At 36.9% G+C, this 72,089-nt stretch overlaps 4 protein-coding genes across 5 annotated transcripts; 3 read left to right on the top strand and 1 right to left on the bottom strand.

Annotated features, from left to right (window-relative positions):
* The first annotated feature begins 1,950 nt into the window (after positions 1-1,950).
* Positions 1,951-7,570, top strand: LOC129437742 (uncharacterized). 2 transcript variants are annotated; one of them, XM_055196036.2, is made up of 4 exons: positions 1,951-2,282; positions 2,919-3,372; positions 4,372-4,638; positions 6,936-7,570. In XM_055196036.2, exons 2-4 carry the CDS (start codon positions 2,970-2,972, stop codon positions 7,442-7,444), a joined length of 1,179 nt encoding a protein of 392 aa, XP_055052011.2. In that variant the 5' UTR covers positions 1,951-2,282; positions 2,919-2,969; the 3' UTR covers positions 7,445-7,570. The 2 variants fall into 2 exon arrangements, with proteins under 2 accessions (XP_055052011.2, XP_055052010.2); XM_055196035.2 differs by having other exon boundaries at positions 1,954-2,282; positions 6,933-7,570.
* A 3,473-nt stretch (positions 7,571-11,043) lies between these two features.
* Positions 11,044-14,350, top strand: trappc6bl (trafficking protein particle complex subunit 6B, like). The gene is made up of 7 exons (XM_055196037.2): positions 11,044-11,198; positions 11,725-11,816; positions 12,290-12,357; positions 12,480-12,597; positions 12,707-12,790; positions 12,894-12,987; positions 13,098-14,350. Exons 2-7 carry the CDS (start codon positions 11,727-11,729, stop codon positions 13,127-13,129), a joined length of 486 nt encoding a protein of 161 aa, XP_055052012.2. The 5' UTR covers positions 11,044-11,198; positions 11,725-11,726; the 3' UTR covers positions 13,130-14,350.
* A 20,758-nt stretch (positions 14,351-35,108) lies between these two features.
* LOC129437741 (mRNA decay activator protein ZFP36L1) lies at positions 35,109-38,123 on the top strand. Its single transcript, XM_055196034.2, has 2 exons — positions 35,109-35,283; positions 36,052-38,123. Exons 1-2 carry the CDS (start codon positions 35,230-35,232, stop codon positions 37,177-37,179), a joined length of 1,182 nt encoding a protein of 393 aa, XP_055052009.2. The 5' UTR covers positions 35,109-35,229; the 3' UTR covers positions 37,180-38,123.
* Positions 38,124-58,498: 20,375 nt separating this feature from the next.
* Positions 58,499-60,579, bottom strand: LOC129437740 (mRNA decay activator protein ZFP36L1). The gene is made up of 2 exons (XM_055196033.2): positions 60,422-60,579; positions 58,499-60,249 (listed from the first exon to the last, which is right to left on the bottom strand). Exons 1-2 carry the CDS (start codon positions 60,452-60,454, stop codon positions 59,293-59,295), a joined length of 990 nt encoding a protein of 329 aa, XP_055052008.1. The 5' UTR covers positions 60,455-60,579; the 3' UTR covers positions 58,499-59,292.
* Positions 60,580-72,089: the final 11,510 nt, after the last annotated feature.

Genomic DNA, 72,089 nt, shown 5'->3' with positions numbered 1-72,089 from the left:
AATGTTTTATGCAGGACCGTAAACTGAAAAAAAATGGACATAGTGTCTGTGACAAATTACTGAAATGTTAGTACAAATTAATAGCAAACACAAAGTTTATGTATAGCCTAATTGTTTTGTTATGTGAATGCCCAAGGATCCGTAACTGTATTCTGGTACTGTAAATGTATATGTATAAACTGATCACCATCACAATATCAGTGAATCCATTTCCCTCAAGTTTAATTTCAATGTAGGTGGATGACAGCATCCACAAGACAATGAATCTTGAGTGCATTACTGTATAAAGTTATGAACAGCAACTTCAGAAACCCATTTTAAACCAAATGAAGAAAAGAATTAACCTAAAGTTGAATAGGGAAATTAACCCACTGATAAAAGGGAACTGCCCTTTTTTGTTTATTAGTATTATAGTGGTAATAATAGTATTATTGGGCAGCACTTTGCACTATAGTTGCTTGTAATTCATTAAAAAACTGTTTCCTTATGACTTGGTAACCTTGTATTTTAAAGAACATTATAGTTGTTATTGTGGTTAGTAATTCCAAAGAGACCACTTATAGACATCTTAAATTCTTAAAAATTTTGTATCTATTACTGAATGTTGACTAATGATCAAAATACGCAAAACATTTAATAAAACATGCAGGGCAAAATGCTTAGTATAATATGGCAAGCCAGTGTTCGTGTAATTGTTTTGTTAAAAAAAAACATAACAGTTTATTCACCAAGTTTTGGAAAGGTTAACAGCTGGGGTAAATATTTCTGACTCTGCTGTGCAAACGTAAAATTATGCTACTTTAGTGTCCAAGGGACTTTTTTTATTACTGTATATTATTTTTGTACTTATGTTTTGTTAATACATATTTATTCACACTTTACTGTTAAAATACCCTCTTCCTTGTTACATTGAGGAAAACTTGTTTAATCTAGTCATTTTTTCTTTAATTGCATAACAATTGCTCCAGTAAAGTGGTAAATCATTATTATACAAAACCGAGGCCCCGTTTCACAGACAAGGCATTTGTTAAATTAGGATTTTAAAATCGCTTTTATGTAATGCAACTTAGAATAAAACATTACTGGTGTGCATCTTGAGACATTATAGCCACTGATGTATATTAAGATTATGTTAGGGAAAATTGTGTTCAGTTAAAATGTGTTCATTTGACTTATACATTGTCTGTGAAAGGAGGCTAAATGATGTTTTTTTTGAAAATGTAAATATTTCAATAATGGTTAGGTTCATGGTTGGGAATATACAGTTTGTAAAAGTCACTTTCCATAGTGTACTTGACCAAAGAAAGTAGTTTTGATTTCGGATTCTGACTTACTCCGATACAGCAGGTGGCAATGATGAGTATCCAAATGTGAATTATTCAACCAAAAGCCGGTGCAAAAATAGCATTGGGAGGCAAAGCTAATAGATGTTAATCTGAATATTTAACTCTGTATTCCAGCAGGGGGCGCATGAAGGCCACAGAATACACATTTCACAAACACACACGTTCAAAATATGAACTAATCGAAATAATCTACAGATGTTTATACACTAATATACCTGAATAATTAGGTTAATTCCAAGAATTTATGTATGTCATATACGACATAAGCAAAATTTAATCTAAATAATGTACTATTTAAAAAAAGAGTCTTAGTAACCACAAACAGCAGTGAGTGGTCCATCCCGATGAGCGCTGAGAAAAGTAACACGGGTCACAAGTCAAACGTGTACTGCTTCAGTAGCTTTCTGTATGCTCGTTTTAGTTTACAATTGAATGTATACAGGAAATATTACAATCTATACAAAATAAATCGTTAACACGCCGCGAAGTGTTAAAATAAAAAATATATAAAATCGTCTCATCGCATCTGACCAATAAGAGATAACATCCGGACCACAAGGTTCCGCCCATGTTCATTCCATTTTAAGCCAACTGACATTCTTCCAGTTTATTTTTTAATAGAGAAAAAGACTCACTATGAGGTAAACAGATGTTCTCAGTGTCTAGATAACGTTCAACATCTTTCACATCCAATATCCATCTAAATTATAAGTGCGAACATAAGTTGAGAATTACACCTAAGTTCACATAGCAAGCGCACCTTATCACGCGCGCATAGAAGCGTCCTCGCGCACACTGGGCGTGTTTACATTATTTTGCGCGATATTTTACGCGACCTGTCATTTGGCGAATTGACTGCAGTTGTGTCGATGTGGAGGCGTTTGAGATGAACCCTTTCTTCACTACAGTACATACGTAAGGCCTACAGCTTAACAGGTCTGTGTTGACTCATTTTTACTATATATAAAATTGTCGTTTAATGTTCAAAGATTTCTATTCATTCGTTTAGTAAAAGTATGGGTGTGAATCTGTGGTGGGTTGCCAGTGAATCGTTTCGATTCACGATTCATTGGCTTTCAAAGTCCAATCGAAAACAAGCAGTCATTTCACAGCGAATCGGTTCAGTATCTTTTATTCATACGATTCTTCCAAAATAAATACTTAACCAAAAAAAAAAATAAAATAAAATAAAGACTTGACAAACTGCCCCAAATTGTGTATTGCACCATTTATGCTACTTGTAATAAAACCATGCTGGAAAAACATTAGGAAGGAAATAAATTGTCATTTATTTCATCATCATCATTTTTTATTTCAGACCCACTGGTCCATATAAAAAAAGAGAAATTATTTAATTTATTGGTTAAAAATAGTAATTGTTTTGGTGGAAACTATGATGATTTGGTTGGGCCTATGTTGGTAATTTCTTGGGTCCTATTGGTGGATGTTATCTGGTGGATGGGAACCAATAAAACAGCATTAAATCCTACTGGAATTTGGAACATTCCATAAATGATTATTGTATGGTTTTAATGGTAATCTGCTAATTTGTCTTTCAACTTCTTTTCACAGTCCTGCACCCAATGGGTTGCTTGTTTAGGAGGCTCATACAAGGAGGACATCATGAATCTGAATGAGAAGAAGCCCAACAAGTGGTGGACTGAACCTGACACGTTCACCATGTTGGCACTCATAGAGCGGATGGGTCTGGTCCACGAGCTGGATAAGAAGCGCCAGCGCAACGAGTCCCTCTTCCGTCGTCTCCGGCTGAGCCTCGCAAAACGCGGCATCCACTTCACCGTCACCCAGATCCGAAACCGCTGGAAAAGCCTTAAACACAAATACAGAAAGATCAAACTGGCGAGCTACCGAAGTCCCACGGCCCGCCTGTCTGCCATTGAGTCTTTCCGATATTTCCACATGCTGGATCACATGTTGGTGCGCAGACCCAATGCCGAAAACGAGGATGAGCTCGCAGACGATCACGTTGGACGATCGCTCGCTGACTTGGATCACCACACAGATAGTATTGTTACCTTTTCTTTATTGTCGATGACTCTTTGCATTAATTAATGGCACTTTTACTTTCTGTTGTTTCCAACCTGTATGACTTTTTTTCATCCGTGAAACACAAAATCAAGTGCTGTTCTTTTTCAGAAAGGGTAGAGACTCCCTTGCAGTTTAAAAATAACCACAGAAATCGCCTAAGTAGTTCTTACACAATATTAATTTAATATATATTTTCTTTATACGTTGCACTATATTCCATGCAAAAATTAAGTCACTGAATTCAGTCTTGTTACCGATTGCAAAGCCTTCAGAGAATAAAGACTTCTGAACATTTTGGGGTGGTATCCCGGACAGGTATTATCTTAAAACAGGACTAGGCTTAGACTTAGTTTAATTAGGAAATATAACTCGTTTTAACAAACATGTCTTACTAAATACACTACTTGTGTGCATTTTGAGGCAAAACAAAAGGCACTGATGTATTTTAAGATATGTCCGTGCCAGTTGTTTTCAGTTTGGACAGCTCTTACGTTTATTTTAGTCTATTCCTGTCCGAGAAACCACCCCTTAAAATGTAATGCAAATGGTATAGACAAGGTCTGGCGATATTAAAATCTCTATATATTGGGCCAGTGACGGTGTACAATAAATATATTGGTATTTCCTGCGAAGTGGAATAAATGTTTACATGCAAGTCAAAGCCTCGTGTGAGATGTCATAATCACGTTTATTAAAGTAGGACATGATGAGAATAATATTTAAAGACAGGGTGTTCCTTCCTGCTTAAAAATATACAGCTGCTTGATGTGCGTGATTGTGTAAACAATATATGCATGGTCATGGTGAACTACTTTGTTAGCTTGTTTTTCAGCATGTTAACAAGACTTCCATTGAGTCCTACTTGTATGTCATCACAATCTCTAGAGCTGCACCTAATACACCTACACCAAGTCTGCATGCCTGAATGATTTGTAAAGATTTTGCAATCACTTTGCTCTGTTTCATGCTTTTTCAGATTCATGGCTTGAAAGCGTCATCCCTAAATCTGATCATGAGAACATGGCGTCTAATTTGGAAACCGATGTGGAGGAGAGTGGGAATCCAGAAGATTTGGCTAACTCTGAACCTCCGAGCTGGGCCGTGGGACCAGATGAAGTTATGACTCTTGGCTTGTCAGGAGAATATCTCTATGCAGTGAAGAATTTACCACCATCTCTATGCAATCCCAACAGTACAGAAAGTACAGTAGAGCCCGCTGACTGCAGCCAGGATGATTATCCAGGTAATACACTGGTTAAGTTCTGTCTTGTAAACAAAATGGATGTACCTCATGTAATTTAGCAGAACTGATTTTGTAGGGATGTGCAAAAAAATCGCCTACGATTCTCAGACGTGTTTCATCAGTAAAGCCAGTTCCTTGATTAGTAGTGAATCGCAGTAACCTGCTTTCAGATGGAGCAGCATTTACTCAGGGCCGGCGCTACGTATAGGCAGAGTAGGCAAATGCCTAGGGCCTCAAGCTTGGAGGAGGGCCTCCATAACTGCTCCACGCAAATCCATGTTCGTGGGGAGCTGACTATCAAAATAGTCAAGTTAAAAAAGTTTGTATTTAAAGTCAAACAGCAAACAAAACTGTAGTTACTTAAAGTAAACTGTCTGTATATCTTGTAAGTCTTCTTAAATTTTAATTTAGATTTTAAATCGTGAAAACATGATGCATATTTATTGATAAAAAAAAACTATTTAATTATTCTGCTTAGTAGTTTGTCTATTAAACTTTCAGTGGCAGCTGATTTGTATGGATATTTAAGGTATAAAAAGGTATTAAAATACATATGAATATATCCATAGTCTAATAGATAACTTTATATTGGTTTAGTACAGTGTTTCTCAAACTTTTTCAGCCCAAGGACCACTTTATCTTACTTTTTTTTTCAGAGGACCACCTAACATCTCACTCTAACACGCCCCCACAAAACAACATATAGGAAGGATAAGCTAAATTTAAGTTTAATATGCAACTGTTTTAACTAATTTTTTAAACACACATGCAATGTCATTTTCAGAAATTATTATATGAATTTTATTTCGTTTGAAAAAGTAAATGTGACATGAGTTGCAGCTTAATATGAACAACAAACTGCACATGGGAAAAAACCTGCAATTAAACATACTGTAAGGTAGCCTAATGTCATTCCAAAGAGCCCTTAGTTTAAAACTGAGGTGGTGGGTATATGAAGTCTATGGTTGTAACTATGGTAACAATAAAATGCTGAAAAAAATGTTTCCCCTTAATGTCCAAAATCACAGAAATTACAGGAATTTCACATGAAACAAAAACGAGTACATTACAAAACTAATAGATCTGTGGATTTTAGCTGCTTTCAGTTGACGCTTGATCTTTTCTTTTGACTCCCCTTTGGTTTAGCCACCGAACCAGTGTTTTGTTAAAACAGAATGGCAAGAACTGATATCACAGTTTCACAAGTGCATTAAAATCTACTTAAATAAGTGACGATTGAATAAACACTTGCCTAGTTTAGGTCATCTTTTGGCGGACCGCAGACCACACTTTGAGAATAACTGGTTTAGTAAGAGGGGAGTTCCTCTTCATACCCAGCTTATATAAAAAAAGTTTTCTAGGAGGTGTTCATCAGTAATTTTTTACAGTTAGGGTTTCTTTTTAATTTTACTCTTTGGAGAAAGCAAAACTTTTATTCTGTGTTATCCCAAAAAGGTGGTGTTTTAAATAAATTACTGCATCCACAAAAACAACAAATTTGACCTGCCTTAAATGTTTAAGACATGTATTTTTGCGTAATTTCTAAATACATTTTTACATAAATTTAATCAATTTGTTAACTTGAAAAAAAAAACAGAAAAGTAATGGGTGAAAACATGTTTTATCACTGTAGTGCTTAAATGATTTCTTACAAAGTAGAAAAAACACTTTCTCACATTATTCTGAAAATGATGGGGTGTGAGGGGCCTCCAACATAAATTTGACATGTAAGGGTCTTCTCACTCTACGCTAGCACCAGAGTCAATCGGAGTCAAAGGAGAGCGAACAACTATGCCCGTATTTTGTGCAGCCTACAGTCACAAGTAAGATTGAACAATAATTTAGGTTATTTTACCATTTATAATATTATGTCATCGTAACTAATGTTTCTTATGTGTAACAAAATCCGGGGAGTTATGATTAAAACTTATATATTATAGTTGGGGATACACCTTCCTCAGTAGAAATAAATGCGGGGAGGGGCTCATTGGGGACTCGTCCAAGATGGCGGCCGCACTGATACATCATTGAAAATGCTATCGGATCGTTACATGGGTTCAAGTACATGTTGATACCAATGTCAACGGCGTAGGTCCTATGCAGAACTATAATGAGCGCTTTAGTTTGTTTGTTAGTACTGTTGGGGGATGTATGTAGTCTCCCCTTAAAATTGAGTTTCAGAAAAAGCCATTGACTATAATAATAACCCTACAAAGATTATTAGGAAAGAAAACTTTACAGTCTGAGCCATAATTGAAGACTATTGTAACCAAGCTCTACTTTACATTTCTCAGCAGGAACTTCGCAGGACACTAGCAGCCTCATTCTACAGCAGCTCACCGTCTTAAACCACCAGCTTGGAGAACAGTTGGCAGAACAAAAAGCCTTCCATTGCACCATGCTGGGAATGATGGATCGCCAGATACAGGTCCTGGAGCAGCTCTCCAACTTCACCAGAAACCACCAACCTAAACCCGAATCCACTGCGACGGACTCCTCCATCAGTCAGAAAGTACATGAAGCCCTGCTGCGCATCCTGGGGCAAATGGAGCAGACTCAAACACAAACACTTCAGCCATGTTCGGCCCTTTCCCCCATGCCAAAGACAGAACCTTCACCTTCCTCCTGGAAGGTCTCTGTTTTGGAAGTTCACAAGAGGTCACCCTCGGTTGAGGTGGAGTTAGGCAATGAGACGCCGCAAACTACAGAGGAGGGCAAACACAGCCCCTCTAGTCCACCTTCTTTAGAGCTTTCATCTTTAACCAAGAACAATGTTTTGCAGAATGGATTGTGTAATCACAATTGAATGCTGCTTGTTTGGGACTCTTTATGCTTTTATCAATAGGAACAGGTAACAGATGTTTTAATAGTTCATGTCTAAAGATCTTTGCACACTGAGTCTGAAATTTAGGTTAAAATATAAATACGACTTCATGTTGTGTCAATCATGTTTGCAAACTGCCTCCAAACTTTTGTCCGTTATGAAAAATCGGATCAGGCGTTAAATTTTCTCTATTTTTCGCATTCGTAGCAAGCATTTTGAGAGGTGTTTGTACAATTCAAAGCCACAGTACAAGCAAACACCAAAATCCAGAATACCATCTGACAAGCTGATCCAGACAAACAAAGTTCAGAATACAAAGAGACAGAATATCAAGACAGATTGAAAAGTAAAAGTGACATGATTGTCAAGTACGGTAGCTCATACTCAAAATGTGACCTTTGCATTTAACTTATCCCAGTAAGTAGGGAACACATGCACTGCAACATCAAAATGGCATTGGCAAGGGTGACCATACGTGCCATTTACCCTAGACACGTCCTGGCCATGTTTTTTAGGTGCACCCTAGCTCTGAAGGTCGCATTTGTCGACTGCATACGTCATTGAGGTACTTACATTTCAAAATTAAGATTTATTTCTCTTAAGACATACAATCATTGTAGTTTTATTCTTACCTTGAAATGTAACGGTTGCTTTTCTGAAATTGAATATAAAATTTTAAACCTCGATGAAGTATGCGGCAGACCGATGCAACCTCCAGAGGACGCACCCGTGTTACTCTAGAATTGGCAATAAGGTGCTTTTCTCAGGGGCTCAGATTCGAACCGGTGACTTTCGGGTACCAAAGATGATACAGTTTTGTGCTCAAGTTAAATAAACAGTAATTTTTGCTAATGTCAGTCATCTTTTCATAGTGAATATTGCTAGCGTTATGAAGAATCCATTTTCAGGGTTCCCACGGGTCCTTGAAATCCTTGAAAGTTTGTGAATCTGGGAGAAAAAAATTCAAGGCCCTGGGAAGTTTTTGAAAAATACATGCATAGATTCAGATCATTGAAAGTGCTTGAATCTGTTTTATGCAAGAAGTTTTCTGGGAAAAATCCATATTCCCTGTGTGGTGTAGGATAATATTATAAAAATTCTAGCCTTTTAAGCACACGTGCTAAACTGTTCCCATTAAATACTTATATTTTCTGTATGCAAATGTTGATTCATACCAAAATGCTTTTTTGCATAGTTGTGTTTGACACATGAAAATGTCTCGGGTTACGTAGTAACTGTTGTTCTCTGAGAAGGGAACGAGGCGCTGCGTCTCCCTTGCCATACTTCCTGCGAACGCCGTCTTTAGCAATATTTCAGATAGCGTTATACTTACTGGCTCCCGCGTCACCCTGTCTTTGTCGATAAGCTTCACCATTGGTTGAATTTGATATACACATTCAGACGCACTTACCCTTGGAGGCGTCCCCAAAGTGTCACCGCAGTGACGCAGCGTGAGTTCCCTCGAAAGGGAACTATAGCAATGTATCTTAAAAGGTAACACAATGCTTGCTCTCACTTGAGTTATTTTTCTGCAATGGATTAATTAATACGCATCAGAGTCAGTGTGCAAGGTTTCTGTGTGTGACGAATTTGTAGGACTTTTTGGACTTCAGTGTGCAAAGATCTTAAAGATGCAACATCTGAAACATCAGAATCTATTGTTGATTTTTGTCAAACTGTTGACATCTACATTTAGCATTTTTTCAGTTTTCGTAGGAAAGTATTCAACGTTCTGATGTTTTAATCAGTGATACTTTTGGGAAATATAACAGTAGACTTATTTATTGTTTTGTTTGCTAAGTAACAGTTGATCTGAATCTTAGATGACAAGTAACTTTGATGTTTAGGAATTGCAGTTCAGACAAAGAAAGCTGTTTGTCTGTAATCTGGAGAAAAAAATATAGCGATCATTGTTAAGATTGAAGTCGCAAAGCTGTGTAAAAGTTGAAATTCTTCCGATTAGGTTTGGGATTGTTTTTCTCCAGAGACACACTAATGTACAAGTTTATGACTGATTTTAAACTGTAACTTATGTGGTTTAGTATTAACTTTATTAGCCTGTTAATTTGATAAATCAGTAATTGCTTGCCTCTGATCATAAACTAATAGTCCTCTTAATATTTGGCATAATGTTGTTAAGATGCTCTTTTTCCTCTAAAAGCAGGATAGTCCAGGGTTGTTTTAAATGGGGTTCAACACAACGGCATATGGCATAATTTGTTTATTTTCCTCACTATTTGGTGAATTGCTCTAATGTGGGATATTTTTCAGTTTCAGACTTTAATGTACTTCTTATTTGCTCCACCATATTGTGACTGAACATATGAGAGGTCATTTTAGTTTTTTTTCTGATGCCATAGTTTCACTGGCATTTGTGTATTTTGGGGGACCTACAAACACTAGACCTTAGGTGTCCCACATTAGGCGGTGTCCCACTTTACAGCAATTCACCCTAAGTATGATTCAGTTTTCCAAACAAAACACCCACCAAATCTGAGCTTTGAAAAGTAACTTATGCAGTATATTATTTTAAATGCAGCTGCTATGTTTTGTGTTTGAATGATAAAGTTGTATCAATGAAAAGTTGATTTTGATGCTTCCCATTTACAATTGTATGAATATGTGACCGTGTCTGTGTGATCCAGGTTATAGTCTCATAATCAAATGATGGGATTTGGAGCATAAAAATTTGATTTCACATTGATTTCAGTCTTTGACATGACCTTACTTAGTCAATATTAAAGATATCAAAGTTATATTTTCACAGAATGTTCTTTACATTGTTTTGATACCGTTTTCTATATAAAATCATCTTACACAATCTCAAAAATGAACTTTAGCGGGGTTTTCACAGACTGAGTCACATATCATACCACCATTCTACAAAAGTCAGGTGGTCTTTAGTCTGGCTTAAGAAGTTGTCTTGATTCCCTGTATGTTGTAGCTTGTAGTATAAGCTCCTTACACATGCTGTAGGTAGATATCAATCTATTGATATTTTTACGAGGGTAAAGAGATTTGTTACAACCCCCCCAAAAAAACTGTATAGCAAGTAGCATGAGCCTTACTATGTGGTGAATTGTCCCATAAGCTTTCAACAGAGAGGGCATAGGAATCATCGGGCTCTCTGTTATGCCTAATTACAAACACAAAGGGTGTGTTTGCAGTGGCATACCATTCGAGCTATTTTTTCAGTACAAAGCAGTTCTGAAGGCTAGACATGTAATACCAGAAAGACCTATTATATTATGCAGTACACAGCAATATACAGACTATATACAGCAAATGCATTCAACATATTTTTGCTACTTCATTTTTAGGATGAAGTGTAAATAGGAAGTAATATCATATATATTTCCCCAATATATTTCCTCTATTAATTCCAAAAGAAAATACATTACCAATTTGTAATGCAACACATTTTACAGATAGCCTAATAATTACATCCAATTCTTACTAGTTTTAAAAAGCATACAAAACTATTGTATGCATTTTTATGCACAATTAAAGAGAGTTTTAATAAAAGTAGGCACTAAACAGTAGGCCTATATTTGGTGTTCTAGTTTGCCAAATCCAAAGGAAGTCGAAAGCGAGATTGTGTGCAGTTGTACTCCGCAGCAGTAGGTGGCAGTATTCGCATTTTCTATCAGCGCTATAACCAGAAGACTGGTTTTGTCTGTTTATCTGGTTCTTTATAAATGTATTTATATTTCATTTCTAAAGCTACGTGCAAGCAGTAAGTATTTAAAAATGTGTGGTTATACTGATGCCTTGATATTTTTAGCGGCAACATAATTGAGCGAGTTTAAACAGTTCTGTCATTGAAGCTAGTCTAGCATTATCGTTAGCACCTAATTTAATCTAACGTATTCAGTTGAAGAATGATTAACGTTATATGACTGCAATCATTTTTTTAAAAAAGAAAGTTTTATTTGTGTTTTAAATCACTTATAAGTAATATATAACAAATCCAGGTTATGTGGCTTTGAATAGCATGCTAGCTAGCATCAGTTCTGATAGTACAGTGTAAACATTACAGTAACATCATTAGATGAATGCACATCTCATATAACTTAAAGGTCTATCTTATCACATCTATCATATCAATGTAGTCTGTAAAATAATATATGCTGTAAAATTATGAATGTATGAAGATGAATGTAAAGGAAACAGTGTTCTTTATGCCATTATTGTGTTTTGTATCATTGGGAAAACTGTAAACGTTATTGTGGAAACCATTACGTCTTTGTTTTGTCTTTTAGATATGGCAGATGATGTTTTGTTTGAATTTCTCCACATGGAGATTGTGTCTCATGTTTACAAAGAACAGGCGACCCGGGGGGACATTGATAAGGTAAGGCTTTGTCTTTAACTGTATGTAGTCTACATGAGATTAAACACGAGTGCATGATATTAAAAGGATAGTTTACCCAAAAAGTAACATTCTGTCATTATTTACTCACCCTCATGTTCTTTATTTTGTTAAATACCAGACAGTATATTTGACAAATGATTTTAAGCACAAAGTTGACACTGCAGTACACATTGGCTATGTTTACATGCATAGAATTAAATCTGATTAAAGGTTACGACAATACAGTTTACATGCACCTAAACATTGCAATCTGATTGAAATGTTTGTTTACATGTACATTCTGTATAATTCAAACCATCGAATCCAAGTTTTATCCCATTAAATGCTTACAAAAGTCAATTCAGATATACAGATTCAGTGGTTTATCATAATTGAGCTTTCTGAGCTTTGTATTGCTCATCGATATATTATATTTAGGTGTAATTGTGTTTTGCATCATTTTCATTCCTAAGGAAAGAGTGACATGTGTATCTACTCTGGAGGCAATGGGCTTCAGAGTTGGACAAGGTCTGATCGAAAGGTGATTTTCCGCTTTTTTATTTTTTTTTTATTCTTTACATGCACTGTTTGAATCACTTGAATGTAAAATATTAATCCCAATTACTATAGATTTACCATTAGCATGCTGTTTGTATTTTCGAGGTATACAAAAGATTGCCCCAGTTTTAAAGATGACTTGGACGTTATGAAGTTCCTCTGTAAAGACTTCTGGAGCACCATCTTCAAAAAACAAATCGACAACTTGAGGACCAACCATCAGGTCTGACATTTCAACCAATGCGGTGTTTTACAAGTGGTAAAACATGTGTAGCATTTTGTTTGGTATTATTATCACTTCTTCTCTCTCTCTCTCTCTCTTTTTGTTCCAGGGCACATTTGTCTTACAAGATAATAAATTTACATTGCTGACACAGTTGTCCAATGGAAAGCAATACCTTGAAGAAGCCCCTAAAGTAAGAATCTGTCGTATTGTATTTTAATTATATTTTATAATTTATTAGATCATAATGATTTAGATACTAGCAGTGACTCTCTGTTTGTTTTTCTTCTCTGTAGTATTTGGCCTTTTCTTGTGGTATGATCCGTGGAGCTCTGTCGAATCTGGGCTTGGAGGGTGTTGTGACCGCAGAAGTATCTGTAATGCCATCATGTAAGTTTGTGTCAATTTTAACATGCATTAACAAATAAGATGTTTGGATGGTGTTTATAAACCAAGATATTTGGACTGCATCGTTGAAAATCTTTTTCATTTGTTTGTAGGCAAATTCCAGGTTGTAGTTCAGAAAAGTTAAGATGACGTAGCAGCCGGCATGTTACAACCAGTGAACATCCAGGTTTGAGCAAAACTTTATGAATGTGACTTACATGGATTTACATTCTAAATGTTTACATCAGAACGGTCGTTTGTAATGTTATGTTTGATATAATGCTGTTTGCATTTTAGTAAGAGCGTTACATCTATTCACTGTTGTGATTCATGCATATACAACTGTTTTGATGTTCTAAGCCAAAAAAAAAAGAAAAATACTTTTGATAATAATAGAAACATTCATAACATCATGTTCTACCTCTACCTTACAGTTAATGAATAATAATGAAAGGAAAGTTTCATAAAAGTGACTTTTCTTAGCTGAAATTCTTTTGATAAATGTAAAGTTACTTTACATTTTATAGACACTTTGTGTGGTTAAAACTTTAGGAATGTTTGATGTTAAACGTTGTATAACATCAAATGTTGTATAGTTTTATTAAAAATGTAAGATATTTTCACAACTTCGTATGACAAACTAACAAATACTTATCAGAGGTGCAAAGACAATTTAAGTATGTGTCATATATATCAGAGTGTTTTTCTTTGGCAAACTTTTATTTCACTACATTCTGATGCATAATATTGTACTTTATACTTCACTACATTACATAATGTAACATTGTTTTTACCTATAATACTGTAGTTAAGTATTAAGTAAAATTTATACGAAATGTAGTGCAGTAAAAAGTATGATTTTATGCTTTAGATTTAGTGAAGGAAAAGTACTCATAAAGTACAGATACTTGAAAAATGTGCTTGAATAAATAAAAAATTCTTGAGTACTTTACACCTCTGTTAATGATACAGAGGAAATAATTCGATTTAGCTAAAACATCAAACAGCTCTTTTCATTTTTAAAAATTGTAGCGTTTTTGATCAAGGTGTATTTGGTGATTTTTTTTTATTTATTAGTAAAATGTAGTTTCTTCTGTACACCAGAAGAGGGCAGCATTTGTCAGTCACGTGCAGGTCAAATTCTGCTATTCTAGAGTAAAAAAACTGAGCAGAAAACTGAGTCTGGGATCTCTTTTAGCTCTGTTAATCAAAGCTTTTATGTTTTTTTTTTTTTTTTTGTGCAGGTACAGTTTTGAAATGTTTAAAATCGGATAATTGAACTGCTTGTTTACTGTATATTGTGTTTGCTTGTTGTTTAATGCACATTTCTGGATAAATATTAAAAAAATGATTGATTTAAAACAAACATTTTTAGTTTAGAGCTTTATTGATCCCCTTGGGGCAATTAATTTAAGATTACATGGTGTCTCGCAACACATAAACATATACATTTAAACACACACAAACCACAAAAACCACACGTTTGTTTGGCTTTTAGCAATAAATTTACAAAACGGTGAAAAGAGAAGTGAAACAGAAAAAGTTGGGCAGTGAAAAAATATCGATGTACAGCACTTTATACTGTACTACTATGTAGTATTGTACTACTGCATTTATGTAGTGTCAAGTTAAATTCATTTTATAATGTGCAATGATGTATCAGTGGTGTATAAAGACTTTACATAATGAACTGTATTGTTTTATTACCTTAAAAAGGGCCGTTTTGTCTATATACACCACTGATCCCCTTGGAACATGGAAATCTCCGCCATGTTCTACAGAGGGCCTTTCTACGTTGTCTGAGACGTCAAAATGTTTGTCATGTGACACCTACCGTATAGCTTCTCATGCGTTTCGAAATTGAGGTTGGCTGCAATTCGCAATCTTACTGCTAGATGCCGCTAAAACACCCATACTGTACCTTTAAATTACTAAATACAAAATTAGCAAAGTTTTTGTTCATACTTTTAACGTTTTTTCTGCATAGTTCTCATTCTTTATCCAGTCTTTAACTATAAAAAGTTTCATATATTTGTTTAATCATATTTTTCAGGTTAAATACAGAAACATTAGAAACAAATCAAAATACAGACACATTAAAGGGACACTCCACTTTTTCGAAAATATTCTCATTTTCCAGCTCCCCTAGAGTTAAACATTTAATATTTGCCATTTTGGAATCCATTCAGCCGATCTCCGGGTCTGGCTGTACCACTTTTAGCATAGCTTAGCAAAATCCATTGAATCTGATTAGACCATTAGCATCACGCCAAAAAACAACCAAAGAGTTTCGATATTTTTCCCACCCAAAACTTGACTCTTCTGTAGCCACATCGTGCACCAAGACAGATAGAAAACCAAAAGTTGCGATTTTCTAAGCCGATACTCTCATTCTGGCGCAATAATCAAGGACTTTGCTGCTGAATCAAGTCCCCTGCTATTGAAAGTAACCAAGGGGACTATTTTCGGGCAGTGTGTTATATCATTGGGCCTCCTGCAGCCATGTTACAGCAGCAAAGTCCTTGATTATTACGCCAGTTTGAGAGTACAGTTCCCAACCATATCGGCCTAGAAAATCACAACTTTTAATTTTCCATCAGTCTTAGTACACATGTAACAACAGAAGAGTCAAGTTTTAAATGGGAAAAATATCGAAACTCTTTGGTTATTTTTAGCGTGATGCTAATGGACTAATCAGATTCAATAGATTACGCTAAGCTATGCTAAAAGTGGTACTGCCAGACCCGGAGATCAGCTGAATGGATTCCAAAACGGTAAAAATCAAATGTTTAACTCTAGGGGAGCTGGAAAATGAGAATATTTTTAAAAAAGAACACGAAAAAAGATAATTTAAGTAATGTTTGTAACCAAAATGATCATAATGCCCATTCACTTCCATGTAAGGAAAAAAGAATACATCAAAACAAAGAAATGTATACAGGTTTGTAACAACAGGAGAGTGAGTAAATTCAAGTTTTATGCCAAATGACTCATCCGTGAATACGTATTGCACGAATCTCTAATGAAAGCTGCATGGTGATGACATAAAACACCACATGCTCTTTTTCTGTTCTGTTATTTTGTAACTCATTTGTAGTTTCCCCACAAATTCGGTGTGTAAGGTCGTGCTCTCTTCTCCCCTTGATTATTTGTTCCAAAAACTTTCTTCGGCTGCTATAAGAAACAAACAAAAAACGTGGCAGGCTTAAATGGAAGGCCCGCATAAAGAACTTTAGGAAGGCTTCCCCAGTGAGAGCCCATTCATGAGCTCTCTTTTGTGGAGCGGCTTTCCTTTGCTGCCGGCGGAGGTAAATAAACGCCCTCATCCAAGAGCGCCAGCTGTCTCTCTTCTCCCGAGATGTCATGAAAGGGTTAGTGACAAGAGCCTCAGCCCAACTTCAAACACTACAGAGTTTCTCTCAGGTTCAACTTACGTTGGACCTTCTGTTGTTTTGGAGATTTGTTCGCCTTTTCTAGGCCAGACGTGCATGTAGTCCCATTGTGATAAAGTGGTCATGTGTCAAATGAAAGTGCTTAACACGAAATATGCTCCTCATGTATCCTCATGGTGTATGATTGTTTAATTGTTCAGTTAATCATTTTAATAAATGCGTGTTTTAAATCCGGGTCTTTGTATTGTCACATTGTCTCAAGGAAGAAGGATTCCCGTGCTACCAATGAGCCCATCTGCCAGTCGCATGTGAAACTGCTTTCAAATGCATTTCATTCCGCATTCCTTTGGCCAACTTGCATTCATCGCAAATCAATACACCAAAAATGATAAACTACACCAAGACAATACAATCCACCCACTCGTGTGGCTTTCTCCGCGCCCACCGTGCCTGTATCCTGCCCTCCTGTGCACTGCTCAAGCACTGCTGGTGGTTTGGGTGGGGGGAAGCATGCAGTGGGACTATGGGAACTCGAATCACTGAGATGAGATGCAGCTGGTTCATGAATGCAACAAGAGGAACAGAAAATCCCACCATAACACTGTGGGTTTAAGTGTACGACTTACTGAAATGCCTTTCATTAAACCTTATTTAGTGTACTGGGCTGGAGTTGTGGGACACTGGACACTCAAAAAATTCTGGGTTGGGACAAATACAGACATTTCGAGATCAATTTAATCCAACTTTAGCTTTGTTTACCAATGGATTAAAACAACTCAGCATTGTTTGGAGTCTAAGATCAACAATAGAGTCAGAAAACAAAAGTTATTTGGTAACCTTTATAAGGGCCGTTTCCCGGACACGGTTAGATTAAGCCACGGCTTTTAGTTATATTAGGACATTTAAGTCGTTTTTTACAAAAATTATCTTTTAGAGACAAAACAATGGCACTGATATACGTTCAAATACGTCATGGCAAGATGTTTTTAAGTTAAGGCAGCTCAAACATGCATTTTAGTCTGGGACTAGGATAGGCCCTATTTGTGAAACTGCCCCATACAGTTTATAGAGTAATGGATTTATATACATATTCTGTCAAATAAATACTATTTTGAGTCTGACATCGCATATTTTGACTGGCATTGCACGTGTTACAATGTTTTTGTTCAAGTGGTGTTTCAGTGTTTCATATAAGCAGTGCAAAGGGTTATGGGTTTGATCCTATGAAACACACACAAAAAATTGTACTTTGTAATGCACCGTAAGTCACTAGATAAATGCATCATCCAAATGTGTAAATGTTACTTTTGTTTTTTTGTGTCCATACTACACCATTTGTTCTTCAAGAGTCACAAATGTAGTTTGGACACCAGAGCTCTGTTGATTGACAGGAAAAATACGTTACAAATAAGTCACGGAGAACGGGAAAAATCCCAGACGTGGACTCTGGGTTAAGGGGTGGGTGGGAAAGATGCATTTAAAAGTGGCAAACAATAACTTTTAATTTGCCACTCTTATTTCAAAAGGGAGCCAGGCAGCAGTGTCTTTGTGAAAGAGAGAGAAAGTGGAGCACAATGCCTGGATATCTGTGGAGTCTGCGCTGAAAGGATTACATTGTTGAAAAGTAAAAGAAATAGCTAAAGACCTGTACCTAATCACTTCCCTTGGTAATTCCTTTGCGTGATTAAAAGAGGGGGACAAACCTTAGAGGGATATCAAGAGGATTTGAGAATTGGTTCGGGGGAAGGAGGCGGTCCTAGGACTTTGCTTTGAGGTTCATTATATAGATGGTTGCAGGCAATGGAAAACCATTTATGCCTTGCCTTCAATATTTTAAACACGTTTTACCACAATTTGTGACAATTAGAGATGTAGTCCAATAAGTTTTACTTTTGTGTACTTTCAATGAAATTCATAAAGAGGTGGCTAATTCGATCAATTTGTATGACCACATACCTATGTATTTGTACGATTTGCTTCTGCCCTTGTGATGTTGGGGTTACAGATAAGGTGAGGTGTGGGGTATCATTATCGTTTTAAATAATACAGTTTTTTACAGACGCTAGGACACATTTCTCAGTACTTGGGTCACTTTTGCAAAACTCTTTACACACTGAGTACAACAGAAGTCTATGTGGGCTAAAGTGAGGATCAATTATAATTGCTTTGGCACAAAATGCATTCAGTGTCTACATCCCTCAATTTTCATGAATTCTTTTCTCACTCAGACACAACAACTGACAAAACTCTTTATACATAAAGGCCAATTTGCACATGCTTACATACTGTTTTCAAAACTGTTAAACTTATGTTCAAAACAATAACATAATACAAAACTGAATAAAACAGCAATTTGCTACATTTCTACAGCAATATTTTAATAAAATATATTTTAAATCTTAAAATTAAATGCTATAAAACAATTGGACTAGCCACAGCAGAGTAGATTAGCATTACTATTGTATCTATCTGTATAAGTGGATGATGTGTATAAAAATTATGCTATTTTGGAATTACGCAATGCAAAAAAGTAAAAGTAAATAAACAACATTAAATATTGAAGAATTCTGCATCATGTCTGATTCATTCCAGTAACATCTTTTGTAGTGAATTAAAAACAGAGAAAATTGTATAATGCTATATGTTGTTAGTGTTTTTTAGGTCATTGTTTTGTGGGTGACAAAGTGTGTTTGTCGGCTGTCAACGTTTGCTAGTGTTCTGGAAGAATGAGTTGATTTGAGACCTGAATAAAGTGTTTTGGTAGTTCTGAATGTGAAATGAACTGCTTTGCCAAACTGAAAGTTGGTTAGGAGAAGTGTGTGAAGAGTTTTGCAAAAGTGACCTAAGTATTGAGAAATGTATCCTAGCGTCTGTAAAAACACTGTAAATGTTTGTTGTTATGCGATTCACTTTGTACGAATTCATACGAATTAACCAACTCATAAAATACGTAAAAAAATTGTGAGATCTTTGTGGTAATTTGGTGTCTGTCATTCTGCCTACAAAACTATGAAACACTTTTCCTTTAGACACAAATGTTATGTTTTAGTGGAATGTATGTACAGTATATCCAGCCTAATTTCATGGATAATTCGTACATATATTACGAGTTGGATAATTCGTATGAATTCATACGAAGAAAATCTAAAAAATTTATTGTTATGATTATTATTAAAAAAAAGATGAAACCCCACCTTTAACCCCAACATCAGAGGGGCAAAAACAAATTGTACAAAAATATGAATTTGGTCGTACAAATTAATACGAATTAACCTTATTTATTAACCCACCCTGATTAAGGTCCAATGTTGAAGTGACTGATGTAAAAACTGCTCAAAATACATTAGCATTACATCTCTACAAAATATATATTTTTTTAACTCATGGTTGAGTAAAATAGGCAAATTTTCTAGGTTAATTTAAACTGAGAACCATTTAGGTTTGTCCATATTTCAACATCCCAGCATATACCCAGAGTGTATAAACAGTGACTACTAGTAGTATTAAAAAAAATGCTGTAGTTAGTTAGATTTAAATGTATGTTATTTAATGGCAATGGTTTGTTCAAAGTTAAATGAACATTAAACATTAACAAGTCTTTTTCTTAACAGAATAAAACTATAAAATAACAGCCTCATGCAAAGCATTCTGGGACCCAGAAATCCTCATCAACCTTTTTTTTTGTTTTCTTCCTTCAGATTTTGGTTTCCTGAATGCTTTGCATGAGGCTGTTATTTTATAGTTTTATTCTGTAAAGATAAAGACTTGTTAATATTTAATGTTTATTTAACTTTAAACAAACTGTTGCAAGTATAGACGGTTTCAGGAGTAACAACATAAACAAGCGGCTGTCGTGGTCCACGTAACTTCCGGTAAACTCCGCTAAGAATAAATAACAACAAAGTACTTTAAGAGTAGTTTATTTATTTATTATTATTTAACAAGCAAAACAACAACACATAGATTACCTAGAAAACCAAAACATTTGTTATTTTCGACGAGGCATTTGTTCAAGAGATCAGTTTAGCAACTAGTCAGACCATTAAAAAAAACGAAACCGGTTTGGATCCAGACGTGTATCGCGTCAGCGCGTGTTGCGTCCGATGAAACCGTCTATATTTTTATCTACAGTAAGTTACTGGCAAACAGCTGCCAGTATTTGTTTAGTTTAGATTAGTTTAGATTAGTTTAGATTTAGTTTAGATTTAGTTTAGTTTAGTTTAGTTTAGTTTAGTTTAGTTTAGTTTAGTTTAGTTTAGTTTAGTTTAGTTTAGTACAGCAATACACAGAATATACATGCAAGCATCTTCTTCTGCTGTAAATCATAAAGTTTTCGAAATAGTCCATGTACTAGACCATACAAAATAAAAAATATGGACAAACCTAACCGTTTTAGATGAAAAATATGGACAAACCTAACCGTTTTAGATGAAAAATATGGACAAACATAACAATTTTTTTGCACATGCAATAGTGGTATGGGGTTGTGTGTGGTTGCAAGGATGTTGCTTTGTGGCTGCTAAGGTATTGTGCTAAGTGTTTTAGCACATATTATGCAATAAAGTTACACCATACATGTGATCAGAACAGAAACAAATTGAACAAAAACATTGCATTTGTACAGTTTATGTGCAGTTGTTACATATAGCAAATATTACAATTCATTGCTGAAAAATGTTGCAGCATTATCGCTAACATTTTTTGTATTTTTTCATCTTTGCTTTGTTGTCATTTTTGTTGCAACATTAAGTTGTTCTGGAACTCTGGAATGACTTATAATATTGACCCTTCTCCATTTATTACCCCCCCCCCCCAAATTACCACCGAATCCAAAGCAGGCTACATTATCCAGACCTGGTGTTGATTCCTTCTTGAAGACACTCAACAATCAAGATTGCAAGGTTGCAGGCAATGGAAAACCATTTATGCCTTGCCTTCAATATTTTAAACCCGTTTTACAATTTTTTTTTTTAGTTGTGACAATTAGAGATGTAGTCCAATAAGTTTTACTTTTGTGTACTTTCAATGCAATCTACTTTAGTTTAGTTTAGTTTAGTTTAGGAGAAATTCATTATTTATTTACTGATAATAAATTTATTGTATGGGTTTGCATACAAAAAAGCATTCACATGCACAAAACCAAGTAAGATGATTAAATGTAGAGGCACGTCAAACGTATCAAACTTAATTTAAAAGACTTCATGTGGCGTGTGACATTTTATTTTGGTCAGAAGTGTACAATGTTCAATACAAACCATCAAACTAAGCTTAATTTACTATTGTTTATCCTGACGGTGTTTATCTAATAAAATGCTGTCTGTGATAATCCCTTCATTGGAAGTCACTAAGCCCCGTACTCTTTCCCAGCTGATTCACTTTATGTAACCACTGTTGGGGTCCAACAGAATCCCTTCTCAAAAAAAAGGAACGTCCTTTTTGTCCATCTCCATCTTTCCCCCCTCACCCATCTGCCCTCTCCACCCTCCGTCATCCCATTTGGTTTCTCCATGGTGATGGAACATTTGTGCAGTGATGGACGGTGGGATAGATGGACCCTTTGCTTCTCGCTGACTCTTCTGTGAACGTTACGCATTGCAGCGGACCTTTTGTCCGAGAGTCTCGCTACGTTCTCTGGTTCTAATTGAATCAACAGGATTGCTGTTACGAAGATCACGGAGGCAAGAGGGTCTCCTGGAGGGCAATGGAAAGGTCGGGACCTCTGATCTCAGCGCAGTACCTGCTGGGCATTGCACACTAGTGTCAAACCTTGGACGCTGGGATGAATTAGTACCATGTAAGTAATGAATCCCAGCTGGAGCACAGAGTTTGGAGAGACTGTGGGCCGGTCATTATTTTGTCTTTAACAGGAAACTGCTCGCCTTATAGGACGATTGCACAGCTGTTCGTCACAATTTCTGAAGGCAGTTAAAAGTGTCAAATAATTTGTTTTTAAAATGCAAGTATTTGTCGACCCAGTAGCTGCTGTAAATCACAAGAAGCACATCTCAGACTATAAACTCAAGGCTGAACTGAATGCCTGTGGGATATGAATCTTTTTATCTCTAGTATCAACCCCAAAGCTCATATGCTCAGCATTTATAGGAGGGGCGACAATGTTGACGTCCACCTCCCTTCACAAACCCCTCAGGAGTTGCAAATCAGATAGATATCTTGATTATTTGTTGAGTGTCTTCAAGAAGGAATCAACAACAGGTCTGGATAATGTAGCCTGCTTTGGGTTCTGGGGTCATTTGGGGCGGGTAATAAATGGAGGAGGGTCAATTTTATAAGTTGTTCCAGAGTTCCAGAGCAACTTAATGTTGCAACAAAAATGACAACAAATCTTGCTAATAATGCTGTAACATTTTTCAGCATTTTTTTTTTTGTTCAATTTGTTTGCGTTTTAATCACATGCATGGTGTAACTTTATTGCATAATATGTGCTAAAACACTCAGAATACCTTAGCAGCCACAAAGCAACGTCATTGCAACCACACACAACCCCATATAGCACTATTGCATGTGCAAAAAAATAAGCATCTAAAAAATGTTGTATGCTGGTTAGGTCAAAAATGAAAATGATCTGCATTCATTCAAACAAACGGTTAGGTTTGTCCATATTTTTCATTTTTTTATGGTCTATATGGACTATTTCCAAAACGTTATGATTTACAGCTGAAGAAGCACTTCATGCAACTTTTTGGATTTGGATGCTTGCATGTATATTTTGTGTATTGCTGTACACTGCAAAGTTTATTTATTGTATAGCATATCTGTACACTGCAAAAAAAGAAAAAAAGAAAATATGTCTAATTTTTAAACAAAAATATAAGATTTACACAAATGTGTGCTTAAAACAAGCAAAAGAGATCTGCCAATGGAATAAGAAAAATTTTCTTAAATTAAGTGTTTATGAAAAAAGTAAACTTATTTAATTGGCAGATTTTTTGCTTGTTTAAGCAGTAATTAAAAAAAAGCTCTAATTTACTTATAATTTATATTTTTTGTCTAAAAATAGACTTGTTTTCCTAGGTCATTTTGCTCATCATTTTGCATTTTAATTTAATAATTTTTTAGATATTTTTACTGAAAACAAGACAAAAATACTAAGTAAGAAAGTAATTTATTGTAGTGTACTTTTTTGTACATTTTGTATTGTTAGGTTATGTTTGGCTGCTATCTTTGTTGTAGAACTTTTATAACTGTTGCATTCCTTTAAACTCAGCACATGTGGTACAGTTTTGCAAGAAAGAGATTACTATGCACAGCACATGCATGTTGAACAAGTCAGCTGTTTTTCTGTGAATACTACTAAATAATGCATCAACAATTGTGTCTCTCCTTAAGGCCTGACCCACAGTTATGTCCCATCCTTTCTTAGTGAGCGAGATCTCTTCTGGAAGACTGCAGTGTTCCCTTTGTTCACTGTGTGGAAAAATACAATGTAGGTGCTCAGGCATGCTATGAGAGGCAGATCCCCAGGGCTGCCCCGAATCTCATTAGAGGACTTTCCGAGGTTTATTATGATTGGACGCCCCTGTGAAAGGAAAGCAAGAGTCCTAAGAGTACGGGGTAAGCATGAGTGTTTGTGTGTGGGGATAGAGTTAGACCCATTCCCATCCAGGAAGCAGATGTTGTGTGATGCCAAACTAACTGTGGGCAATCCTCGGAGACATCTTTTAAATGTTGCAATTCTTCGTTAACTTAATGCATGGAGCATGGGGCTGATATTTCTTTCCCTGTTTAATATGAATTCATATAAGTGTACTTGTCTGTGGTTTTTAAAGTGATGGTCATAAAGGTGACCAGCAGGGGGAGGCTTTGAAAACAAATCTGCTTGTGGCGTGGAGAGATCGGGCCCTCGGCAGGGAGCGGGACACAATACGCAGCGTGAAGACACTTCCTGTGGGGTGAAGAATGGAAAATAAAAGTAACTTGAGAAATGAAGATGAAAAGCAAGTGATTTCATATCTTTGTAGCTTGCGAGGAAGGTGTAGCTCTGTTTTTTATTGGTTTAGGTATAATATATATACAGTTAAGCATAGCTGCTGGCATACTCAGTCAGGAGTTATGATCAGATTTGGTTTAAGGATTTGACTATATAGAGGAAGTCGGTGTAAGTTGTGCCAAATTTGTGTCTATAAAACGTATTCCACCATATATGTAAGAAGAGCAAATCATAAATATTTTAGAAATGTGCAATGTCAAAAATTTTCATAGATGTCAGGATACACAATATTTATGTCAAGCAAAGTTACTTGCCAACAAATACAATAAATCCATCTAAATCTATAAAATTTTGATTTATATCAGACCTGAATTGCTAAGCGAGGCACTTTTTTTCCAAAATGATGGGGCATTTTATTTTATTGCATTTCTTAAAGGCAACATGGTGGCGTTTTTAAACTTTTTATTTTATAATTTGAAAAAATCAGGAAAGCTTTTGCATTTCTGTGACAGAATATTTGGTAGTTTACTAATCTTAAAATGTAAATTCTTTAAGTAATAAGATGTGGTATTTAAAAACTAGAACATTAAGATTCTTACAATTTTATGTTTTATATTAACACCTTATTTAGATTTTTAAAATACATTTAATTTGCCAAGCTTATCAAGATATATGTATATATATATATATATATATATATATATATATATATATATATATATATATATATATATATATATATATATATATATATATATATATATATATATATATATATATATATATATATTGTGTTACTTTAAATTTAAAAATTAAGTCAAACAGTTTCAACTTATTTTTATAAGTTAAGTTAACCTATTACATGTCAAAACTTAAAGGGACACTCCACTTTTTTTCTGGCGCTAGCACTTTTAGCATAGCTTGGCATAATCCATTGAATCTGATTAGACCATTAGCATTGCGCTCAAAAATAACCAAAGAGTTTCGATATTTTTATTATTTAAAACTTGATTTTTCTGTAGTTACATCGTGTACTAAGATCCAACAGAAAATTAAAAGTTGTGATTTTCTAGGCAGATATGGCCAGGAACTATACTCTCAAACTGTGACTTTGCTGCCGTAACATGGCTGCAGCAGGTGTAGTTATATCCCGCACTGCCCGAAAATAGTCCCCTTGGATACTTTCAATAGCAGGGGACTATTTTCGGGCACTGCGTAATATCATTGCGCCTCCTGCAGCCATGTTACGGCAGCAAAGTCCTTAATTATTACGCAAGAATGATAGTATAGTTCCTAACCATATCTGCCCAGAAAATCGCAACTTTTAATTTTCTTTCGGTCTTAGTACACGATGCAACTACAGAAGAGTCAAGTTTTAAATAAGAAAAATATTGAAACTCTTTGGTTACTTCTGAGCATGATGCCAATGGTCTAATCAGATTCAATGGATTGTGCTAAAGCTATGCTAAAAGTGCTAGCGCCAGACCCGAAGATCAGCTGAATGGATTCCAAAACGATAAGAATTAAATGTTTAACTCTAGGGGAGCTGGAAAATGAGCATATTGTCAAAAAAGTGAAATATCACTTTAAAATAATAGGTTGAATTGCTTGCAAAGTTCATGCTATAGTTTAAGCATGTGCTTTCATTTAAGGCCTTGAGCAGATAATCTTACAAAATGTGACTTAGACTGATATATATATATATATTGTCCTTCCTTTAATAAACACTACAGTTTTCCATTTGTTCAAGAGTCTTGCTTTGCCAACAGTGATTATTCACTGACTGTACAGTGTAAACACCTTTAAAAAGACAAATAGCCTAAGGCTTAAATGCAGCAACTCATCCGTAAAGTCTGACAGTTAAGAGCGGCTGCTATTATTTCACAGTGTCCTCACTGTATAGATCACTGCATCTGTATGATTGTGTGTTTTGGGAAGGCTCGACTGCCTCTTAAGTTCACTTGTTTTCTTTAGCGTAACTGGACACCTTTTTCCTCCAGGACTGTTTTTGAGTAAACTAGCCCATATCTTCTCCACAGATGCTCTTACTGTGGCGATCACAAAGTATTGTTACACAAACACACAACTCTTGAACATGGACAATGAATATACTGTGAAATATGAAAGTGTAACATAAGGTATCTGACATGTAAAAAGTCCATGTAAATGTGTCCACACACACGCACACACTACTTGGGAAAACCGAAGAGGTCGTCAGTGTGTTTTAAGTGCTGATTGTTGTGGTTTGTGGTGCTGCATCATCAGTTCCTGTTTTAGTGTCAGAATCTGTGTATGATGGATTGATGCTACACCAAAAGGGTAAGATTGAACACTAGAGGCTAACATGATCGTATGGGAAACTGTGCCTATTTGTGAACCTACTTGTGAAATCCAGATAAAATCATGTTTTTGTGATTTACATAAAATCATCCTAAATAATGTAAAGAACATTTTGTGAAAATATAACCTTGATATATTTAATATTGACTGAGTAAGGTCATGTCAAAGATTTAATTCAATGTAAAATCAAACTTTAATGCTAATTGTACGATCGGACTTAAGCCTGAACCCCATTTACACAGCACTTTGGTCCCATAAAATTGGTAGAGAGGCTTCTGTGTGAACACAAACACATCTTGTAAATGTTCTGGGATTGACCCATAAAGAGGAGCCAGTAACGTTGCCGTAACATACACGGAAAGCATGCTGTGTGAACAAGACACAATGCCATAAGGGGTGTGCCGTATGTGCGTCTGCAAAATGGACTGAAGCAGGGATCAGGGAGCTCGATATTTCACCAGCATGACAGAACAGTGCATCATGTGCTCCTTATGATAATGTCACAAACTAAAATGCGAGAAAGAAATCACGGATAATTAGCAAACTTCAGACGCTGTGGACAACCTAATCTCACAAATTTCCGTGTTATAGTCACGGAATATTTTGCTTATTTATCCGTGTCATTGTCACGGTTCTCTGCATTTTTCCGTGTCTGTACCACAGACTTTCTTTTCCGTGTCAGCTTCACGTATTATGATGACATAAGATGACATCCAAACCCAACTCTAACCCTAACGTCAGGCGACAATTGTTTAAAAATTCGGAAAAAAATAGTATAAACCCCAAATCTAACCCCAAACCCACACGAAAATGGTTTAAAAATAGGAAAAACATTGAGCAACCAACACGTGAAACTGACACGGAAAAGAAAGTCTGTGGAACGGAAACGGAAAAATGCGGAGATCCTTGACAATGGCATAGATAATTGAGCAAAATATTCAGTGACAATAACACGGAACTTTGTGAGATCATGTTGGCGATAAAGCAACCAAATGCAGGACTTTAAATATGTCACGTGTCTTTAAGGGATCTTTACAGTATATGTGTGAACATACGCACAGATTCTGGAAAATGATTGGCAGTAAGAATGAACCAAAAATTAAACGATCCCGGACAAATCCCAGACGCATTTTTAATCTCTGTGTGAAAACGTGTTTAGCAACGTTCTCATTAAAATATTTAAACGGATTAGCAACATTAGTTACAAATTGGCATAAGATTGAAGAGACATCTGACATGTTTTCTTGTAAATGAGCATTTTTTATCAGACTCCTAATGCATTCTGCCACCAATAGAATAGAATGGAAATCTTTATGTCTCATAAAAAAAGTGCACATGCATACAAAACCACAAGACAAAAACATTTAGGTTGAACGATAAACAAAGTGCAGTTAATAATATCAGATATTGCACAGATCCTTTATTTTAACATGAACAATATTTCAAATGGGATTTAATATTTGGACTGCTGTTGGGTAGAAACGGTTTGTTCTGGTTTTGATGGCTCTGGTATACCGTCTACCTGACGGCAGCAGAGTAAAAGAGTGACCTGGATAAGATATGGATGAGCAGTGTTTCTAAATGTCCTGAAGCTGGGATTTAGCAGATTTAAGTATTCGATGAAAGCATATATGTGCCGAGAGCATTCGGTTAATATTATTATCAAATTTTTGACGGAGGTGCATGCCGTTTAGCTGCTTTTGCATCTGAGCTCATATGGAAATGAAAGTGTAAAAAGTACAGTTGCCAATAAACGCTAAAAACAACAAACCTGCCAACAACATGCTTAAAAAAAATGCACATGTCCCATGTCCTCCTCAAGTGCATGTTGGGCTGGTGTTAGAGGAAGTCTGTCAAGTACCAGTAATTAAAATAATGAAATAATAATAAAAAAAAAATTATATCCTTGTTTAACTTATATAGTTATATATTTATAGATAAGAACAATGAGCACTACAGATACTAAAATTACAACGATGGCTTCAGTATGTGTATATCCCTAATATCTCAGAAATAACATACATGATAAATGTGTTCATAGGAAGAGCATAAATGAACATTTCACAAGAAAATTTATTTTAAACCGGTGCAGTTTTTGTTCCTCTCTGCAGCACCAAAGGGGATTTTTGAAATTTGCAAGTTGTTATACTTCATATGAAACTGGACAGTAAATGCTATACAGCTCCAAAAAGGTATACATCAAAAGTCAACAAAGATATTTGTGCACAGTAAAAAGGATAGTTCACCCAAAAATGAAAACTTTGTCATTTACTCACCATCTTGTTGTTTTAAACCTGTATGACAACAGAAAATATTTTGATAACAAAAGCACATGGTTCCTATTGACTTCCATAGTAAGAAAAGCCAATACTATGGCAGTCAGTGGGTACCATCATGTGTAAATGTTGCTTTTAAAGCAACAAGTATGTGAAATAGATTTGCCGTAGTCTTGTTGACGTGGTAGAAGTCGCGTTTCACATTGTTAGCTGAGGACACTGTGGATTCTGTTGATGCACTGGAGTGTGCAGTTTCAACCTTTGACACTTTAAAGTGACAGGGACATTTCAGATGGTGGTCTGCCTGCTTTCACTCCGAAACCCCCACTGTGACCTCACACTGTGGGGCAATGCAGAGGGGTGTGTACTTCAGCACCTGCAAATGAAATTAAAACAGATTAATAGTGCTGAGAACCAACATACACATGACCTCCACATGCAAATGTGGAGCCTGCATGGAGGATAATGAGATATTTTAGGCCGCAATGATGACTTTTCTGAATGCATGTTCCTAAAACTCTTAAAATGTATTATTTTGTACATGAATTCAATTTTGAGGCATCAGATTGTGTCGGGAAACATTACGCTTCTATAGAAGTCATAAAAGACAGATCATTTTCATCTGCACATAAAGTGGATAAAACCACTGAACGCTCTTTTGTCACTCACGCCCGTGTGCGTTTCCCATGCGTTTCTACTGCTTTTGACGCATTTGCATAAGAAAAGGCCTGAGAGGCGGGTGTGAAATATTCTTTTCATGCTTTGCTAAAGGATGGATGCCTCCCTGTCAAGGCAAAGCTATCTCGTGGTTTAGGTTTGTTTTGAGATCGCAGCATGCATGGGCCAAGGTTTTATGTCTTGTAATGGTTACGCATTAAAAGTTTGATTGACATCGTTCTTGGGGCGTTTACAGATCATTTGCGATGTCATACGGTGCACGTTAATGGATTTGGGTCATATGATAACACACTTGTTAAGTTTCTATGCTTTGCTTAGAAAGGAATTTTAAAATGACAGAATGTTTTCTTACTATTACTTTTCTTTTATTGTTCACTTTTTAACAAGAGCAAGTTAGTGTGAGTTGTTTTTTGGTTGATGTTAAAGCAATAATTTACCCCAAAATTAAATATCTGTCATCATTTACTCCTTCTTACACTGAAAAAAATTATTCATTTAATTTACTAAATTTTTTTAAGGTAAGTGGTTGCAATCAATGTATTTAAGCTACATTTAAACAAAAAAGATTAGTAGAGTAAAATAAATTAAAAAACTTTTTTTAAAATGTAGCTTAAATAAATTGATTGCAACCACTTACCTTAAAAAATTTGAGTAAATTGAATGAATAATTTTTTTTCAGTGTTTATTGTTGCTTTATCTATTAAATGTTGGGTTGTTTAAACCCCCATGCACTGTAAAAAATGCAGCATTTTTGTCAAATAACCATATTTTATGTTACTTTAACTTAACAAATAAATTTCAACTTCTTTTTATAAGTTAAGTCAACCTATCATTGGTCAAAACTTAAAATAGTAGGTTGACTTGCAAAACCAAGTTGTTTAAACTTTTTACAGTGCATCGTTGGGTCAATGAACAAATCCAACTGTTGGGTTATAAGTAAACCTGCATTATTTCAACCCAAATGTTGGCTTGTTTCATCCCATGGTTGGGTAACAAGAACCGAGCATAGGGTTTTTTATTTATCAGTCCTTCCAAAAAAAGAGTTTTTTTTTTGTGATTGTTGCGTGCAAAAATCCTTGACCTTGCGGCACCTTTTCTTAAAAAATGCTATGAAGTATGCAGGATATTTATGCAATTTTATGCAATGAAATTGCGAGAACTTGTAATAATTGCGGGAACTTGCAAAAACTGCGGGAACTTGCAAAAACTGTTTGCAGCTTTTGCAGCTTTTCAATGATGTTCACGTCACATTATCACGTCACTTCATAACGTTCCCATGGCAAAAGGGGACATGGCTGCGCTTGTGTGAGGTAAATGCAACATTTTTCAACTTTTTGCTAAGATATATGTGATTTTTGCATCAAAAATGCGGGGTTTATGAATTAAAGCAATCCCTGCATATTTTGTGCACGGAAATCTGCAATTTATGCTGCGAAAGTGCGTTGTATTTGAAAAATGCGACCCACGCATAAATATTGCGGACTTTGGCTGATTATGCGATCGCATAATCGCGTTTTTCTGGAGGGACTGATTTATTATAACCCATCATTGGGTTTGAAACAACCTAGCCTTTTTTTAAAGTGTGGTTTGTTTCAACCCATATTTAGATAAAACATGGGCAAAGGCGACTGTTGGTTTAAATTAACTTAAAAAGTTAATATTTCACCCAAATATGGGTTGAAACAACACAGCATACAGTAGTTTTTTTAAACATATATGCATTGGATTTGTTCATGTTTTACCCAGTTATGGGCTGAAACAAACCAGCAATTTTAGTGCTTGCAAGCCCATACTTTTCCTCTCTGAACACAAAATGTCTTTTTCATTTAATGAAAGTGAATGGGACCGGAGCTGTCAAGCTGTCAAATGACAAAGGAAGGATCATAAAAGTGGTCCAAATGACTTGTGAGCTATATATCCACTGGTTTTAAAGTCACATAGACTGAACAGACTGAGTGACTGGATTCTTATTTTTGGATGTACTGTCCCTTTAAGATGCATTCCTGCACATGCATCTTACACACAGCGGTTTGCTGAATAATTTTCTTTTTGGTCATTCGGGATGAGCGACGGACCGGGTGGGGGTGTTTTTCGGGGTGATGTTCCTTTTTGCCCCCTGACACTGTTGTGATTAAGGATTAGAGAATAGAGGGTCTTCGGCCATCTCCCCCCATCCCTAAACAATCACCCCCTCCCTGGCTCCCACCCCCTTTTACCACTCCTCGATACCCCTGGGGGTGGGGGGAGGGGGCAGTGGAGGCTTTTTAGCCCAAGAACTTTTTACTCATTATTATGTTTTAAAGTCTTCTACTCAATCAGTGGTGCAGGAGGGTAACACCCCCACCTCCCCAAGGCTCACCACCACCCCTCTTCCCTAACCACACACCCTGCTAACAACATTGCATCAAACGTTGAAGTCCCTTAATGCTTCTCCCAAGTACCCAAAACAAACTGACCAGATGTCTGTTTATCTCACACTAATGACCCCAAGACAACAGGTTTAGTGTTGTGGACCACAAGGTATTTAGTTTTCAATCAACTGAACCCAGGGACTTTCTAATGAGTAGTGAAGACTTTGACTTTTTTCTTAGTAAGGAATGCTAATGAACGTCAAATAAATGCAATTTGGTGAGACGCCTGATACTTTGAAAAGATCACTGACATCATCGAACCATTACATCACTGTGTCTAAAGCACTTGTTGATTTTTTCCATATTAGAGCTTTAATGAGATGCCCAGCTCCTCTTGACCTCCTTATAAAAGTAACCTTCTAATTATATGTTGTAGTCTTGCAGGAACGTCGACAATGGGTATTAGACAGAGTAGCTTTTCTGTTTGCTTGTCTTCTACACTGAGATTAAGTTACAGCGGCATGATGGAAATTAGACTTAAGTTAGCTGCCTCAACAAGAGTCCTTGTGTCTCAACAAGCCTTTCATATGGTTTGTTGGAAACTGCTTCTTGCCCATTTCGGTCTTTTCTGTTTCTTGTTAACAAAGGAGGAAATCCTACTAGTGCCGAGCTCGACGTGGTGAGGGAGTAAAATTACATTCTTTAATATGCACTAACAAGCTATACATCAAAAAACCTCAAGAAGGAAACGTTATTAAATTAAAGTTAGTTTGGAGGGTGGAATGGATAAAGATTTGCTTTTGATTAGCATTGTGGTTACTATGGATGAAGAATGCACGCTCAAAATAATGTACACTACACTTTGCATGCTCAAGAATACCACACTAGTGAAAAGTTTGAATTAGTTTCAAACAATAAAAAAACTTTTGCCTATACTTGAGATTAATTTTACAGAATTGTGTCTATGTATGAATTTCTTTATTATATATTTGGAATGCATATAAGAAACAGCTAGTAAGTGAATGCCCTACATCCTTTATTGTTGCTTAAAAACCAGCTTGTTGTTTATGCAAATTTTAAAACAAAAGGTGGCCACATGAAAAAAAACATAACACTTTATTAGGGATGGGATGATTACTGGTTTCACGATTACCCACGATAAAATAATTATTAAAGTATTATTGTTTAAAATTTTATTATCATTACAACCTTGTTTGATTATCGTGATTTTTAAAACTCGCGGAAAATCCTGTCCAGCCAGAATCAGTTTGACGCAGGCGCACACATGCAAAATAGTTTTTTTGCACAAGAAGGCATTTAAGGAATAATGTATTGTATTTATTCACGGTAAATTTATTAGACAGATTTATTTATTTTTTTACCACAGAAATAATTTCAGGGACATGAAATATTAAATTGTGATTTTCAACTTTAAAAAAATGTTTTCAGTGTGTGTATCAGTTCTTTTTAAACATTTCCATCTCATTTTAACAAAACCATGATAATATTGATAACCGTGATAACTTTGGTCACTATAATCATGATATGAAATTTTCATACTGTGCCATCCCTACACTTAATTAGTATTTAGTATTTACTAAAATAAAATGTAGTATAGTGTAGTACAGTGGTTTTCAAACTGGGGGCCGGGGCCCCTATCTGGGCCATGAAATTGTGCCAGGGGGGCCCCAGTTTTATGACATTTTATGAAATACATTAATTTATCTTGAATTCTGTGTAATTAAACCTAAAAAAAAAGTTGTATAATTTAATGTTTTTTTTAATTAAAATGTTGAGTTTTAGAACAGTTTTTTGCCACAAATTTTCTTTTGGGGGCCGCGAAGGAATGCACCGTACACATGGGGGGCCATACGCTGAAAAAGTTTGGGAACCACTGGTGTAGTATACTATATTTACTTTGTTAATGTATACTACAGAATTTTGTATTATTAGCTGTTGAACAACTGCAGTGAATACTATAGTAAACTTTAATACTTACTATATAGTAATGTTCACAAACACTATAGTAGCCTATCTAGGGATTTTTAGCAAATTATCATAATAAATGCTTTAGTATACTACAGTATAATTTCTCGTGGGTACTTAGAAACAAGAAACAGCCAGTTCCCTTTAAAAGTTTACTAAATATTGCTTAGGATAGGAACTGTAGGCCTACATCGAACTTCACAGCATCTACCCTAGTTGTTAAAAAACCAATGGCACCCACAGATATAGTTAAGGCTGTTCCCATAGTGCGCTTCAGCACACCGAACCGTCACGTCTCCTTTCACAGTGGGATCAACTGATCAGTGTCTGCGGTCACCAGGAAAAGGGATATAAAATTACTTTAATGTCAACCTTTTCACCAGAGGGTGACACTTTCAGCGCCTTTGCTACGTCATATCAAAGCAACTCAGAGGGTCGTCGTCTCCAGTTCTGACAGCAACAGGGTGGCGTGATCAAGGCTTATCAGATGATCTAAAATATAGCTAAAAACCTTGTCCTGTTTAAGTTAAAGTCTGTGTAGAAACATATTTCAGTCTTGCCTGCACAAAACATTTTACATTTTTGCTTTTGGTAAAATTACAGTTCACTTTCAAACACTTCTTGAACTTATGTGACAACATGCCCTTATGGCTGGTGCATACTGTGAGGGGTAAGTTGCCATTAAATAGAGCATGAATGGATTCACGAAACAGCACAACTGTGAAATACACATCTAAACATTTTCTTTTGAGTAACATATATTGTTTATATAATTACAATATTTTGTTAAACTTTGATACTCTTATATTTGTGACAGCCTGCACCGAAATTACTATAAAAAAACTTGTCATAAACAAGTTTTACCACATATATCATGGTTAAGTTATGTTTACTGTATTAAGAACATACATTTCTGGTTGCCATGGATGTAAAAAAATAAAATAAAAAATAAAACTATAGTTAGGCCTAATACTATAATGATGAATTTTGTATTTGACTTAAAACCTTGCAGACACTAAGATGAAGCCCACATACAGTGTTTTAATGTGAATGCATAATATATATATATAAACATTTCATGTATAGATTTGTAAAGGCTTGCTAGCTACTCAAAAGCGCGCTTGTGGTCATAGTGGGCGGAGCTTATCGAGAGCTGGAGGCGTGGTCGCCGTACAGTGCAGCGTTAAAACCACGTGTTGCTGCGGGAAGCGTAGAGTTCACCAAAACTACGAGGGTGTTGTGTGGGATCGCCAAATAACACGTTTTACAGGACTATGCCATCCTACGCGCTAAATCAGTTTATTGACCTGGATGACGTCTTGTGCAAGGTACATTTACTTTTGAATGTGCGAATATGTCAGTGTAATAGTTGAAATCGATGCGACATGTGCTTGATCGTAGTTTACAATCCGACTAGAAACGTGAACGGATCAATGATTTTAACACATTTTTTAATACGAAAATGCACGCTATTAGATTCCTACATTTCAAAGTGTTAAAAGTTTCTTTGGGCTGAGTGATCAGATGTAAACTGCTAGCAACTTCTCAGTAACGTGGGCCACGAGTAAGCGCCTTTTTGTATGCAATCGGTTAACTTATATCGTTGTGGTTTGCATGCATGGAGATAAAAGAAAAAGTTATTGATGTACTAAAGGCTTATGGTCGTGTTGTTATTTGAAATCCAAATATTTTAGTTTCGCTTTTTTAAACGTAAACAACCTGGCTGCACAGCGCCCAAATAAAACTTGAGCGCGCAGCGCGTGACTTTGCCAATAGTTGACATCAGATGAGTTTATTTACGTGTCTGCTTTTATCATATCACTTTTATAAAAGCTCATTTTAACAATTTTCGCCCCAAATCATCGTCTTTAATCAATTTGTATTAATTTAAAAAGCTGCATCAGATGAGTTTATTTACGTGTCTGCTTTTATCATATCACTTTTATAAAAGCTCATTTTAACAATTTTCGCACAAAATTATCATCTTTAATCCATTTGTATTAATTTAAAAAGCTGCATTTACTGTTAATGTAAACTACGAAACGTTTGTATTCTCTCCAGGTGTTTAACACAAGATTTTTTTTCTTTTTCCTTAGCACCTTTTAAATCTTGATCTCCGAGAGCCAGCTAAGATCTCCCCACATGCAGCTGCTGTCGGATACAGAAAGCCTGAAAGTCCCTGCACGCTTTCATCCGGTTCTGGACTTTCTTTGGACAGCATGGATAGCGGATGCATAAACTCCGGCTACTGGGGCTCCCAGAAAATCTCATCGCAGTCAAAGTGGAGCAAGGTTCCCTTTTGGTCCGAGCGCTCCGTTAGCATGGTGGAGGGGAACGCTGGAAGTCTGGGTTGGTCCTCCTCTGATCCCAATAATTTCAAACAGCCATTGGCTACGTCAGGTGCAGCGTCTCTCTCCAGCTCCACTTCATCAATCTCCGTCACTTCGTCCCGCTACAAGACCGAACTGTGCCGCACCTTTGCCGAAAGGGGCGTGTGCAAATACGGTAGCAAATGTCAGTTTGCCCACGGGCACGAAGAACTGCGAGACCTCAGCCGGCACCCTAAATATAAGACGGAGCCCTGCCGCACTTTCCACTCCATCGGCTTCTGTCCCTACGGCATTCGGTGCCATTTTGTTCACAATGCCGAAGACGACGACGCACATGCCCGCTCCCAAACTTCAAATCCAACAGTCCAGCGGCCTCCACTCCTCAAACAGAGCTTCAGCTTTTCTGGGTTTCCAACATCTTCCCAACCCCTTGATGCCCCCCTCACCTCGGCCTCCTTTCTCCGAGCACCTTCTGTTTCCACTCCGACGTCAACCACCATCTCCGACCTCCTCTCCTTGGCCTTCCCAGATATAGACCCCAACACCCTTCTAGACCAGGCCAGGGAATTCAACCCTCAGTTTTTGCCCTCTCCTGACTCTGGGTGCTCCCTCTCTGGACTCTCTCCCACCCAGCTGCTTTCATCCCAGTCCGAAAGCTGCTCGAGACAAAGCCCGACCGGCGACGCACCTCTAGGCCTCCGTAGTCTCTCTCACACTTCGCTCTCGGACCACGAGGGCGGCAGCTGCAGTTCGTCCAGCAGCATGAGCGGCTCAGAGTCCTCCTTCGGACATGACGGCAACGGGCGCAGGCTCCCCATCTTCAGCCAGCTGTCGGTGCCTGATGATGTCATCTACAGTGAGGGTAGCAACTCCAGCACGAGCTTCTTCCTCTAAACTCCCTCGAACCCTAAAGGGACTGAACTGTATACTGTGTTATACCTACTGTATTATATGACCAATACTTGACATTTTAGTTAAGCTCAGAGTGTGATTTAAGTATTTTGCAGTTATACTTTAAGTGGGTGGGGAGGTTGTACCCTTTTAAGCACAGAGATTGCCTGGTTTGTTTTTGATGACCGCTGCAGGGGTGGGAAATTCATTTAGTTTGTAACACAAATTCTGGCATTCCAATGTTTTTGTTTTTTTAAAGAAAGGATTCTTAACCGTTATGACTTTTAAAGATGCATTTAGCAATCAACTATTTACAAAAAGATTTATTGTACCAAAAGTAGCCAAAGAGAGGTTGTAAGACTTTCTTGGAGTTTTTTATTTTATTTACTGTACTCTAATGCGGAGACCAAACTTTTTCACTGCCTTTTATAAGTCGACTGTTTCTAAACAACATTGCCGAGGTTAGAATATATCTATATTTTTATTAGTGATGTTAGTCGGCAATATCATCAAGTTCCTGCTCTTTTTCTATACGATTGTTTGTTTGATTTGCCTTACGTTTCAGAAGATGTTTTAAGCAGACCTTCACAAGTGCACAGTTTGAGCTTTATTTCGAGTCGGTTGCCTTCTGATAATGTTGCGTAGTTTTTGATGGGTAGTTGGTTGAGTTTAGACAAATCCAATTATTACTAAATGTGCCATTAGTGACCACCTTAGTTATTTTTATAGCTGGTTCTGATGGGTCCCTTTTTGCATCCAGTTGTCTGAGATGCCCCTGTTGGCTTTGTTACATGAAGAGTTTCAAGTAACTTAATTTCATTTTTTATTTATTTTATTGTATTTATAGAAAGCGTGTTTTTTGATAACGTTTGTATTAAGTTTAATATATTGGTTTTTCTCCTTGCTGCCCTCATTTTGTACTGAAAATAAACCCTGTTGATAAACAATTTTCTGTTTCTTTGTCTTTTCTTGACAGTTTCACTTTAATGAAAAACAAAAAATATGACATTTTTGAGAAACACACCAGTACTTGTACGTCTTTAAAATTTACATTCTGCATATTTACCCTTATATAAGATACTTTAGGATTCGCATCGTGCTGTGAATGTGTTCATACCTTTGTTATTCTGGCCCTGTGTTTTGGGGGGAGAAGTGGGCAGATCACATTTAGTATGGAAATGAGAAGCTATTCAGGCTTAATTTAGTTTAAATCCCATTTGTCCATTAATCCTTATGTTAACTGGTTTGCTGATGCTGAACATAGAGAGACCCATGGGAATAAAATAGCACTTTATTATAATTAATAGTCTTGTGGCTCCGTATTCTCAAGCTGCATAATTTTCTAATGTTGTCCGTTCAGATTGGCGGTGTTATTAAGAGTTGAAACTGAATCCGGCTAAAGCTTTTGACAGGTAAGTAACAAGAACCTGATTCAGTCCACTATTCACTTGTCACCGAAAACAATGCCGTGGGGAGGTGTCCTTTGAGAGAGGCGAACCAGGGAAAGGGTTAAAACTGTCTTACTGTTCCCTATTGTGTGCTGGGAAGATTCTCCCACATCGCCTAGTGAGTTTTTACAAAGCCAGGCACATTCTCACACAGGGCCCGGATCATATGGAATCCCGAGCAGATGGCCACATTCACTGAGACTGTGGGTCAAACATATGCTCTCCAGGCTTTTGTATAGAAAGGAATCTGTGAGCGGAAAGGAGAGAGCTGGGGGTTGGGAACCGAGACTTACTGTAAGACAATGAGAGACAGGGTTTTGCTTTTGTTATCTGATGGATGAAAACATTTTTGGATAGTGCTCTGATAAAGGAGTGGTGCATCCATCTTTTGTTGACATGGCCTGTTTATGCTTGGATCCTATTGGGATGGTTCCCTGAAATGCTTACACATGCTTTAGGAGTCATGTGTTTGTTAATTTCAGGTTTTAAACTTGTAAAAAATACTTTGCTGCCTTCAATTTTTTGCTGAATCAACTCGGATTTACAAATCATTTTAACTTATTTATCTTGACTAGAGATGAGTTGTTATAACTACAGGTGAGTTGTTATAACTTATAAAATTAAGTTGGTTTTTCTCAACTATATTTTATAAGTTGTGACAACTCATCTCTGTTGACATGACTTGTAAATCTGAGTTGATTTAACAAAATATTTTAAGGCAGCAAAGTATTTTTTACAGTAGGATTTGTTTTGAATCTCACACTTTATTGTGGTACCGGGGCTAGTTGTCGCATTGGTTGTATTGCAGTGCAAAAATTGCTCTTTTTCTAACAAAATTGTACTTAATTTCTTAAATTAATCATTCAATATTGTCATGTTTTTATTTACTAGATGTTGGTTGAATAAGATTCATCAATTTATCAATGAAACCACAATATGATAGTTAAAGGTAAACTTTTAGTCTAAAGTTGCTGTTTTCTTAGCACAATGGTACTGTATTTGTCATAAATGTCAGGTTAAGGGAAATTATTTTTATATGATGTAATTTTCATTAACAACAGTTACCTTTTCCATTTTCATATTTTTTATTATGATAAATGCATTTCTGTAAAGCCATTAAATAGAATAAACACATTGAAAATATGTCATGAAATGAAATATGAAGTCCATATGTTTTTTGTTTTTTGTTTTTTAATAATGAAAACTATACTACCACTTATGCATTTGACAGACACGTTTATTCAGACAATTCAATAGAAATAATTCATTAGTTTTTGTGGTCCTAGGATTGAACCTGTGACCTTTGTGCCGTGCACTACCAAGTGAGCTACTTTTTAATACTGTCAGAACACAGCAGGCTCCCATTGTGACAACATGCCCCACAATATGTGTTAAATACACTCTATCCAGAATCAATGTTGTTGAACATTTACATTTTATTTCTTAACAAGGCTTCGATACTGTTTAAATCATCTTTTCTTATTTTTTTTGTTGCTCTAATTATTAAAGTGAGTGAAACTATCCATCCTCCCTTTTGTGGTACCATGGACCCATAAACAATGCGCATATTTATCTCCAAACCATTTAAATCACTTATTAACTGACCTTACAAAAAGTTCAAACCATGTATACAAATCCTCATTTTAAATGTATACAAACAATCAACCACTAGATGTCAGTAGAGTTATAAAAATACACCTTTGATGTGCAAAGCCACACACTTGTATTTCATTATGACAGCTCTAGCAGTAGGTTTGAACTAAAAAATGTCATATAGTGCCTTTCCCACAAACCACTGGTTTCACAGACAAGCCTTAAGGCTAGTCTTAGTCCTAAAACACGTTTGAGTTGTCTCAACTGATTATAACTTGCACTAACAGATCTTAAAATATGCAACTGCCATTGATTTGTCTGTATATACACACACCAGTAACGTCTTTTTGTAATGCATTTTTACAAAAAAAGCTTAAACGTCTTAATTTAACCAAGGCCTAGTCCTGGCTTTAGATAAGCATTGTCTGTAAAACCAGGCCTGTAGTGAACCACAAGACAAATGAAACCGCAAGTAGGCTCAATTTATCATATGTTTTTTATTTATATTAAATGAAAAATAATTAAGTTTATTACTGTAAAATATAGTCACAGTGGGTCACTCAAAATAATTTTTTGTACCAGTGTCATGCATTGCGGTGTATTACATACACTCTCAGAAATAAAGGTACAAACGTTGTCACTGGTATAGTATCCTTTCAAAAAGGTATACCTTTGTACCCAAAAAGTGCATATTAGTACTTCAAATGTATATATTGGCAGTTCAAAGATACATATTTGTACCTAAATGGTACATATTAAGACAACTTTGTACCTTTATTTTTCACAGAAGGCATCCCATCAACAAAAAGCTGCTTGTATTTGTGAAATAATTGGTATGATTAATTAAAAAATTTAAACAAGGGCCAGTATACCACTTTTTACTATTCTTTAATTAAATTAATTTGACTTTACAGCAAACAAACCCCTTCCTCAGTTACATACAGGACAAGTAGGCCTAGCTCAACTGTATGGAGAGCATTGTGTTAAAACACGCTTTTAAAAATACCTTATTGTTTAAGGTACTTTTACGCATGTGGCATCTGTATAATAATGATGTAGACATTTAGCGTGGGGTAGCAATTCCCCTTTTTGTGGAAATTAAAGCAAAATCTCATAAAAAGCTTGCATTAATATGTCACAATTGGGCAGTTTTACTTCCTGTTCCTCCTTGCTTAATTTCCTCCCATGTAGCAGCAGTTCCTCACAAAAGAGGAAGCGTGGCCTGTTTACCGTGGTACTGACATTTGATCATCACAAGACATTTTAATTACTTGTCGATCTTTATTCTTAAATTTGATCTGAGAATAGATCTGATGTGGGAGTTTTTTATTCTTGAACCTCAAGGTACATGACGGTACAAAAGCTGTCATTGGGGCGGCGACTTTTTTGAAAAAGAACACTTTGTACCTAAATGTACATATTGGTACCTCTAGGGTACATGCTGGTTGCTAAATGGTACATATTGGTACATACCTTTTTACAGGTACCGTCCCATTGACAAATAAAGTTTTTTTGTTTGTTTTTTTGAGATTGTTATTCAAACCCTTTAAAGATGTGTGGTTTGTTCAAAGCACCTGATGGAGGTTTATATTTTGCATTCACGTGTATGCAAGTGGAATATCCAAGGAATAACTTGAAATGTGAGAGAATGTGATAATCGCATTTCAGGTTTCAGCACATGCCGCTCATGTTAAACATATGTTTTGTTAACTTGCCATTTTTATGGTGTTGTTTGAAACAACAAGGGTGGACACGCATTTTTCACTTATGGTGTCGTTTTTGGAAGCCGACCAGTTATTTCAGCTGTCGATCTTAGAGAGCAGGGAAAAGACATTTTTCATCACAGTACTTAAAAACTATTTATGAATAGGTCCAAGGACTTACAAAACGGTTGGGAAGTTTAAAAGTTACCCACTAGGCCGATTGAGTAACTCCTCTAAACAAACTGAATGTCTCTTTGAATGTTTCCAAACCTCTCTGGAGGTTTTTTGGAGAGGTTTAAACATCTCCTTCCCATCTGAAGTCTAAAATGAATGGAATGCACAATAGCTCCTTTTACTGCAGACATTCTGTTTCAATTGTTTAGCTAAAGGCGATTCATGCTTCTTTTAAAAATGACACACAGTAGCGTACACCACTAGAAACTGTATTTTTACAAAAGATGCAGACCTCAATGCCTTAACCCCCCAGAGAAAACTAAAGTCTGCATCTGTAGCCGTTGAGGTTTTATGTGTTTGCCGTGTGGTACGGCGAAGTGAAGTGAGACATGGTTGAAGAAATAAAGCAATGGAGGGAGGCAGAAAATGGGTGGAGATCCGAACTGTTTTCACAGTCACTCCAGGCTGAATGAGAGTCTTTGTGATTGTGTCACCGGTTCACATCCCACATGTGTTTCAAACCCAGCAGCCAGCACTGCTGAAGAGAGAGCTGACATCAGGGGATAGGTCCTCTAACCTCTGCTTGTTTTTAAAGCAACCAGTGCTTGGCTTCCAACTTGGCTACGTGTGTGGATTCGTCCCAGTGCCCCGGGCTTTGAAAAACCACTTGAAAATTGCTCAATTTTGTTCCCGATTCACTAAGGGGAAACTTGTTTTGCAAAATTTGTAGCTGTCACGTGCAAGTCAAAACACAGCCCGTTCAACCAGCTCTCACAAAATGAATGATGGCCTGCATGTGTTTGTGTCTGCACGGACTGAGCTTGATGGGCTGGCCAGATGTTTACGGTGAGCAAAAAAAGAGAACTTGTTTGAGGTTTGTCCAGATTGTTGAACTGAGGTGGGTCATGACCCAAAAGTGGATCACAGGTCAGCCATGATTGCTTCACACACAGTAGGGACAAAGAGATCTGGATCAAAATAATAAACATATGTATAAATGAACAAATACTTCATGGTCAAAAACCTGTCACTGGGGCTGTAGGGCACCATTGAACCTAAAGAGTTCAGTTTAGGACCTTTTAAAAGGGTACCGTCCCAGTGACAGCGTGGGTAACTATTTTACGAGGTGTATGAATTCATATAACGTGAATCACACAAAAACATCCCTTTATCGTGAAAAAAGCAAAAATGAAAAATATAGCTGGGCCCTCGCACGTTTTTTTATTGCTACACGGTTCCTCGAGAAAACTGCACGGTGGGCAAGTGCATCAAGTGGGTATATATCGGTGGACTCTTTTATGTTGTTACTGACCCATTTGGGGACTGTAGGTAAAAGAAACCCCACATTGTAGACAAACGGGGGCGCTAGTGAGCCACTTAAGAGACACCTTTGTCTGACCTTATGGTTCACACTTAACAGCCGACAACTCTGATGTGTGTGCCAAATTTTAAGTTAATCTAAGCACGCCAAACGCATTAAATATGCCTGAAATTAAAGTAAATTTGACGCGTTGCCATGGCAACAGGGTTCGAGATATCAATAATCTGTTTGCAATTTAGCAAGTGCAATGTCTCGACATCATGTTGGCCAAGTCTGGTCTCAATCACATGAATTCTCTAGGAGGAGTATTTAAAAGTTTATCGCATACAACGAAAATATCCACTTTTAAAACCAACAGACTTCCTGGCGCCTGCTGGTGGCGCTATGCCCAAAACTCATAATAGGCATATTGATACGATCGGAATCCTTGGCCGAACATACACACCACATGTCATCACAATAAGAAATTTTTTGCCTTAAGCGGGTCGTACACTGGGCGCGCAAGCTCAGCGTCGCGCCCACGTTGAGTAGTGTCTAGGACAACTCGGAGGTATCGTAAACAGGAAGTGTACATTAAATAGCGCAAGCTTCGTCAGATAGCATCTACTTCAAAATCCCAAATATACGTTAGCAGCCAATGTTAATCATTGATGATTTAGGACAAATGTGATGTTATTTAATGTTAAACTATGTGAGTGGCGCTCTGTGGGGTGACAGGGATTTGAACAACTTCCTAAGTCATAGCTGGGCGGCCTGTCGGCGCCGATGCGCGTATACTCATAGAAAGCAATGTGTTCGTTTTTTTTGGAACGGCGCTGCGCCAAGCTGCGCGTCCTGTGTGCGACTCCCTTTAGATATAAGACGCTTCCTGTTTCTCTGATTTCGGGATAATTTGTCATGTCGCCATGGCAACAGCGTTCGAGATATCAAAAATCCATTCGCAATTTAGCAAGTGCAATGTCTCGCATGAATCCCCTAGGAGGACTATTTAAAAGTTCAAGGCATCCAAATGTTCAAAAATCAGCATAAAATCCAAAATGGCCAACTTCATGTTGGGCTGAGCTAATGACAGTAAATTTGAAAGTTGTTTGTTTTGATGATAGCAATATACTTACGTTTCAGGATTGTAGGTAAAACTAATTGCAAATTTTAGATGAAAGAGGGCGCTAGAGACTCGTTATAGAGCTACGCCTGTGTCTGAGCTTTAGCCAACGCTTAACGTCCGACAACACTGATGTGTGTGGTCTGCCGTGTGTTGTTTGTGTTATTTTAAGCACGCCAAAAGCCTTAAATGTCACTGAAAATAAAAGTAAAGTTTGACGCGTTGCCATGGGAACAGTGTTCGAAATGTCAAAAATCCCTTCGCAATTTAGCATCTACAATGTCTCGGCATCATGGACACAACTTTTGGTGTCAATCGCATGAATTTCATAGGAGGAGTATTTAAAAGTTCACAGCATGTAACTGTCAGCCTTAAATATGCCAGAAAATGAAAGTAAAGTTTGACACATTGCCATGGGAATAGCATTCGAGATATCAAAAATCCCTTTTGCAATTTAGCATCTACAATGTCTCGGCATCATAGACACAACTTTTGGTGTCAATCGCATGAATCCCATAGGAGGAGTATTTAAAAGTTCACAGCATGTAACTGTCAGCCTTAAATATGCTGGAAAATGAAAGTAAAGTTTGACACATTGCCATGGAAACAGCATTCGAGATATCAAAAATACCTTTCGCAATTTAGCATCTACAATGTCTTAGCATCATGTTGACCACTTCTGTAGTTAATCACAAGAATCCTTTAGGAGGAGTATTTAAAAGTTCATTGCATGCAACTGTCAAAAAAATCCACCTTTGTGATTGACCCAGTTCCTGGTGCCTTAAGGTGGTGCTATACCCGGGAGTCACAATAGGCACATTGATGAGATCGGAATCTTCGACCGAACATACACCCCACATGGCATCACAATAAGACATTTTTTGCCTTTGATATTAGACACTTCCTGTTTCTCTGATTTTACCATAAATTACCATAACCATTGGCCAGGACACTCCCGTATAAAAGATTTTAATCTCAGTGAGTTTTATTTCCTGCTTAAATAAAGGTAAAATGTTAAATTGTGAATTGTCATGAGATTGTGTGGGTTGCTTCATTTATCTTTTAAACCTGTTGCAGGCTTGAACCAAAATATTCTGAAATATACTGAACACTGGGTAACAAATAAAAACAAGGCAAAGTCATAATTTGAATAGCTGAGGCCAATTCTTGTGGCACTTTTTCTGAGTGTTCTGGTTCATTTGGTTAACGTGAAAATGTAGATAAAATAGTGCTTGCATCTCAGGTATATTTTTGTTACTGACACAATATCCTGTATGAGAGTTATTTTGCAGCGACGTTGGAAGTGAAAACCACATGCCATAGCAACAATGAGACAAAAATAGACATTTTAAAATAAAAAAAGAAGCTTCCAAAATAACTTTAGGCTTCCACAAACATATGCACACATCTAATCGGTGTCACAGACAACATAAAAAATGATTCAAGAGAAAATTGACTTGCTTCTCTGCTGCTACCTACTAGTTTTTTTTTTGTTATGACTAGCGGACTGTCTGTGTAAACAAAGTAAAAATCAATAAACTAAAGGAAGTATAGTGTGACCTCACACCTGATGTGAAAGCAGACGTCACTCAAGAGTCACACTGCGGCAAGGGAAAGCACTCTTGAATACAAAGCCAGAACAGAAATACCACAACGATGGCTGATGATCGTATTATGAAACTTTTCTCATGAGAACATGTACATTTGAAAGCGTAACCTGACAAATAATGGAAGTCTTACCTAGACCAGTTTTGGCTAAGGTTAACAAGCTAGGCCACATGAATGTGATTGCGAAAATGGACAAGCAAAGTTATTTTTACAAAAAAATGTGAGAATCGTGGCTGACCATTTTCAAAACGTTGTTACTAATGCAATGCCATGCACATTTTATGTATAGCTCACGTATATTTATCCTCGTACTTGCAGTGCTCAGCTGTCAAACTTCCTGTCTGAATGGTTTATAGCGAACAGAATCTATGCAACACAAAACACGAGTTTCCATTTAAGATCCTGTTATTGTTTTCTCTCAAGTATGTTTCTTTCCTAAGACGGTTTCCTCTCAAGGTGGTCAAATACAGCGGCCGCTAAAATGGAATAGCTTTGCACTTCTGGGGTGGAAAAAAAGGCAAGCAGTTGTTATATAAGTGGTAACAGTCAAACCACTACTGAAAACCATAATGGAACCAACCGTGTCAGGTGGTCTAAATCAGAGGTGCTTTTGTTTCAACATCAGCGATGGCTTGACTGGATAAAGGTATTTTAGAAATGGCCTGTCGCCCCTGTATTTCCAGTGGTCTTACTGTTTTGTTCCACTCAGAAGTTCTTTATTTAGAGTCAATGCTCCACAGTTCGCAATTTCCCCTTTTGCTTTTGTAATGTTGTTCAAACTTCAAGGTCCAGCTTTAAAGCAGAATGATTTTAGCAAAGTCATGCATGAGTCATGCATCTATCTATCTTCCTATCTGCCTATCTACCTATCTATCTATCTATCTATCTATCTATCTATCTATCTATCTATCTATCTATCTATCTATCTATCTATCTATCTATCTATCTATCTGCCTATCTACCTATCTATCTATCTGGCTATCTATCTATCTATCTGGTATAAATGTCATTCTTCTGATGAACACAAAATAAGATGTTTGTAATAAAGCAGGAAGCAGAAGCACCATTCATTTCCATAGTAGGAAAACACTATGCAAGTCCAAAACGGTTTGGTAACAAACGTTGCTTAAAATATCTTCCTTTGTTCCAGCAGAACAAATAAACTTATACAGGTTTGAAACAACTTGAGGGTGAGTAAATTATGACATAATTATTATTTATAAACTATCTCTTTAAGACATGGGTTTTTAAACTTTTTGGTGCGTGGCCCCCCTCTTTTGTGGGGTGCATCCCTTTGCCGCCCTTCTCAAAGAAATCCATGACATAAAACAATCTCAGACTTAAAATTTGAATTGAACAAAGCAAATGATACAGTGTAGTGTTGTTGGTTAGTAGCCTTATATTTTTGATGTTTAATTGCACAGAATTTATGATAAATTAATGTATTTTATAAAATGTCATAAAACTGGGGTCCCTGGCACCATCTTGCACCCCCCAGTTTGAGAACCACTGCTTTAAAGGGATAGTTCACCCAAAAATGAAAATTGTGTCTTAATTTTCTCACCCTCATTTTGTTACAAACCTGTATACATTTCTGTGTTCTGAGGAAGATATTTTGAGAAAGGTTTGTAACTAAACTGTTTGGGCACCCCATTTACTTCCATAGTATTATTTTTTCCTACTATTTTTTCTCAAAATATCTTCCTTTGTGTTCATCAGAATAAACAAATTTATGTGGGTTTGTAACAACATGAGAGTAAGTAAATGATGAGAGAATTTTAATTTTTGGGTGAACTATCCCTTTAAGACAGCAGAGGTTTGTTAAGAAGCAATTAACATCTACAAAAACATGCATTGTCAGTCTTCTAATGCACAATTTGTAGTTTCTATTTTTTTTATTTATGATCCACGCTATCTTCTAACTGTCTCACAACACCACAGCAGCAGCATGTGAAGATATTTTTCTTGCTATATCTAAAGCAAACATGTTTAAAAGTGAATTTAACTCAAAGTAGTCTAAAACATAAACTCATAACACCATATAACCTCATCTCTCAAAACTCTTTGTTATTCATTTCATGTCAGGTAATTTCCACAATATTTTTCTAAAGCACGGTGTAGGAATTTGCCCCACCTGCAAAAACCGCCTCTTTGTGTGATGGAGAGGGCGCTCACAAAAAGTGACTCTTTCAAGCTCCACTGACATTCATACTTCCCTCTCAAAAATCACACACCTGTTTAAATATCCAGCCACGCTGGCCACAAAGGCCAATTGTTCACCGCCATACACTTGCAATGTCATGTGCAGTTTTTCAGAATACCCAAGTGGAAACTTATTTTAGACTCAACATAAACATCACTTTAATTGCTTGTTTGAAGTCTGACCATCTGGCCATATGCTGAGTCCGGTTTCATGTATCATGCTGAAAGCTGCTTCACATGCTCCCTAAAAAATGATGCCTCAGCAAAAATGGATAGAGCACGTGTTTGAAATAAAACGTAGAAGCGTCTGACGAATGCTTAAATGTAAAGGTTTGAGTCAAGAGATTCTGTCTGTTATGTGACTTGTGATTAAGTAGTAACATAAGTAATTCATCAAATGACTGTAAATGTCATAAATGACTCATTAACTAATTACAGGCCAGAGTTTGTACCAGGATTTCATAAATGAGAATAATGACTTTGCACATCTGATGTTTCACCTTTGATAAAGTATACAGCAGTCATAATAATACATGTGATTTACAGTAATTTACACAATTACCAGTTTCTAAAGTATTATTCACATATTAATCATACTGCATTTGGATTGTTTCATCCAGAACCAACCGTTGGATGATAAATTAACCTATGATGGGTTGTCATTCAACCAAGGGTTAAAACACCCTAGCAATTGGATTGAAAACACCCCAGCATAGGTTTTTATTGTAACCCATGCAGTGTGCAATTCTGTCCAACACAGTGACAGCAGTGGTCGTTCACCCCTCACTCAAGTGGCCCCTTAATTATTTACAAAAAATTCACCCCCCTCACAGTTGTCATGAAGGCCAAAATTAGCTATATAGACCAAAAACAATTTTTGTACGAGGCTGTAAACATATTATTTTCTACTGTAAAGTTGGGCATTTTTAACATGGTGGTCTATGGGAATTGACTCCCTTTTGGAGCCAGCCTCTAGTGGCCAGTGGACGAATTGCAGTTTAAGTCAATTCCGTATTGGCTTCATCAGAGAGATCGGAAGGTTGCCCCTCGTTTAAAACCGTAAACATTTTTTAGTGTTTGCAGAGCTTTGGTTTATATATATTCCTATTTTGTAAGCACACATTTACAGTAACCTCTTTTGAAGCCGAAGTATAGTCCATTTTTTACGCGTATGCATTATCAGAACAGTGCACACATACTGTATACTGTATACTGTGCATGCGCCTATTGGAGAATGTAGTATGTAGCCCAGAAGATGCGTTGCATTTTGCTGCAATGCTCATGCGTCAAACGTCTGTTTAAACGGGAAAACGTCTGTGGCGTTACGTAAAAAAGGACTATAGACGGTTTCAGCAGTAACAAGATCAACAAGCGGCTTTCGTGTAACAGACGTAACTTCCGGCTAAGAATAATTAACAAACAAAGTCCTTTTAAAGTAGTTTATTCATATCAACTACAACACGTAGATTACCTAGGAAACCAAAACATTGGTTATTTTCGACAAGGTACTTGTTCAACAATTCAGTTTAGCAACTAGTCAGACCATTAAAAAAAAAAAAAAATGAAGTATACGCTTAATCGCACCACCGCATGTGCGTCTATAGACCGTTTCATCGGGCGCTCGTGCGGTGACTCGATAACATCTGGTCTGGACTTTACTTCCGGTTTCGGTTTGTTTAATGGTCTGACTAGTTGCTGAAACTGAACTCTTAAACAAATACTTCGTCGAAAATAACAAATGTTTTGGGTTCCTATGTAATCTACGTGTTGTTTATTTTGATTGTTATATAAATAAACTACTTTAAAAGGACTTGTTATTTATTCTTCGCAGAGTTTACCGCAAGTTACGTGATGACCACGAAAGCCGCGTGTTTATGTTGTTACTGCTGAAACCGTCTATACTCCGGGCTTTAGAGATAATACATTTTTTTACAACAATAGTTACATGTAAAATCCATGCATGTTGAAAATACGGCTGTAAGTAGTGTAAATGTAACAGAGTCAGTTTGGTTATAGGGTTATTTCGCGAATGATAGCCGTATTGTGGTGCGATAACCGTATTGTGGTGCTGTTAAACCATTGTTTTTCTTCTGCTTGAATCCTAATATGGGAATGAAAAAAGACAGACAGTTCAGCAAGCAACAGATGTAGATTTTGGCTGTTGCGTTATCTTTCACAAGGGAACTTAAAACAGGAAGGAGAAACAAAACTTCTGCATGAGACAGAAGACAATGTGCGTTCTTATATATTTAGACCTGCTAACCATTGTTTGTCCTTTTACTCAGAGTACGTGATGTACAGTTCGACATGTGCTATAAATTGTTAAATAAACTTTGTGCTGAGAAAACATGCAAGCAAAATAATGTGTGATTCTGTCATGCGATTTAATGCGAAAAGTTATACATTTTAAAACACTAGTCATACCGATTTCGTAGGAGGATATATTTACAAAGGTGTGAGATTCACGAGACTTAGGTTTGGAGTGTTAGCGAAAATTTCTGTAACCTTAACTCAAGTAACTTTCTAAACTCGTGCACTTTTTCTCCTCACTTCCGTTATTCGGCATAGCTATTGTGTTTTGTCATTGTTGAAACGTACATTTGGTCCTAAAACCTCTATAGATTCTTAATAAATATCCTATATATATGGTATATTAAAAAATGTAAGCAAAATTTTAAATTGTACGGATGTCATTGCATTACATAACAAATTATCAATACAAACATGCAGTAGTATGCTTTTATCCAACAGGTTCAAGGCTCCAGGTCATTTGTTTAGCGCACTGGGTGTCCTAGCAGAACCAAATGTGCAGTTTATCACATGTTTAACCCATATTTGACAAAAACAAAGTGTTCAAAACATTTAATCCTCATATACAAGGTTATATTTGTAATGCTCTGTGTTTTAAGTGTTATCTTTAAATGAATGCCAGTGGTTTTGCTACCTAATGCAGTAACATTCATATTTGGTTTAAATGTCCAAAGGCTTTCGGGCCCGCTGTACATTTATAGATATATTCAATGATCATTTTCCCTAAATCAAGATATTATTTAATCTATCAGTCATAAGCGGTCATCCTTGCAAAAAAGGGAACTGTAAACAGTGAAGAAGATGCTTTGTGCGGCCTTGATATGGTTTCTGAAACAGGCACAAGAGGGAAATGAAGGAAAATGGGGAAATAGTTGCCTGCTGACGTCAAACACCCAGTAGTGGAAGTGACTTCCATATATGGACATGCACTCTCCCTGGTACATTCCAAACTCCAGCAGCGCTCGTCCCAGCAGCAGCCCTTGGGAGGAGAGGTCTTGCTTGGTTGTGACGCAAAAGCACAGACAGTGAGAGGAAATATGAGAGAAAAAATTCACCTCTTAATCCTCACTTTTACTTTTAGCTCCTGGGCATGTCAGGACGGTGTATTATTACCTAAATATTTACATGTTTCGTACTATTTAATGGCCATATAAACGTTTTCTTCTACGGTATGGAAATGTTAGACAAACAACGACGTGAAGACTGATAGCCTTGGTAGGTTGCATACGCCGGCTGTTAGTGTAAAAAGCAGCTTTCTCAGAAACCTTGAGGTATTTTGTTATTTTGTCCTAACGACAGGATACTCCAAATGCCATATAAAATACAAACGCTCCCATATGAATGTACTCAACTGCCTCAGTAACTTTTCCTAAAATAGGCGTGTGTTTCAGGAAGTTTTTTTTGTAACATTTGAAATGGAAACACTCCCTTCGGTGAAAATAGTTTTGCACAGATGCGAGTGATTTAGCAACGGCCGACTGTGATTTAAGCAATCTCTCGCTCGCTTCTCATATTTTTGACCGCATGTGTTCATGCGCTCCTTGCATGGGATCCGACCTCGTATTGTTCTTGGCAGGCAGATCCTTGACAAGCTTAGACAGCAACTTGCACAGGCAGAATAGAAGCCAGATGCGTTTCCATGACGCTGAACACGTCTGCGCCGAGCCGAGTTGTGCAATTCCCTTAATGCTACTCGAAGCAGAAAAAGACATTTTCACAACTGGAACCTTGACCCAAAAGAAAGTTTATAGCAAACCATGAAATCACGTGGATAACGTGAAACTTTCTTATGACTTCCTGCGTACAAAATATTTAAACAGAGACTTTGGCAGTACAGTTTAACTCGAGATCAATTATGTCTCTACTCGCATCAGATTATTTTCATAGTAATCATATGACGCAATGGAACTTATAAAATCTAATAAATGGAGCATAATAGCGTACTGTGTTACTGCATTGAAAGTTCATTTTATTTATTCATTAACACAAATGTAATCCAACAGGCTGGTTAAACATTAGACACATCTATGATCCAGGGTGTTACTGGCATTGTGCATTGTAGTGTATCTTAAAACAGGTTTGTAAACAGAGCGTTAAAAGGGGGTTAAAGTATAAAGGACTATATGGTCGGTTAACCATTAATGCATGGGGTGGAGGGGTAACTTACCAGAAACAAACCTCATGCATATGTTTTGTTTTGAACAATGGCTTACACATTTCTGACCCTGCCTGTAAAAACTCACCCTTTTACTGTCTTCTACACAAAACGATCCTATACATATAATGTAAAGAACAATTTGTAAAAATACAATCTTGATCTTTTTAATATTGAGGAGTAAGTCAATCAAACTTTGGTGCTCCTAATCTCATAATTTAGATTTCACAGACAGGGTTACATTTAGTTCAGTTAAACAATAGCCTACAGTTTTTTTAATAGCTAATATGTTTTTAAACATATTGAATCCCCCTTTTTATTGGACAGGATGTGGTATAGACACGATGGTGTAGAGAGGAAGTTATGAACAAACCAATGGTTGGTATTGATATTTTAGGTTTTCATAGTAACCCATATGATAGCTCTTTGTTTGTTCTCTGTTTCCTTATCTGCGTGTCTTGATCTGCCTCAGTAGTTTTTATTTAATGTTGTTCTAAGGAATACGTTAAATGTTTAAAATATTCAGTGTCGCTGTCTTATCTGGCCTTGTGGTTTCTATTCATTGTGCACTTTAATTTATTTTAAGTAAAAGACTGTGTTCAAGAGGCGACTTAATATAGTATGTGGCCTTTGTAGCTGTTTACTTCCTCTTTGACTGAACTTTCTTTATCATTAAAAACGAGCTGAAAAAGCAATAGAATAATGTAAAGAATAATGTAAATGCACAGTATGTACACTGTCAAAGGATCCCAGGCTGTCACTGAGACAGTAAAAGGTCCTAAATATGTATATTTGTACCTTTGATGTACTAATATGAACTCTTTAAGCCCATATTATAGGTTTTTCGCATGGCAAAATATAGTTTATTTGATTGGCACGTGTACACAGACATTCGACGCATGTGCATCTCCTGGGTTACATACTACATTCCCCTACGAGGACCCTGTACACCCCCACTTAGGTGCAAAGGTGTACTTTTTAAAAGGGTATTGCCCCAAGCATTTTTAACCATTTCTTTCTGACAGTGTAGGGAATAATGTAAAGTCAATCGGCCGTTACAGAATTGAACCAGCTTGATTAACAGACAACACACTTATGCAATAATGACCAAATGTTTGTAAACAAAGATACTTTATCCAAGATGCATCACTGCTATTGCTATGAATTGGGGGGTTGCAACCATAGATATACATAATAAAGGCTAAATGTCTTAAGGCGAAGTCTCTATAACGTCATCACCGGCAGCCATCTTGTCACGGGCAAGCTTTCTGGCGTGCTCTACGGTACCTGATGTAAGGTGAGTGATTTGCACGAACAAATACTCTTATCTCACTGAAATCTTGATGAATTTACAAATGGTTTGGTTTCTTACAAACGTTATTAACGTGGCTATAATTCTGCATGCTTGAACATGTTTCATGAACATTATTCATAAGTATGCAGTGTCATAAGTACATCAGTAAACAATTAGAAAATCGGTAGAGAATTTTGCAAGTTATGGTTATTTAAAAAGTGCATGCACCATTAAAACAATGTTATGAGTGAGCGAGCTGCCTGTGACAAGATGGCCGCCAGGTGCGGACGTCGACCTCCATTGGCCAGCAGCGCTGATGAGACATCTAGCATTTATTCATAGATATGTACACTAGATGTCGCCTTGGCTACGGCAATTCATTGGAAAGTAATCGTCAAATAGAGCTGCCATCTTGAAACAGGGGAGCCCTGCATCAGCGCCATTGTAGGCAATGGTGTGACGGAAATAAAATCACCATAAATTGCCAAGAATGCGATTTTCTAGGTTTTCTTTTGGTTCGTTTCAACAGTCAGACATGTATTTAGCCAGAAAAAATTACTTAAATTAATCTACTTTTTCTAACTATAATGCATAGTGCTAGTAGCCCTAACATCCGTACGCAGCACAAAAGTCCGGCATCGTCCATGAATTCGAAGTACAGACGGAGATAGCAGCTTTACCTAGCTACTTCCTATGACAAGATGGCGGCGGTTTTGACGCATGTTTAGAACCCCAAGTGTATATATCTATGGCATTTATTATGTATATCTATGGTTGCAACAGTCTATTCCATTCTAGTCCCGCCTTCCAGTAAAAAGAGCCAATCATCAACCGTTAAAGAATCATGCTGTAGCAAAACTTAGAGGCGCTGCAGACATGCCGGCGCAGTGATGCAACTCCCTTAAAAATACTTTGCTGTATACAAAAATAGATTTTATTACATTTATTTTGTTATATCAGACATTATACCAAAATATTTGTTCCTAAAATGTTGACCAATCAGAATCAAACCTTTGATGAGCTTTGCGATAAGATAAAGTTATTTTTTGTCACTAGTTAGACATCTTAAGCACGTTGCAAAGATAATCACATACAACTATTATGATTTTTATAACATGTTGATCAAATGTGGTATTTTATGAAATTCCTTATTAATACATTCTAAGGTGCTGAAATAATCTTCTTATACTGAAAGCTGTGAAAGTACACAAGCATTAGCAAACAGTGAGGTAATCACAATCCACACACACAGTTATTGCAATTTTCAGGCTGGCTTTACTGTGCTGTTTAACAGCTGCCGCTGTTTACTGTGTCAAGCGCACCAAGAGCACCCTAAACCACGCTGAAAAGGACAGGCTAAAGACAAGCCATTTGTGTGTTCATGGTTATTTGCTTTACTGGACTGCCACTGTTGTTATGGTTACACATCCTGTACGTGTTCAGCCACAAGAGGAACAAAATGAAGTTAATTTAACTCTTTAATGTGACAGTGGCCGCCTTGCGACACATATTAACCGCAGTAACTTATGCATGCACAAAAACAGATCCAAGATTTCCAAACACTTGTTTGAGGTGGGATGACAAAGAAGTTTTCTTGCTGATTTAATCAGATTTTTCTGGAGCTAAACACTTAGTTCCTTATTGACAAACAGTGTCGTGATGGTATTTAAAGTGACATATCTCACGTGACACAGCGATGTTGAATTTAAGATGTGCTGCTCGCTATGTGGTGTAAACAGGATTAAAATAATAACCAAAAGAAAATTACAACCATGTGAATTTTTCTACTTGGTTTAGAAAGGCCTTAGGGCCCAGCCTGCCATTTTTGTATGTTTTGTATACATGTTAAGTATATGTGGTCCACTCAACAACTGAATGTTATTTCATATTTGTGACCCTGTCTGTGAAATCCTGGGAAATCTCTTATTCTAATAATGAGATTAGGATTTGATTTCACATTGTTTTTAATGTCTAAAGGGGGTCGCACACTGGACACGCAGCGCCGCGCAGTTCTTAAAAAATCGAACACATTGCTTTCTATGAGTATACGCACACCGGCGCTGACAGGTGGCGCCTGTCCGCGCCACCCAGCTACGACTCAGGATGTTGCTCAAATCCCTCACATAGTTTAACATTAAATGACATCATATTTGTCCCAAATCATTAACGATTAACATTGGCTGCTAACTTTTTTTTTTGCATTTTGAAGTAGACGCTATCTGACGAAGCTCATTCTATTTAATGTGCACTTCCGGATTACGATACCTCCAAGTTGTCCTAGACGCGACTCGACATGGTGCGACGCTGAGCTGCGCGCCCGGTGTGCGACCCCCTTACAATTACTTTATTTAGTCAATATTAAATATATTAAAGTTATATTTTCACAGAATTCTTTATGTAGGATGAATTTATGCAGAAAACAGTAAATCACAAAAAATTGACTTTCGCTGGGTTTTTACAGGCACAGGGTCACATACTGTATGTTAGAACATGTTGAATGTTCAAATGCAGAAATAGCCCTGCAGAAATAAACATCTTACAAACAGCCTAAACAAGTTGCAGATTGCACAGTCTGGTTTTAGTATGCTGGGATTACAAGGGTTTGACTTCTTTGCTGGTCAAGCTGGTCAAACTGGAAGACCAGTTAACCTACCAGCCGAACAGCAATTTGACCAGTCTTGCAAACCAAACTTCAGCTTTTTTAGCTATAACGTTGTCAAAACTGCTCTAAAACCAGCCTGCAAAAATCCAACCAATCAACATGCTGTTTTTTCACTAGGAAATACTCCTGTGTATTTTAAAGCTTTTTATTATTTATTGTCCTTGCAAGTGTTCCTAAATTGTCCTTAAAAGTATTTACCAACACTGTTCATGAAACCTCTCCAGCATTACATATTCAGATGTTTCCTTTATTTCATCTGATCAATTCATAATTTAAAAGGCACCTAGAAATGGGTGTGTCAGATAAAGTGTACTGTTCGGAACTGGGGTTTCCAGGAATTGGGTAAGAAAACAAAAGTGAGTCAAGTTGAATTTTTACATAGGTAATGTTGCCAAATTTTAAAGGTTATTCAGACTGCAGCAGGTTTATACAATAACAGACCTGATATATGTATATAAACAGTAAATCATAAACTCAGTTATTGCAAAGCGTAGACAAAATATGTTGTGCTTACATGTATTTGTTGTAATTCCAAACTGATTTTATAGAAAGGTAAAACAGCATTTGGTATGCATGGTTCTCTTTTTAAAGTGTTTCTGTCACTGACAATATTATGGATCATATTTAAATTCAATTGAGATTGACGTTTGAATCAGTATATCATGATTGTAGTGTCTTTGCACAGGCTTATTGACAGGTTCAAAGGTTAAACACGGACGGTTAAACATTAAGGGCAGTTTCCCAGACAGGCTTTAGATTAATACTGGACTAGGCCTTAGTTAGGACATTTAAGTGGTTTTACAAACATACCTTACAAAAAACAATACTGGTGTAAATCTTGAGACAAAACAATGGCACTTGATATATGTTAAGATGTGCAGTACAAGATGTTTTTAAAGTAAGGCAGCTCAAACATGCATTTTAGTCTGGGACAAGGATAAGCCCTGTGAGGGAAACCGCCCTTAAATGTTATCTAAAGAGAAAGAGCTGCCTAACACTGATATTTACCTTATGCATATGTACAAAAACACAATGCACCATGAAGTTAAAACAACTCACTTTTGTAAGCTAGTTCAACCTACTATTTTAAGTTTTGACTTGTATTGACATAACTTATAAAACATGTTGAAATTATTCAACTTAAAGTAACATAAAAATATATGTTGATTTGACATTTTTTTACAGTGCAAGTTTAGGTCACAGAGGGTCCAGTTGTTGTTGCAATGTTATACTCCTTTGGGTTATGTAATATTCACATTGCTTAAATCTGCTCCAAGGAGTATGTTCAAGGAAGTCACAATGCATAGGCTTATGTAATGCCTGACACTGTCATACGTGTCTTTATAATGCTTGATAAGATCATACTGCACTCAATTTAACTGCCCAACCCACAGATCAAGACCTGACAACATCATTTGCAACACTGTGCAGAGATTATAATCTTAACAAAGAGCTATTGGTTGTTCCAGACATATGGGTAGCCATCACATGGGTGGATCAGATCTTAAAGTTGCTGTGTAAAATATCTTTTCTGCGTGCCAAACATGACCTTAATTCTGATCCTAATATTTACACAACAGTACTGTATGTTTTTAGAAAGGTGATGAACTGATTATGAAATGAAGGAGAGCATTGGGGCAATGAGCATGCAGGGATATTTTTGTAATGTTATGGTGCCATTGGTGTACAACACACACGCACACACAGTAACAATAATAGTAATAATAAACAATCATAAAGACGGTTTCAGTTGCTTTTCCACAATTTGCATTTATTACATTATTTTGGTCAACTGAAATTGTTTTCAGTTTGTGTCAACCTTAAATGTTTTTAAGACCTTGACACATGTTGATAAATAAGTAAAAAATACATTGTTATAACTTCAATAAATACTTAATAAATATATTAGTTAGGTCTATACAATTAAAAAAAATTGCAAACGAAGCAATCTAATCTATAGAAATACTGTACTGTTACAGTCCCTGATGAAAGACAAGCTTCCTTTAGAAAGGACCCAACCAGGGTTGTCAAAACATTACACAACCTAACACGTCTTGTCCAATATAAATATACAGTTTAAAGTTTGTTTCTTAGGATTCTTGTACAAACAGGTACCTAACATTATAATGCTTTGGTTAAGATGCTACATGGAAACATTCTCCCAATATAGATTTGTAAAGTGCATTTCTTTGTGAGTGAATGTAAGGTCATTTTCTCAAGTTTATCACATTGTTGGTTGATACTTTCCATTTATATTAGATATTAAATGGTGGTGTGGCCATAAGCTCTGCTTAGGCCACTAGCATAGGTTATGATATTTTTTTAAGGCACTTTTCTGCCAACGCTAGCAGAGTTGAAAAGGAAGACACAGAAAAATACACAAAATAATACACCGTTATAAAAACAATATGGCCTACTTAGCTTTGGAGGGCAGCTTCGTATGAAAATAATCTCCTTTAGCACATACATACATACATAATAAATTAACAGTATTAAGACTCGAATAAATCATTTGCATCGGACAGGAATCATAATAAAAGAGTTTTAGTCAGAGACGGACATCCGGGCAAACACGGACAGGCGCTTCCCGGTCGCCGCGTCGAAGGTTGGGGACTCGGATCCACTCGAGCTGCCGGTGCTGCTGTAACTCTCGCGGTCTGACAGCGAGTCCTCTGAAGAAAAGCGCTGCAGGCCGGGCCCCACGAAGGATTTGTTGCGGTCTTCATTCACGTGAAGGCCGTTCCCAGTGTTTCGGAAGTTATCTCCGTGTCCACAGACGCACCGAGACTGAGGCTCGGTCGTGAAGGGCGCACCGTTGATATCTCCGCTACTGTAACGGCTGAAAGAAAACATGTCGCGGGAAGAGTCAGTGAATACCGGGGATAAGATATCAGCGGGCGGGGGAGAGACAGACGGCGCACGGGTGAAGTTCAGGATATCGTATGGAGGTGATGTACTGCGAGGTCCGGAGAAACCGGCGAAGCTGACACTTTGGCGAAGGAGACGCGGGTTCTGGTCGCCGGACCCGCTCTTGTCCTCGTGGATGAAGTGACAGCGGGCTCCGTACGGACAGTATCCAAACTGGTAGAAAGTGCGACATGCCTGCGTCTTGTATTTTGGGTGACGGTACAGACCGCGCAGCTCGTTCTCGCCGTGGGCAAACTGACACTTGGTGCCGTATTTGCAATTTCCGTGCTCCTGAAAGCTACGGCACAGTTCGGTTTTGTACCGGGTTGATGGCAGGGTTGTCAGAGGAGGAAATCCGGGTGGTGGAGGGACATCATTGGGCTTCAGTTTGTTGTAGGTAGACAGACAGCTGTCGGTCAGACTCATGGATCGGTCCGGTTTGAGGGAATACTGTGGTTTACCGGGCGCTCTGTCGCTCCAGGTGTCACCGGACCAGCCAATGAAGTCGTCGGTGAGCCGTTCGGAGCTGATGCTCTTCGGAGGAAAAGGACGGGATAGAGGAAACGCTTCATCTAAACCCAAATTGATCAGATTCTGGAAAGAAATAATGAAAATAAATGAGTAAGTTACACCTTAACTGTTAAAACACAACAGATGAGCTTGGTGTGCCACGTAGATGGAATCAGTCGGGTCCAGAAGCAAAACTAAGTTTTTTACGCATTTATATGCATGTAAACAAATAAAGCTCAATTCGGATTGAACCTACCTTTAAAAGACTTTCACCCAATGTATCGGACATAGTGAAGTGTTGTTTAGCGCCCAGAAACGTTGCTATCAAACTGTCGTATTATCGCAAGAGCGATGCTGTTTTTCAAAATTGTGCTCGTGCTGTTTTTATACATTCAGAGCGAGAGGGAGGCGGGGCCTTATTCCCGTACACTGCGTCCACCCCACTCGTAAAGCAAAGCCTGAGTATTTTTAACCAGTGGCAGAAAAAATGTTTCAGTTTCACCAACAGCCAAAACAAGAGGGTAATGATTAATTTACAGTAACCTGTCGATAACTGTCCCGACAGACGTTTCCCATGGCCTGTCGATCACAACGTTTGGTTGAGAACGATACTCTTTTGTTTTCCATTTTGTTTTTCTTGTCAAATTATTGTGAGAAAAATAAAATTGGGGAAATGTTGTATCAAAAATAGTAGGCTAATAATAACAGTTTGAAATAATTATTAAAAATGATGCACATTTAAATTAAATTAATTCTTCTGTAGAGGGTTATGAATGTAATTTTGTGAGATATTAAAAAAATGTAATATAACAAAAGTGTAAGTCACAATACTGTACTTAAGATCGTCTGTCAGCTGGGTCCTGGTTTCATTTTTGAGGTATCAGTCTGACTCATGTTGTTATTGGATCCATTTGCCTCCTGTGGCCAAACGGTGAATTTACAGTGTTAAAATAGCAAAAAAAGTACCTAATACTATGAATTTATCACCTTTACTGCCTTGATTGTTTGTAAAGTTGAAGTAATAATTAATAATAAATATATATAAATATAAATTATATCACCTTTACTGCTGTATAGAAGACTTTATACTACATCTAGCTTTGGATTATTATTAGGCTATTTATCATCATCACTATTAATATGTTATTGTTGAATATGACGATGATGATATAATAATAAAAAATAATACTTTAAAATAATTTTAAAATCTTTTCTAAAACATGTAACGTCCGTGTGCAAGCATCTTAAATGGTTTAGAGAAACCCAAAAGTGATTCATCCGTCACCTGCAGATGAATTGCTGATTCCTACGGAAATTTCAGACTAACAAATGTTGCCTTCAGTGTTAGCAATGTTAGGTCACATTGGCCATGGTCAACAGCATCATAACTACCAAGTTGTATTGCCACATTGACAGATGCAGCTAAAAACAGGCGAGCGCGCTCATGTTCACTTAAAAATAGCCACCTCTCTCCATGTCTTTGTCCAATTCGACTGGGCATGGATGTTAAAAAGGGTTCATGAGACTTGGACATTTTCACTTGTGTCACACATTTCTTTAGGCATCTTGGCACTCCCGTTTTCCTCACTGGCAGCGTTCCCGCATAAATGGAAACTCTCCCTCATCAGTGGTTTGGTTTGCTTGCTCATACTCACATGTAGTGTATTCAAACAAATGCATAGATGGTCACCCAGATGGTTTTAGCTTTCTTTTCACATAATCGGGCGGGGATTCTGGTGAGCAATGGCAGCTTACCTTAATATGAGGGGATTTCCTCAGATGAGCCATTATCGCTTTTTTCGGATCCATTAAATCAGTGTAAACTTGTACATTTTTATTTGAGTGTACGTTTTGTAGCTTCTATCTTGTGTTGGGCCTACCCAGTCTCACAAACTTTCGTGATATAGTCACGTATTTTTTTTTTTTTTTAATTCTTGCTATTGTCACTTTATGTATTGGTTTATACTATTTTTTCTGATTAATTTTTTAATATGTCGCCTGGCATTAGGGTTAGAGTTGGGTTTGGTTAGGGATTTCATTTTATGTAAATCTAACCCAAAACCGAAGCGACAATGGTAAGAAAATGACAAAACAATTGAGTAACCAATACGTGATAATCACACGAAACAGGAATTCGTTATACGATCACGAAAAAACGTGAATAAAAGAATAAAAAATACGTGATAACAAAATTTTGTGAGACTGGGCTGGTTGGGCATAATGAATAAAATACTACTGAATTTATTTAATTAATGTAATGTAATATAAAACAATTTAAGTTATGATGGCTATCCATAACAATATGAGGCATGTTACTCCATTAGAACATGACAGTAGATGTCCTTACATCTTACTAATGCTTTGCTTATTATAGTCTGCTCTTTCACTTTTCTTATAGCCTGCACACTACACTATGGTATAGATAATGCTGCTGTCTACATTCACTTCCACTTCTACAGAGAAACAAGGTGTTATATTCACTTTTCTTTCTGTGTATTGCAGTGTATTGTGACTCAGCAGGACCAAAACAGTGTGCTTGGGCCAAAGATCATTTAGCCAACCTCTATGAGGAAAGTACCTTTTTGGTTTTGTATATAATTTCCTCACTTTTGCTCAAAACACTGCTTTTATACCTCATTTCAGTTTTACTTTTAGAAGAAAAAGGCAAAATCTGTTATTTAAGAGGGATATTTATATTTGGAAATGTAAATATATGGCATAATTTATCTCCTTCCTAAATGTCCACTTGGCACTAACATTTTCTGATTAAACCTTGCATAACACCAACTGGATTACACACAGCAAAATCATTAGTGTTAAATGTACACTGCTGGTTTATAGACCTGGTGGTACCCATACATCAAAAATAATATATTTATTATATATAAAATTTCAAATTTGTCTGGACATGAATGTTAAAATATGCAATATATGAGCAACCAAGATGTAGAGACCCGATATATTAAAGTTTTTTTTTCCAGTTTTCAAAGCTGCAACTGCAACTGTAAAGTGCAAGTGTTTGCATTTGTCTCCTCTGCTCTGATTTCACTCAGAGTCTTTAGATTTTACACATCCCTCTGAAACACATTTCCACAGTGTGAAATATTCACCAAGGAACAAACTTAGCTTTATCCACCAAATACCGCCTTCCTCTGTGCTATAACTGTGTTTATGCAGGCCATATGTTTACACACACAAACACTCACGCACACACCCGAAGCTAGTCATAGTCGCTAGGACAGTTAAACTACTATGAGTCTTCAGATTAAAATCTCTCACCTCTTTTAAATGCCTTTTTGATTCACAACATGAGCAACTAAACCATACCATCTGCCATTTTATCCGAACTACAACAGCACCAAGAACGCAAAATCTCCTGCTGTTCTGGATTTGTTTTACGGAGCGAGGCTTGGCACGGAGTTTGCATTTTAAAGCTGTCACATTCCTGCCATAGCGGACTCAGCTGGCATACATGTACACACAACAAATAAAGATAGTTCCCATCCAGAAATAGGATATATCGAAACACATGAAATGTATACTCGTGTACAGAATGAATTTCAAAATAAGAAATGTGACATACACCCAGAATAAAAAAAAGTACTCCAAGTATCATTGGGACGTACCCTTTCAAAAATTACCTTTCAGTAAAGGTACATATTGGTACCAAATTTGTGTCTGTACCCAATAGTACCTAATAGGAAATTTTTAAAGGTGATACCTACATATTCCGACAATTCTTTCGAACAGTGCACATGTACATATATGCCTTTTCTGTGTGGGAGAGATCTGAACATGAATAATAAACCTCTTATAAAGATGCCATTAAAGTATGAGTTGTTCAGCTTAAAGTCGGAATTCTTCCAATTGTTTATGTAAGGAATAATTGACGACGGGCCATTGAATTATAAGAAAATAATGCACACCCAAGGTGGTAATGCGGCATGAGTGCAGTTATATCACGGGAATCTGCATTATTTTCAATTATACCACGGGTCTGTTGAATGCTGTATTCTGATTGGCTGAGAAATGTTCCGTGGGCATGCATTAATTTCTGATAACTGCACACCTAACTTGTCAAAAGTCTTAAAAAAAGGCACCAGAACAATGTTTGTGGTAACCGTGGTATAAGAGGAATAATATAATTCAATGGCCCATCGTCAATTATTCCTTACATAATTCAAAGGACCGGAGTCAATTATTCCACTCATACCACGGTTACCACAAACATTGCTCTGGTGCCTATTTTTAAGACATTTGACAAGTTAGGTGTGCAGTTATCGAAAAATAATGCATACCCGTGGAACATTTCTTAACCAATCAGAATACAGCATTCAACAGATGCGTGGTATAATTGGATTTAAAACTGCATGCCTTTTCTCAGTGGAATTTTTTTTTTTTTTTTTGAGGAATTGTTGTAGAGGCCTACTGGAAGTGACAAAAGAGTTAATTGAATCTCATATTTCAGGTAAAATAATCTTTTAACAGACATTCTGAAGTTATTGGGAGTAAAGCGCAATTTAAGTCATGGGTAGCATTAGTTGTGATTAATACAATGAGCCTGACTTGTTTTTCAGATTTACCTTTCAGTGACTAAGCCCTAATTCAAGTTGTGATTCAAGTCGGTCATTACAAAATAGTGGCATGTGTTGCATCTTCCCTGTGGGAATATTTGGGCCTGGAGCTCACAGACGAGCGCGGTATGATTATCAAGACTGGGTGCAGAATCTCCCATTGTAGAGCGAGATCCTACATTTAACCAGCAGTTGTGTCTGTCAGTCTCTCTCTCTCTCTCTCTCTCTCTCTCTCTCTCTCTCTCTCTATCTATCTCTCAATCTTAAATTTGTATGAAGAATTGCTAAATAAAATCCAAGAGGAAGTTTATTGTAATTGTTGACACTAGAGAGCAATTTTACTTTCTAATGCACTTTTCAGAATAAAGGTGCATAGAAAAAACATTTCTGGCTAAATGACTCCATAAAGAACCTTTAGCATCTGAAGAACCTTTAAAAGAGATTATTTTTGGTAAAAAAAGCTCTAGATAAAGGGTAAAAAGAAATGTTTTTTGACTAAATGGTTCTTCAAGGAACCAAAAATAGTGGCATTGCAATAAAGAACCATTTATGCACCTTTATTTTTAAGAATGCACTTTTTTGAGACGTTAGATAATAAAATGATTATTCGTATTTTTCTGGATGATTTTTCCTTCAGTCCCAAAGGGAGTGGACTGTAATATAATTACCCAGGAATCAGCTCACTATAGAAACTGAGCGAACGGATATGAAGAGCTTCCTGTTTAAACGTGTAAAATGGGCGTAAGATGCATAAAGAAGCACTGAAGTCTTGTGCAACTGCAAAAAGTTCCCTTAGTCTTGCTCTACGAATTTACAGGGGAGAAAGACCCAAAAGTTGTGAAACCCGAAAGAGTGGATTGTTCGTGAAAATGTCAAAATATCCTTGCTCGTAAATTGCAGGCTAAACCTATTTCCCTAAGGGGTTGATCGTACATACAGTAGTAAATTTAGAAATCAAAGTAAATATTAAATCAAAACAGTGAAACATTTGCTGTAATATAAGCAGCTGGTTGCCAGTAACTTACTGTAGATTTAAATGTTATTTTTTTCTGTTTTTTCGTTCAGATATTGTTTCCCAGAATGCTTTGAATGATGTTGTTATTTTAGTTTTATTCTGTAAATACAAAGACTTATTAATGTTTAGTGTTCATTTAACTTTGAAAAAACTATTGCCAGTAAATTACATACATTTAAATCTACAGTAAGTTACTGGCAAACAGGTGCCAGTATTACTGTAATTTCTACAGAATTTTTTTTACAGTGTGCATACTATAAATATACACACACACGCACACATTTTCATAGAAAATAAACCTGAAAAAAAATACGGGAATAATGAAGCGATGGATTGGGATAAGGGAGAATTTCAGTGGGTGTGGCAGTCTTGTGTGCGTCACTCGCTGCCTCTCACTATCAGTGATGTGTGAGCTTTATCTCTGCACCATCCCGTCTGTCAACATTCCCCTGCTCTCTGATAACACATCGACCCTCCCGGCAGACTCCTTTAAAGGAAAAGTATGCACCTAATGAAGGAAACATACCAAACTATTATGCGTGCAGATGTTAAACGTGCTTAAACACGATTCCACATAACCTACATTCAGCTACAGGTGAAAACTGCCACTCAGCATCTGATTAAAAATGACTTTAGTGCAGTAGTGTAGGGTTATTACATGCAACCACATGCTTTCTCTCTACACATGCTGTTTTGTTTGTCTTTTGTGTTCATAGAAACAAAAAACTGAGTAGAATCAGAGGGTGTGTTAAATTAGGGATGACAGTATGCAAACAACATCAGGTATGATGCACAGCATAGGACCCATTGGTGTCCATAAGGTCACAGAAGCCAATGTGCCATCAGATTTTGAAAGTAGTTTTTTATAGTTTAATTATGCTTAATAGTATAGCGTTTTTGTTGAATTGTTTGATAGGGCTTATCTGTATGCATATTTGAGCTGCCTTCATTTAAAAACATCTTGCCCAGACGTATCTAAACATACACTCACCTAAAGGATTATTAGGAACACCATACTAATACTGTGTTTGACCTCTTTCGCCTTCAGAGCGGTCTTAATTCTATGTGGCATTGATTCAACAAGGTGCTGAAAGCATTCTTTAGAAATGTTGGCCCATATTGATAGGATAGCATCTTGCAGTTGATGGGGATTTGTGGGATGCACATCCAGGGCACGATGCTCCCGTTCCACCGCATCCCAAAGATGCTCTATTGGGTTGAGATCTGGTGACTGTGGGGGCCATTTTAGTACAGTGAACATGTTCAAGAAACCAATTTGAAATGATTCAAGCTTTGTGACATGATGGATGGGTACATGGTGGTCATAAAGGGATGGACATGGTCAGAAACAATGCTCAGGTAGGCCGTGGCATTTAAATGATACCCAATTGGCACTGAGGGGCCTAAAGTGTGTCAAGAAAACATTCCCCACAACATTACACCATTGCATTAATGAGAAATTGAACAGGTGTTCCTAATCATTCTTTAGGTGAGTGTATATCAGTGCCATTGCTTGTCTCAAGATGCACACCAGTATTGTTGTATGTTGACTGTTTGTAAAAACTACTTAAATGTCCAAATATAACTAGCTTATCCCAAACCCTGTCCGGGAAACCACCCCTAAATGTACAGGATTTGGATGCAGATTGAGTTTGAGTAGAAGAGAGTGACTTTTTTATTATGTTTTAAAAATGCGTTGCATTGCCAAACCAGTTGCATATAGTGTAGCAAAGATTTAAGTATACTTTAGTGTTTACTACAGTTTGTCAGTTCACTACAAAAAATGATGACCGTAAAATCAGTTTCTCTTTTGCTGGGAAGATTCGTCAACGCGTATCTTGGAAAACATCTTTTTGGTTGCTAGGTATTACACAATCACAGCAGTAAAGGCAACTTCAAACATGCAGAAGTCTCATTATGCTGAATAAGCTTTAATGTGCAAGATATAGAAGCTCGTTTACCGAATATTTATGTTCCTCCTTTACAAAGAGGAAGTGCATGGGTTAACCATCTTAAATCTGCCTAGTGTGTCATTCTCCCTCATTTATTCTCTGTACATGCCACCATTGTACTATTGACACCTGTGTGATTATAAGCTAAATATTTATATGGAAAAACAACAACAGGTATATTTTTTCTCACTGTCCGCCACTAAATCTCTGCAAGAGCAAACACACCTTTTCTGTTTGAGGAAGGACAACTATTTATTTTTATTAATAAGAAGTAAACTTTGATGCTCCAAATCTCATAATTAGATTATGAGACTTTAGCCTGAATTTCACAGATGGGGTCACAGCCAAAGTTAATACTTAAAAAACAGACTTAAAAGTATTTTTGTTCACTTTAAATGATCGTTATTTGGCTGCACAAATATTTGTTTAAACCAAACCGTGGAGTAGACCACTGGTAAATAAAAAACTTTCCATTCATTTGTTAAAGTCATTGACACAAGCCGTACCGAGAAACAGATGTACCTGTTGCCTTTCAAAACCGTCAACTTTCAGTGAAACTTTGCTCTGTGTACTCGAGTGCACATGATAGCTTATCGCATTTATGCCGTAATCATGCATGTGACTGTTTGCCTGTGATGCTGAAGAGCAAACACATCGTCTGTGAGAGAGAGAGAGAGAGAGACATGTGCCCGCTCCTGTGTAAACGTTAAGCTAAGTGTCAGATTTAACGTTTGGAGTTGCTTGCTCTGCTAAGGCCGAGAGCAGCTCGGCCCAAGGGATCTCACTTCAAACGGCCCATGTGGTTTGAGTTTTCACCAAAATGTCCAAGGCTCCATGAATGGACCCTTTCTCAAAGCTGGGCTTGATTCATCTGCTTGAGCGGCACGCAGGTGGTGTGTGAACTGTGTGCTCATACCTGAGGAAATCCTTCATAAACCTGACTTGTGGTTTAATAGCCATCAGTATAACTGCACCGTCTCAATGACAAGGTTTCGTGTGAGCAAATGCTTTAGGGTCAGCGTGGGCTTCAGACGTAAATCGAAGTACTGCTGAGTAGGTAACTGTGGGTTTGGATGTGTTTAATTGGCTCCATCTGCACATCCCTGCTGAAAAAACAATAGAAACCATCACATAAATTCTATTGGTTTCCATTAAAAAAAGCTTTCACCATTACAAAAAAAGAAATTTGTAGTTTTAGTGTGTTTTAGTCCAGTAGGATTCAAAGGTCCCACCAATAGACCCCAACACAGACCTACAAAGACCATTATAGTTTCCATTACAACCAATACAATATTACCATTAAATCCAATACAATTTTCTGTAATGGTTTGAATTTTTTTATAGCAGGGATGTGTTTTAATATATGTGATTGAGTCATTACCTATAAACAAAGCTAAGAAACGGCTTTATGCGATTTCAAAAGGCCATTCGGGCGTGATAGGTTGATGTAACCTTTATTTTTTTTAACAAGGCTGTGTCCTCAGAATGTAAGTAGGGCAGATCAACGTTTATTTATTTTACAGGAGCAACTTCTAATGGATTCCTAGTACTGACTTTCAAAGTTTCTTTACATATGACAGAGAGTGATGTATGTCTTTTTGGGAAGTCCCTTTACTTACTGTTACTGTACAGAATGATGCTATTATACATACATGTTGAGTAAAATCTCATTTACCAGCAGTGAAGGACTTGTGTGTATCGTTGTAATCTTACGGTAAATGATTCATGCCTCTCCGACTCTTTACAAACAAATGTTTTTTTTTTTTTATGTTACTACAAGGGTTTGAACCAAGAACCTCATCTATATGTGGATTTAAGAATGAAATATATAAATATATATTTTAATTTGTATTAAACATTTCTTTTTAATCTTCTCTTTTAAAATTACATCATATCTTCCATGAGAGATCCACAGCATTCCTGGGTGTGTCTGTCATTGCGTAAGAGCTTCATTAACTTAAATGTACCGGCATGCCATTGTGACATATAACAGGTGTAACCGGTTTCTTTGCCAGCCAAGGAAGTTGGTACTTGAGGAAATGTCAATTTTCCATTATCACAGAGTCACACATGACTCAAAATAACTTTTTTTCGATGCTTATTTTGTAAATTTCCATTTAGGAAAAAAGTATACAATTAATTATATAATAACCTGTTGACAAGAAATAGTAAAAATTACATGTTGTAAATGCATTTTTCCATGAGCTCAGCACCCTTATTTACAGTTTTGTAATGATACAGGTGTTAGTTAAAAATCTGTCATCAGCCTCAGGGGATAAACTAAAAAAGCTTTAATTACTGTACATTTAAAAATCATTACGTAGTATTTGTAATTGCAGATGACTTAAAGTTGATCAAGTTTTTTTATTTGGCATGTTGATGCACTTGATCAAGTCGGGTTCCTCGACCCCTGGTGGTCCGCAATCCATTGCCAGGCTGTTCGCAAAATAACAAATTATACAACTTTTTTTTAAAGCATAATTAAGGTAAGGAACCATTAATGTTGATTTGAAATATTTTATTTGCTCATTCTTTACAAATGCAGACCTTCCGCGAGAAAAACCTGTTTACTTTTGGTTTAAAGATAAGTCAAGACGTTCAGATGTCACAAACACTTTATTTGGTTTGTAAATATAATGTCATATATGTTATTAAAAGACATATTTATATTTAATTTTTGTGTAATATTAAACTGTACCTGTCAGATTACAGCATCTGGGTAACCGTGTGTTAAACAGTTGTTATGTATAATAGGAGTAATTGACGACGGGCTGTTGAATTATTGGGAAAATAATGCACACCCAAAGTGGTAATGCATTATACTGCGGGTGTGCATTATTTTAAAATAATTCAAAGGACAGGAGTCCATTATTCCTCTTATACCATGGTTCCCACAAACATTGCTCTGATGCCTATTTTTAAAACATTTAAAGGTGCAGTGTGTAATTTTTAGAAGGATCTCTTGACAGAAATGCAAAATAATATACAAAACTATATTATCAGGCGTGTATAAAGACCTTTTTATAATGAACCATTATGTTTTTATTACCTTAGAATGAGACGTTTTTATCTACATACACAGAGGGTTCCTTTACGTGGAAGTCGCATTTTGTGCCGCCATGTTTCTATAGAAGCCCTTAACAGACAAACTTTTTTTACTAAGTTATCTCCGTTGATAACATGTTTTTTACAGTGGCGGCTACCATACTTTCAAAAGCGAGGGGTGAGCAGTGGATTGAGCCGTTCGTTGCGATTCGCAACCTCACCCCTAGATGCCGCTAAAATTTACACACTGCACCTTTAACAGGTTAAGGGGCCAGTCACACCAAAAGCGCTTTAAACGCTTGCAAACGCAAGGCGCGACGCACTGCCTTTTTTTAAAAAAGAGCAGTGCGACGCGGCTTTTAATATTGCTAAGCAACCACCGAGTCAGCTGTCTTGTCAATCAAATATTGAAACGTGAGTGCTCTTTTGCTGTTAACTGTCATATTAGCAGAAACTTTAAAAAGAGGGCGCTTGCTCTGACCTTGTTTGAGGGTGAGAGGTGCACAAACACGCAGAAGAGAGTGAGCGAGTGGAGTCCGGTTCTTCAAAGCAACTGTAAACTTCCCTCACCACAACGTAAGGCCCGCCTCTCCCCTCATTCGATTGGACAATGGAAAGACGCGAATGACGTCGGGCGCTTCTCCGCTCTCAGCGCTCCTTCAAAAACGCGTGCGCGCCAGACGGCAAAAACAGCAAGGCGCTCGGCGCGCATAAACAGCGCTCAAACGCGCCCAGCCCATAGAATATCATTCAAAAAAGGCGCCTGCAACTGCCATAAACACTTTTGGTGTGACTGGCCCCTAAGTGTGCGGTTTACAGAAAAATAAAACAGGTGTCAAATTTCACAAAAAAATCATAAACAACTCACTTCACTTCAAAAAACCTTTTATTCCCGCAACGTTTGGTGTTTTTGAGAAGATTAAGAACAAAATTTGCACATAAGTGGTATTACCATCATTCAAGCTATTATAAAATTAAGATTTTTTCCATAAAGGGCTCTCTGGCTTCAGAAAATTTGGGAATCTCTGTACTAAGGGATTGTTGGCAGGTAAAGGTGGGTATTAATTTGCGGCTTTTTACCGCCACCTGCTTCCAAAGGTGTGTGTGGTCACCATTCATTAAAACCAAACAGAGGGGGCCTTTACTACAGCTGGGTGTTATTTAATATTTGTGCATTTTGTCCAAAACTGTGATTTATTTTACATTCACTGAAAAAATCTAGCCAGTAATGCAAGAAGTGAAGTAGAGTAAAAATCTTTTTCAGTTTTTTGACTAAATGAAGGAAAAATAACATCATTTTATTATTATGCACATGAATAAAACGATCATTTTGAACTG

This window comes from Misgurnus anguillicaudatus, chromosome 24 (genome assembly GCF_027580225.2).
Source record: "Misgurnus anguillicaudatus chromosome 24, ASM2758022v2, whole genome shotgun sequence".
Taxonomy (NCBI): Eukaryota; Metazoa; Chordata; class Actinopteri; order Cypriniformes; family Cobitidae; genus Misgurnus; species Misgurnus anguillicaudatus.
Note: the sequence above shows the minus strand (reverse complement) of the source record. Positions and strands in the feature narration are given on the sequence as shown.

Coding starts and splice junctions, on each gene's coding strand:
- LOC129437742 (XM_055196035.2), top strand. CDS start 2,970: ATGAATCTGAATGAGAAGAAGCCCAACAAGTGGTGGACTGAACCTGAC. Junction 3,373..4,371: donor CTTGGATCACCACACAGATA/GTATTGTTACCT, acceptor ATGCTTTTTCAG/ATTCATGGCTTGAAAGCGTC. Junction 4,639..6,932: donor CAGCCAGGATGATTATCCAG/GTAATACACTGG, acceptor TACATTTCTCAG/CAGGAACTTCGCAGGACACT.
- trappc6bl (XM_055196037.2), top strand. CDS start 11,727: ATGGCAGATGATGTTTTGTTTGAATTTCTCCACATGGAGATTGTGTCT. Junction 11,817..12,289: donor CCCGGGGGGACATTGATAAG/GTAAGGCTTTGT, acceptor TTCATTCCTAAG/GAAAGAGTGACATGTGTATC. Junction 12,598..12,706: donor ACTTGAGGACCAACCATCAG/GTCTGACATTTC, acceptor TTTTTGTTCCAG/GGCACATTTGTCTTACAAGA.
- LOC129437741 (XM_055196034.2), top strand. CDS start 35,230: ATGCCATCCTACGCGCTAAATCAGTTTATTGACCTGGATGACGTCTTG. Junction 35,284..36,051: donor TGGATGACGTCTTGTGCAAG/GTACATTTACTT, acceptor CTTTTTCCTTAG/CACCTTTTAAATCTTGATCT.
- LOC129437740 (XM_055196033.2), bottom strand. CDS start 60,454: ATGTCCGATACATTGGGTGAAAGTCTTTTAAAG. Junction 60,250..60,421: donor TGGGTGAAAGTCTTTTAAAG/GTAGGTTCAATC, acceptor ATTTCTTTCCAG/AATCTGATCAATTTGGGTTT.